The sequence below is a fragment of the Anomaloglossus baeobatrachus genome, chromosome 2 (genome assembly GCF_048569485.1).
Source record: "Anomaloglossus baeobatrachus isolate aAnoBae1 chromosome 2, aAnoBae1.hap1, whole genome shotgun sequence".
Taxonomy (NCBI): domain Eukaryota; kingdom Metazoa; phylum Chordata; class Amphibia; order Anura; family Aromobatidae; genus Anomaloglossus; species Anomaloglossus baeobatrachus.
The window spans coordinates 366,086,432-366,158,520 of NC_134354.1; the positions used below are offsets into that span (position 1 = coordinate 366,086,432).

At 41.9% G+C, this 72,089-nt stretch overlaps 1 protein-coding gene across 1 annotated transcript; it reads left to right on the top strand.

Moving 5' to 3' along the window:
- Positions 1–19,068: 19,068 nt before the first annotated feature.
- TFAP2E (transcription factor AP-2 epsilon) lies at positions 19,069–48,433 on the top strand. The gene is made up of 7 exons (XM_075336025.1): positions 19,069–19,235; positions 20,221–20,667; positions 24,180–24,231; positions 42,440–42,665; positions 43,059–43,177; positions 45,043–45,184; positions 46,398–48,433. The coding sequence occupies exons 1-7, from the start codon at positions 19,209–19,211 to the stop codon at positions 46,681–46,683; spliced, it is 1,299 nt and encodes a 432-aa protein (XP_075192140.1). The 5' UTR covers positions 19,069–19,208; the 3' UTR covers positions 46,684–48,433.
- Positions 48,434–72,089: the final 23,656 nt, after the last annotated feature.

Here is a 72,089-nt window from a genome sequence, read left to right on the forward strand (position 1 = left end):
CAGTGAGAAGGTGCCACGGAAAAGGTCACAGGCTAACAAGCAATACCAAGGGCACGGATCAAAGCGTGCTCCCTCCTGGCTGCGGCGGTGCTCAGAATTCTGGTTTACAAGCTGTCGGTGTCAGTATTCTTGGACTGAGTGAGTACTCAGAAACCCTTTCCCTTTCCAATGGCACCCCTTCACTGTCATCACCGGGCCCCGGGGCACACAACCCCCTACCCACATGGGGGTTAAACACCTTGCTGCCATACCACAGCCACCGGGCTCCCCAACAGCAGCGGTGGTACTCCATCTTACCACACACCGTGGGTGGCGTCACAAACGTCTAACTCCCCTGTAGATACTCCCTTTTTCAAACTCGAGTGTCCACACGGACCCCCGGGTCCGGAGACCCCTCGAGCCACCGCGGATCCGGATCCAAGCGGCTCGGCCGCTGACATGGGGGCGGTACACCTACCATCCAGGCTGCCACCATCATCAGCCCCAGTGGTAACAGACTGTGCAGCGGCGGTTCCATCACCATAACCGCAACCCGCAAGTGGCGTCACAATACAAACTCTTTCAACTCCCTGTATATAACCCCTTTTAGAAAGCGTCCCCAGGGTCACGGAACTGGGCATCGGCCATTATACAACCGTGACACAGCATCCCCATACATATACGGCCTGGGGGCGGTACACCTCGAAAAACCTGGCATCACGAACAGGATACGAGCAGGACCCACTTACCTGTGTGATGTGCGCCTTGAAAACCGAAAACCGCGAGTCAAGAGTCTTTTTCCCGCCAATTCCGCCATTGTACGCCATCTTTTCACGCCAAAACGCTGTCTTCTCCGAGAAAGCGCGTGAAGCCTAAGCCCCGTCCTTCGTCTTGCGTGTGAGGCCGGAACCGGAAGTTCCCAGAGGGCCACAGCACGTGAAAGAGTGCTGAGAATAGACCGAGGGGGCGTGCCAGAATGTAATCCCAGCGAAAGTGAAGCAGGGACGCCAGTACTCTGCCATAACGTTCCTGGACGACGCAGTGGCAAGATGGCGGAGCGAGACTGGTCACTGGAGTGTGCTGTTCCCGGGACCGCGACATGGATCGAAGAGGAGACGGAGCAGCTGTGCAGAAGAATGCGGATGCAGTTCCTGTTTTTACTGTAAGTGTAAGGAGTAACGGAAGAAAGGATCCGGCACGATTATATTATAAAAATATTGTTTTTACTGAACCACTGGAGGGAAGAGATGCGGAGCCTGGCGATGGCGGTGCAAGCCCGTGAGATTGAAATCCCATGTGAAGAGAGGGTAAGCGGTTACCCAGTCCCTACTGATTGCCCAAATCCGGCCATAGCGGCTGAGGGATCCGGACCCACCCCGCTTGCGGTGAGCACTCCACATCACCTACCCCATCCTCGGCGGATGCCGAGCTGCCCACAGCAATCCCGGCCGCGGAACCTGCAGTATTGAAGTGTGAAGCTCCAGATGCAGAAGCCCCGATCTCAACCATCATCCCTGTCATGGCAGCGGATGTCCGGAGCCCGGCCAGACCAGACTCAGTCGCATCACCTGGCCCGTCCTCAGAGGCGGAGCACCCGGACCCTTCAACCCCGGCTGCGGAGCAGTCGGTTTTACAGTTTCCAGCCACGGAAGCGGAGCCAAGTAGTCCACCTGTTCCGCTATCGCGCAGCATCCCGATGGCTGTTGGGGCCACCAGAGTCCAAATAAAGCCAGAGCCAGATAGGGAGCTGAAGCCGGACGCTGATGCCCCCTACTGGGAATGACACCAGTACCAGCTTCAAGTGGAGATCGCAGCCCGAGACCGGCGACGACGGGAGCTTGCCACCCGTGACAGAGCAGAAAAAGAGCAAGTGAGGAGCGCTGCTTCTCGAGTTAAAGGGCCACGGTGCTGTGGCCTTGTGGAGCGGTTTGACCTCAAGCTGGGGTGGGGTTTCATCCGTGAAGCAGGCCTCACAGCAGGGGTGCATGTGTCCCGTCGGGACATAGCGCAGCACCTCCCTTGGGGGCACCCAGGGCGTAATCTTGAACCATAGGAGATGGTTACCTATACCCGGCATTGTGGAGAGAGGGGCTGGTATGCCCTGGAGGTAACCAAACATGTGATGTTTGAAGAAGGGTTTGTGTCAGCGTCAGTAGCACTTAGTCGCAAGGAAGCGTGGCTACGGGACCCGACGATCTACTACTAAGAATCTTGAAAAATGTTATAATGCCAGTAGTTTTACGATGCCATAGAACTGTTGGGTATCGGTGTTTTCGTTTATTGTTTTTCACAGTTTGTTATTTTTCATATAGATACCAGCAAATGAAAGTTTGAGTAAATAATTGAAAATGAACGAAGAAGTTACCTGATTAACCACTAAAATCCTTTCTAGTGTGTACAAACGGTACATGGACTCCGTTATATTTTATAGATATTTATAAGTAAAATGGATCATGGTCACAGGACTGGCGTGACCAACACGAACTTGTGTATTGTACATAGTTGCACCTCCTGTGCCAACCAGAGTCGTCTAAAGACAGCACCCGGGACCTTAACCTGGTCACGGACCCGCGGATAGGTTTCTAGGGGGTCAGGTTGTTTGGGTGGCGGGTTATTGGGTCCGGGACGCTGGGACTGGACTGTTGCAGGAAGGGGCTGCAACGGAGTAGGTTGAGCTTCCATTACCATTGAAACCGGTAGCGTCCCACTGTTGGACGATGAACTCTTAAAATTTAGTAACGTTTAAGTAAAGTGCCTTCACTGTGTGGGATGGAACCCGTTAATAAAACTGTGTAATGTTTAAAATGTTCCCTTTTCCTTCTACAGTAAAAAAAACAAAAATAAACCTCTGGTGTCCTGTAGCTAGGGGACGAGCTACGTTTAGCCAAGGGGGAATGTGACGCCCTGGCCTATCAGGTCGTCACAGGTTATTGTGCAACCTGCCCTTCAGCAAAGTATCCAATCCTCCTTGGTTACGGATCCCAGTTCTTTAGTGTTGCCAAGATCTGAGCCAGTCAAAACCCTAGGAACACTTTGCACCACACCCACCAGACACACCATTAGGGGCCTGAAGGGAATAGGGCCGTCCAATTGGGGAGTTGGTTGGGGAAAGTGAAAAAGTGAGAGAAGTGGATAGGAGTGAAAGGAGTAGGAGGTAGAGTGTGACTCTCTGAGAGGGAGAGGTCACCGGTTCGGAGCAGGGGTCCTGAAGTCTACTAGGCGGCAGACGTTGGTCTGGGCCTGGTAGCAGCTGGAACCCCAGTCGCAGGGGATCGTGTCAAGGGGAACGGATTGCCGAGGAGGGCAGCCGGCGATCTTAAGCCATCTCCGGGCAGGGGCCAGGGCACGACGGGGTACGCGGACCCTAGGCCGGGAAGTAGCTTCAATTGTCCTGGTAATTTACCCGACGTGGTTAAGTCTTCAAGATTCATCCCTCACCCGCTCCAAAATCGGGGTACTAGCGCACCGATGGGATAGGACTTTTCCCACAAGCACAGTCCATCAAATCCCAAGCGTGAACCCTGAGAGCAAGCTCACTCCATTAGCCATACGGGTGAGCGGGACCCGATTAGTTCCACACTATAGGGTCCAAACAGTGAACAAGGTGCCACGGAAAAGGTCACAGGCCAACAAGCAACACCAAGGACATGGATCCAAGCGTGCTCCATCCTTGCTGCAGCGGTGCTCAAAATTCTGGTTTACAAGCTGTCGGTGTCAGTATTCTTGGACTGAGTAAGCACGCAGAAACCCTTTCCTTTCCCAACGGCACCCCTCCACTGCCATCACCGGGCCCCGGGGCACAACCCCCTAACCACGGAGGGGTTAAACACCTTGCTACCATACCACCGCCACCGGGCTCCCCAACAGCAGCGGTGGTACTCCACCTTACCACACACCGTGAGTGGCGTCACGAACTTCCTAATCCCCTGTACATAATCCACCCTTTTTCATTTCGAGTGTCCGCATGAATCCCCGGGTCCGGAGACCCCTCAAGCCACCAAGCCACCGCGGATCCGGATCCGAGCGGCTCGGCCGCTGACACGGGGGCGGTACATTTGTAGCTCACACATTCCCACATCATCAGTGATTCATCTCCTGCCATTTGGCCAGAAACTTGCTCTCCACCGTAGGGATCAGTACTAACACTTGGTCTCCGGGGTTGAATTGTCTCACCCTTGCCAAATTATTGTATACCCTTGTCTGGAATTCCTGTGCCTCCTTCATGATAGGCATCACCTCTGCAATTCTTTCTTGCATCTGTGCCACGTGTTCAATAATGCTTTTATAAGGCGTAACCTCGGCTTCCCAGGTCTCCTTTGCTATATCTAGAAGACCTCGAGAATGTCGGCCATAAAGGAGTTCAAACGGAGAAAACTTTGTAGAGGTTTAGGGAACTTCTCTAATACGTGCTCCTGGGAATCTTACACGCACTTCTAACACCAATTGTGGCAGATCGACTCACTCAGCTGCAGATGAGGTAATCACAGGAACGCTTTCCATTTAAATTTCTGCTGGTTTATTCAGGACTTCATAAACCGGCCAGCACAAAAAAAAACAAAACCGGCAAAAAAAGAAAACAAAAGCAAGCTGCTGCCTCCAAAACACAGAACCACAAGTGATTCCAAAGGCCTTGCTTTTACCTCCTGAACTGAGGTGGAGATATGTGAACAGCTGTCCCACCCATCTATATATATATATATATACAGTACAGATTAAAAGTTTGGACACACCTTCTAATTCAAAGAGTTTTCTTTATTTTCATGACTGAAAATTGTAGATTCACATTGATGGCATCAAAACTATGAATTAACACATGTGGAATGAAATACTTAACAAAAAATTGTGAACCAACTGAAAATATGTCTTATATTCCAGGTTCTTCAAAGTAGCCACCTTTTGCTTTGATTACTGCTTTGAACACTCTTGGCATTCTCTTGATGAGCTTCTAGAGGTAGTCACCGGAAATGGTTTTCACTTCACAGGTGTGCCCTGTCAGGTTTAATAAGCGGGATTTCTTGCCTTATAAATGGGGTTGGGACCATCAGTTGTGTTTTGCAGAAGTCTAGTGGATACACAGCTGATAGTCCTACTGAATAGAATGTTAGCTGCTTTTTTCTTGCCATAATACAACTTCTAAGTAAAGAAAAATGAGTGGCCAACATTACTTTAAGAAATGAAGAAATGAAGGTCAGTCAGTCCGAAAAATTGGGAAAACTTTGAAAGTGTCCCCAACTGCAGTGGCAAAAACCATCAAACGCTACAAAGAAACTGGTTCACATGACGACCGCCCCAGGAAAGGAAGACCAAGAGACACCTCTGCTGCGGAGGATAAGTTTATCCAAGTCACCAGCCTCAGAAATCTCAGGTTAACAGCAGCTCAGATTAGAGACCAGGTCAATGCCGCATCAGACACCTCTCTAGAACAACTGTTAAGAGGAGACTTTGTGCAGCAGGCCTTCATGGTAAAATAGCTGCTAGGAAACCACTGCTAAGGACAGGAAACAAGCAGAAGAGACTTGTTTGGGCTAAAGAACACAAGAAATGGACATTAGACCAGTGGAAATCTGTGCTTTGGTCTGATGAATCCAAATTTGAGATCTTTGGATCCAACCACCATGTCTTTGTGCGATGCAGAAAAGGTGAACGGATGGATTGTACATGCCTGGTTCCCACCGTGAAGCATGGAGGACGAGGAGGTGTGATGGCGTGGGGGTGCTTTGCTGGTGACACTGTTGGGGATTTATTAAAAATTGAAGGCATACTGAACCAGCATGGCTACCACAGCATCTTGCAGCGGCATGCTATTCCATCCGGTTTGCGTTTAGTTTGACCATCAATTATTTTTCAATAGGACAATGACCCCAAAAACACCTCCAGGCTGTTTAAGGTCTATTTGACTAAGAAGGAGAGTGATGGGGTGCTACGCCAGATGACCTGGCCTCCACAGTCACCAAACCTGAACCCAATCGAGATGGTTTGGGTTGAGCTGGACCGCAGAGTGAAGGCAAAAGGGCCAACAAGTGCTAAGCATCTCTGGGAACTCCTTCAAGACTGTTGGAAGACCATTTCCAGTGACTACCTCTTTAAGCTCATCAAGAGAATGCCAAGAGTGTGCAAAGCAGTAATCAAAGCAAAAGGTGGCTACTTTGAAGAACCTAGCATATAAGACATATTTTCGGTTGTTTCGCAATTTTTTGTTAAGTATATCATTTCACATGTGTTAATTCATAGTTTTGATGCCTTCAATGTGAATCTACAATTTTCAGAGTCATGAAAATAAAGAAAACTCTTTGAATGAGAAGGTGTGTCCAAACTTTTGGTCTGCACTGTACATTGTGTTTCCCTAAGCCTTAGCTAATTAAATGATTGAATATTCCCCATCTTCCCCACCCAGACTTCCGCCTATTGTTTTTGAACCCTGCAGGGCACTCGCTCTCTATGCCTGCTGTACGGTATCACTGTACGAGGATTGCACCACAATCCTTGGTATCTCTCTTGTGCTGACATTGACAGTTGAATAGAAATATACGCTGCCAAACTCAGATCAAGAGTGCCACTGAGGATTGCAGTGAGAATGCCCTGGCTATTTAAGGGAGTGAATATTCATCCTCCTCTCTCGTTATCTCGCCCACCATTCTGAGTCCTGCACTGCACTAACACTCTATGCCTGCTGTGTTACTGGTAATGCCAGCCCGTGAATCACATCGCTATCCTCTGTGACTTTCCTAAGCTGAGAGTGTCAGTGTGTATGTCTATGCAGTAGTTACACTCAGCTGAGGAAAGTCGCCAAGGATTGCGATCCAATCTTTGGGCTGACAGTGCCGGTAATAGAACAGTCATAAAGTGCAGGTGCTGTCCAGAACTCAGAGCGGTAGGCAGGATATCGTGTACATGAGGTTGAATATTCCTTCTCTTAATTAGCTGGTGCGTTCCCACTGAAATCCTCGGCAGCACTCCTGATCCAAGAATGACATTGTGTATTTCTATGCAGCAATCACTGTCAACTCAGGAGAAATACCGAGGATTGCGATGCGATTCTCGTCCAGTGATATGGTACAGCAGGCATAGAGTGTGGTTGCATGACAGTGGAGTGAATATGCATTCACTCAATTGGCCCTGGCTGATGCGCTCTTACCGAGATCCTCGGCAGCACTCCTGATCTGAGAGTGACAGTGTGTATTTCTATGCACCTGTCACTGTCAGCTCAGGAAAGATACCAAGGATTGTGGGGCAATCCTCGGGAACTAATACAGCAGGATTTGGGGGCTCAAACAGAGAGCAAGAGACCCCCTGAAAATAATTCCTAGTGCTTTTTTGAAAGCAGTAAAGAATATACTGTAAGCCCCTGTCTTATTTTCAGGTAAACACTGTAGAAGCCTCAGATTGAATGCAGTAGTTACAGTGTTTTATGAAAGTCTAAGGCAGCCTTTCAGACATGCTACAGCTTCTGCAGAACCTCTTCATGTCTGATTTGAAGCTCTACCTTCTCAATGGGATACAGGTTCTATTTGGTGAAATGCGTCTTATTTTTCTGCAGAACATTCTGAGAGATACATAAAGGCCATCCTGAGGAAGAAATGCTACCTGCGCTTAAAAGGGAAGATTTACAGCAGCCATAAACAAGGAGGATAGTGTAAAGTTGAGTAATACTTGAAGATGAGTGGTCCTCTGTCCATGTAGGATTAAAAGAATCCCGGTATTCAACTTGTCACTGGAGAATACCCACTGATATTAAATTACCTCCATAATGCAATTGACACTTTTTTTTTTTATAGATCAGAAAAGAACAGTAAAGGATAAGTTTCCAAATGACAACAATGAAAATGCTCCTCTTCTCTCTCTCGGGATCTAGTGCTAGTGTGAATTGAACATAAATGAGTGTTAATATATTGGTGAATGGAAAGGCAGCAGTGAGACAGAGGACAGGACCAGCTCTCTGCCCGGACCGCAGACCACAGAGATCTCGTCTGTACAAAGCAGGTAACTATATAATAAAATCAAGCTCCAATTATTCATTCCATTTTAAACTTCCACTGAAAAGGTTCTTTTTTAACACTCTTCTCATTCCCTTGTGTATTTCGTCAACCCAATTTCTCTGATGTTACATGACCTTTTCCTGCATTTCACACCATACAATTACCCATATACTGCCTTTTGTACTGGCTCGTTGTTATTTTCTCATTGTTGTGAATATCCTGTATTGTATTTCATTTTTATGAATGTTAAAAATTAGACTTTACTATGTTGTTTCTTTGTATTTGAACATTTTACTGTACAATGATTTTTACAATTCAGGTGATATCCATAATTACAGGACTCAGTATTAGGCTGTATATGGGCCGAGAGTTCGGCACCAGCCGTGGATCTACTGACCTGAACTCCACAACCTCGAATATGTCTGAGGCTATTAAGTTTGGGTCAGAAGACCCCTGGATGGTTTGGGAATCACAACCGCAGGTGTTTGAATTCAGTCTTATCTTAGGTACTGTACTTCTAATTAAGAATAGCTATAATGCTTAGTATACATAACTACTTTTGCAATAAATTGCTGATTAAAATTTGCATCTGTTTAACAAATATTAATCCTTTTCTTTTATTTACAGTTTTTTGCCTAGAAGACCAACCACTGCTGCTGCCTAGCTTGTAAGCATTACACTCAGCGGGCCAGGCTTTCAAGATAACCGCATGCTCCATCCATTCTGGGCAGCTTTAAAGGGAATCTGTCACCACTTTGACCTTTTTAAACTATTAATATGGGCATACAGGTAATAGGAGGCTGAAAATAATAACCTGTATACCTCATAAACGATGCCTTGTTGTTGAAATATCATCTTTTGTCACTGTATGTTAATAAGTTCTTCCAGCCTATGGGGCATGTGCTTCCCGGAAGATAGCCCTGCCTATTTGTTTAATTTGCATTGTGTTCGTCGCCTATTATTGTCACAGTTTGCCTGTGACATGTAGTTCCTGATCTGTGCCTGCACACTAAAAGTTAAAAGAAAGCAAAATAGAGATTAAAAAGGACAGTTATACTTACCGAGTCTCCCATGTGGCTGTCACACTGCTTCTAGGTCCGCTCATTAGCTCTCATGTTTATTCACTGCTTCCCCCGCCCACCCTTTATGACAGGGTCTATGATTGGTTGCAGTCTGACTGCTGGGGTGCCGGCATCTCTAATTGGTTGTGGAGTCTAAAAATAAATGAATTATTGTAAAAAATAGCAGCCTATAGCCATCCATTAGATGCTATAATTCTGGTGCTTTACCTGGCTCTTCCCGATTGGCCTGTCATCAAGGTTAGTAATAGGGTGGTGTATATGAGACACCCCCATTACTAATCATGTAAGTCAGAAGAAATAAGCACAAAACACAGAGAAAAATGTTTTATGAAAGAAAAACACACAAACCTGGACTTATGAGTGGACGCCATGTGACATTTGGAGAGCCCCTGAGGTGCCTAAACAGGTGACATCCAGTACAAGTGACCCAGTTTTGGAAACTAAGCCCCTCAGTGAATTTATCTAGATGTTTGATGAGCACCTTGAACCCCCAGGTGCTTCACAGAATTTTATAACATTGAGCCGCGAAAATAAAAGAAAATAATTTTACCACAAAAATGTTGCTTTAACCCCAAATCTTTCATTTTCACAAGGCTAACAGGAGATAATGTACCATAAAATTTGTTGTGCAATTTCTCCTGGGGTTGCCAATACCACATATGTGATCAAAAACTACTTTTGAGGCACAGTACAAAGTGAAAAAGGGAAGGAGTGCCATAGTTGAGATCAGATTTAGTTTGAATGGTTTGTGGGTGCCATGTCACATTGCAGAGCCCCTGAGGTGCCTAAACAGTGGAAACCCCCACACAAGTGACCCCATTTTGGAAAACAGACCCCTCAAGTAATTTATCTAGATGTATAGTGAGCACCTTGAACCCGCGTGGGAGCTTCACAGAATTTTATAACCTTGAGCTGTGAAAATGAAAAAGTACATTTTTAACTACAAAATGTTGCTTTAACCCTACATTTTTCATTTTCACTAGGGTAACAGGAGGTAATGGACCATACAATTTGTTTGTGCAATTTCTCCTGAGTACACTGATACCCCATATGTGGTTGAATACTACTTTTGAGGCAGAGTATTTTCCTAGAATAGTTTGTGGACTCCATGTGCAGAGCCTTTAAATACCAGAACAGCAGTGACCCCCTCAAGTGACCACATTTTGGAAATTACACCCCTCTGAGAATTTACCTATGGGCGTAATGATGATTTAGTCTCTGGAAAACACCCATGGAGTCAAACGCAGTAAATGTTGCAGAATTAAAATTTACAAATAAGCCCTTGTGGTGCCCAGTACATTCTAGTGCCTGTGTATTGTGCTCAGCTCATCCTTCTGGAAACCTGCACCATGTAAATTAAGCAGGCTTCCTCACTACAATAATCCCAAAAATATGGACGTTAACTATCTAGGTACATTGTGGGCTTAGATCAGTTCCCATTTATCATATGCTCTATGCTGAGCACTTACATCAGGATTTTCATCTACATCTATGAAATACGTGATTCAGATGAAACCCCTGACGGATCCATTCACTAATGAAGCAGCAGAATTACTTTGGACTCTGTTTAGCTTCTGTTCAGCGGTGTCTGTCTTTTCAAAGGTGAACAAAAGTGTTGGTGACCGCACTTTTGTTACTCTCTAAAAAAAATGAGTAAAAAGATGGACACCGCTGGACCACAGGGCAGACAGGATTTCAAACTGACTCCCTCTGCCTCATTACAGTGAATTTTCCATTGGGAATTTATATCAATCATGATTTTCAGAGATTTACATGTACTCTCTGATGTAAGCGCTAAGTGTAGAGCGCAGGATAATTGTGAGCCGAGACGTATTGTGATCTTTGAGAGGCATAATAAACAAATCAACAGCAGGTGAAGAATTGGCTTTATTTATTTTATTTATAATTAACGCAGCACATCGTCACTGAAGGTGTTAATTAGTGTGACAGCTTTATAGATCGGCTTGTTATAGATGAGGAGATACCAAATATGTGTACTTTTTTTATTTTACATAAATATACATATTTATTGGAATAATTTTTATTTTGTTTGTTCTTTATTTTCTGTTTTTTTATTTTTACATTTTTTTTACTTTTTTTTACTTATTTACTTAGTTCCTATTTGGGAAATTAACTTTAGCTCTCCTGATCGTAGCTACAGTATATTGCAATGTTCGATCATTGCAATATACTGTAGGTGTCAGTGCAGTACTGATAGAAGCATTTGAGACCATACTCCTGGTATGATCCCAGTTACTTTCCTAGGGTTACCATGCCAGCCATTGGGCCCTCACGATTACATCACGGGGGCACTGATTGGAGAGGAGAGGGAGCACAATTGCTCTCCCAATCCCCTAAATGCTACGATCATTTTGATCTCAGAATGTAGTGGATTAAACAGCCATGGAAGGTGCAGGGACTGTCTGTAACTGTGAGAGACATTGCTTGGCTGTCAGATTAGCCTAAGGGGTACTTTGCACATTGCGACATCGCTACTGCGATCTTGTAGGGGTCAAATCGAAAGTGACGCACATCCGGCGCCGGTAACGACGTCGCAACGTGTAAAGCCTAGAAGCACCGATAAACGATCGCAAAAGCGTCGAAAATCGGTGATCTGTGTAGTGTCGGTCATTTGCATAATTTCGCTGCAGCGACAGGTACGATGTTGTTCCTCGTTCCTGCGGCAGTAAACATCTCTGTTTATGAAGCCGCAGGAGCGAGGAACATCTCCTTACCTGCCTCCACTGGCTATGCGGAAGGAAGGAGGTGGGCGGGATTTTTACGTCCCGCTCATCTCCGCCCCTCCGCTTCTATTGGCCGCCTGCCGTGTGACGTGGCTCTGGCCGGCGACCCGCCTCTTTCCTAAGGGGGGCGGGTCGTGCGGCGTCACAGCGACGTTACATGGCACGCGGCCAATAGAAGCGGAGGGGCGGAGATGAGCGGGACGTAAACATCCCGCCCACCTCCTTCCATCCGCATAGCCAGTGGAGGCAGGTAAGATGTTCCTCGCTCCTTTCTGTAACTGTTTTTCATACACTATAATGTTTAGACAGGTTTTAGTTATTTGTTGCTAAATTTTCTCTTAATAAATATCAGAAAATGGACATAACAAAATATTCTGCATCTTTATATTTGCAAAAATAATAATGTTTCTAAGTTCTGAAACTTTTATGCATTAATTATATATGGCAGTAAAAAAAAAATCTATGCTCTCATAGAAACAAGAGCCAACTAAAAATTTTCATTGTCAGATTTGAATTCAGGAGGTCAAAATCATCAACAAATGGCTCATTTCATAACGGAACCCGACAACTTTGGAAAATATGTAGGGTTGATGAGGGTTTTTTTATGTTGCAGATTTTCTGCAGCATTCATGCTCCTACCCTTAGATAAATTAGGATACTTGCACTTGTTCATTGCACCCTTCAAGTTGGGTTTTTTGCATACGTTTTTATTGCATTCTTGACACTGTGGTTTTTGTCTCTTTTTAGTATGTAATGTTTTAAATAAATGATGAGTGTTGTAAAAACCTATTTTTGTCCTGCCCTTCTGATGTGATAAAGATAAGGCTAGTTTCACACATCCGGCTTTTTGCCGGTTGGCAAGTTCGGTGCACGCCAGTACAGTGTATACAGTACAAGGGCAGCGCGACAAGTGACCGGAGCATGTGACCCGGAAGTTGCCGCGCTGCCATTGTACTGTATATACTGTACTAGTGTGCGCCGAATTCGGCAAACCGGCCTAAGTCCACAATCAAGAGTGTTAATAGCATCTGTGGTTAATTTTCAACGCGTTTCAAAGCCTACACCGGCTGCTTTTTCAGGAAAAAACAATGCTCACCTAAGTCTGTCAAGTTTGTTACATGTGAAATGTAGACAAATTGTTTTCATTCAAGCAAACAAATATCCTGAAAATGACAAGGTATTGAAAACTATACTAGTCAGTCGTAGACCCTTTTATCACACATTAATTAGCCTTTATTGACACAATCCCTTCTTTTCTTGAGCATTTTAGTACCCACATTTCTGAATATCTGACGGCAGTAGCTTCCTTTCTAAAAAGTATTGTAAATTTATACAATACTATATCAGCCTATCAATCTTGCTATACATAATACAAAACAAAAGTGAAAACCATAACGCAGCGCATGGTAATTTCTAGTGTGGGTTAAGCAGAAGCCACCTCCCTGTATATACAATACTTGTGACCAAGTATAAAGTCAGCCCTCTGGCCATCACCGAGTGGTAAATGCACGGGATTCACTACAAGGGACTTCAAAGGATTAGGGTTGGGAGGGATGTGAATCTATTCACAATAAATGGAGAGAAGAATCCACATGTCCTTTTGTATAACTGCAAGTACCGCCCGAGGCGCTAACAATTACAGTAATATATAGGAGATGAGTGTAACGGATTCTTCTGCGCTGTACTGTCCATGCACACACTATCCTTCTCCATATATCACCCTCTTAGAGTCTCGTAACTTAGAGGCCTATTAATGCTTACCCATTATTGGTGGGGTACAAACTAAAAATCAATGTGTGAGTATCTAGAATAGACACATAATAAATGGACAAAGAATGAATAAACAGTTCAAATCATAAGCTCACACTGGCTATTTTTCTAATCACTTTACTGCATTGATATCAAGATTAAAGGTATATTGTCCAGAGTAGGTAGAGAGTAGTGAAGACATACAGTTCTAATAATATGACCAGTCAATGACCAGTGACTATGGATTGAATCACTCATCACTCCCAATCCTTAGACTATTGGAAGGTGGCACCGAAGAGGCAGGGGTTCAAACTGGTGATATTTCTTTATTTTTTAACAGTGGAAAAATAGAAAAGGTGATTTTAGCTGCTTTATAAAACTTCAAACTTTCTTTGATCATGATTAAAATTACTTATCACTTATAGAAAAAAAATCAGGGAAGGGAAAATCGACAGCGAGCTCAGAAGAATGCCAAATTGCGTTTGAAACATGTTGCCAATTTTCTGATTTTAGAAAGAAGTAGAAAATCCCTTTAAATGTGTGGAATTATCAGAACTGTCAGGATAAGGGAGTCTTATGCTGCTGGGACTTCTTGAGACTCAAAAGAAATCTATCCCAGTCTGAGCTGTGAACAGGACAAGAATTCCCACGTTAGGCCTCCTTTAGACATCCACAAAGCACATACGTGTGGCATCCATTTTTTTCATGGATACTAAATGTACCCATAATAATCAATGGGGCTATTTACAAGTCCGTTTTTCACAGACCATGTGTCCATGCAAACACATGGAGACATCCATCCATTTTTATCTGGTATCTTGGATTAAATGGTCAATACAAGTCTATGGGTCTGAGAAAAACATATATACGGATGTGCTGTATGTATTTAACTTTGGAAAGGATAGAAAAGCTTTGTAATTAATTGATCAATCTGTGAAAAACACTGATGACATTGGTGGTATAAACAGACACACAAACGGTACACTAATGACACACAGACTATACACTGATGACACTGACCGGTGGTATAAACAGACACATGGACCATACACTGATGACACCGACCGGTGGTATAAACAGACACAAGGACCATACACTGAAGACACCGACTAGTGGTATAAACAGACACATGGACCGTACACCGATGACACCGACTGGTGGTATAAACAGACACATGGACCATACACTGATGACACCGACCGGTGGTATAAACAGACACAAGGACCATACACTGAAGACACCGACTAGTGGTATAAACAGACACATGGACCGTACACCGATGACACCGACTGGTGGTATAAACAGACACATGGACCGTACACTGATGACACCGACCGGTGGTATAAACAGACACAAGGACCGGACACTGATGACACCAACTGGTGGTATAAACAGACACATGGACCATACACTGATGACACTGACCGGTGGTATAAACAGACACATGGACCATACACTGATGACACCGACCGGTGGTATAAACAGACACAAGGACCGTACACTGAAGACACCGACTGGTGGTATAAACAGACACATGGACCGTACACCGATGACACCGACTGGTGGTATAAACAGACACATGGACCATACACTGATGACACCGACCGGTGGTATAAACAGACACAAGGACCGTACACCGATGACACCGACTGGTGGTATAAACAGACACATGGACCGTACACTGATGACACCGACCGGTGGTATAAACAGACACAAGGACCGGACACTGATGACACCAACTGGTGGTATAAACAGACACATGGACCGTACACTGATGACACCGACCGGTGGTATAAACAGACACAAGGACCGGACACTGATGACACCAACTGGTGGTATAAACAGACACATGGACCATACACTGATGACACTGACCGGTGGTATAAACAGACACATGGACCATACACTGATGACACCGACCGGTGGTATAAACAGACACAAGGACCGTACACTGAAGACACCGACCGGTGGTATAAACAGACACATAGACCATACACTGATGACACCGACCGGTGGTATAAACAGACACAAGGACCGTACACTGAAGACACCGACTGGTGGTATAAACAGACACATGGACCGTACACCGATGACACCGACTGGTGGTATAAACAGACACATGGACCGTACACTGATGACACACTGATCCAGAACACTGAGGACACCGGTACCAATTTTTCACATATGTGTTTAAAAACGGCAGTGTAAACAAGGCCTTAAAGGGATATTCCCATCTCCAAGATCCTATCCCAATATGTAGTAGGTATAATAATAATAATAATATTAGCAAATATCTCCAGTTAGAACTGTAGTATAGTTCTTCTGATTAGCTATCTTACTTAATTGTTTGAAAAACTTAAAATGTTTGAATTTAAAAAATTAAAAACAAAACAAAACTATGATTACATAAAAATTAAGTTTTTTGTTTTTTTTATTACCAAACATGGCAAACTTGTTCAAGACCACTATAAATAAATATTTTTTATTGACGATTCCATTATTTACTTTTGGAAAAACTGATGATGTTTGATACCGACGACGTTGATGCGCTATTGGTGCCAGGAACAGACGTACGATTGGTGCCCCATACACAACTGCATCTATATTAATAGTATTAATAGTTTTCACATATGGATGATCGACTTTCACTAACAATAGAAGCCATTCTGTATGTAGCTGTGTGTTTATTTCCAGTTATCATGGTACTATGCCATCTTGTGTGGTTGTGTCATAGTTCAGATTACAAGGCAAGAAAAAGCATGTGGGGTTCACTTACTTTCTCCCTTTGTCCTGCGGATGCTTGCTCAATGTTCTCAATAAAAGAAATGTGTAGTAAAACTGTTTGTTATTACTTGTTTATCAATAATAGTGATTTCGCCTGGGTTTCAATGCAATCAAACCATTCCTATCAGTTTTATATTCTTCAACTGTTGTCAGATTTTACACTAATTTCTACTGCAAAGCTGGTGAGTCAGATAGAAAAACGCAACATGTGGTGTTTTCTGATCCGGCTTCTTAGGGTCCAGTGCATGTGAATGATCTTATATCCAGAGGTTCATTCTCTCATCATGTTCCCTCTGGGATGTCACTGCCACACCACAGGGGAAAAGCTGGATGGCAAGAAGAATCTAGAAATCGCGTCATTAGTAATCAGAAATACAGGCAATTCTAAAAGGGTCACTTATTTTTTCTTACAACTCCGTCAGCCTAATTCTCCATATTGCTGCAGCATCCTGTAGGGCAGCATTAGACGGCCATGTCACATATTTTGTGTTTAGTTCTGCGTCCACCATTCTGACCATTAAGAGCTGCATTACCTAACTGGCTGATATTATCAGATTAAGGGCTCATTTAGATGTCAATTTTTCGCATATGAGCTTTATCTGTTTTTTCACAAATAGAACTTGTACCTGTTAGGGTGGTTTCACACTGTGTCCTTCCCCATATTCACTGATCCCATTGGGGCTTACATCTTAACTTTCCACAAAATGGGATTCAGGTGCATGCCACAATGGGGTCATTGACTATAATGGTGCAGACGGAGTCACCGTGTGCTCTACCGTGCACCATTTTTGTGCGTATACATCTACTGAAGGCGGACACCCATAAGGTATGGCCTGCGTCTGTGTCCTGCCTCCAGTAGGCGTATACACCCAAAAATGGTACGCGACAGAACACACGGTGACTCCGTCTGCACTATTATAGTCAATGACCCCTTGTCGCATGAATCCTGTTTTGTGGATGGTTAAGACGTAAGCCCTGACAGGACCACTGATGTTAGGACAATATAGTCTATGGAGCTGTTCACATGTTTACTTCTGCAGACCAAGTGATCTGCCCAAAATCATGGAGAGAAAAAAAAAAAAAAAGAGAAAAAAAAAAAAGAAAATCAAAATCATGGAGACATGTTTGATTTTTATCCAAGTCACATAAGAAACTGGCGAATGGAAATCTATGTATCCGTGAAAAAATTGGACCGCCCTCTGTGTTGTCTGTTTTTTCACAACTGTATGATAGGAGAAGCGCCTATATTTTTTTTTCTTTACATACAAGAAAAATTGATGAAGCTCTGATGGTAAAAACAAACACGATCATGAAACATTTTGATGAAAATCAAAAGAAAACCGCTGATAAACCCGTGCAATACGTCTGAGAAAACTGCCTGAGGTGTGAACGAGGACTAACGGAGAGCGCTAACGGAGAGCGCTAACGGAGAGAGCACTAACAGAGAGCGCTAATGGAGAGCGCTAACGGAGAGCGCAAACGGAGAGCGCTAACGGAGAGCACTAACGGAGAGCGCTAACAGAGAGCGCTAATGGAGAGCGCTAACGGAGAGCACTAATGGAGAGCGCTAACAAAGAGCACTAACGGAGAGCGCTAACAAAGAGCACTAACGGAGAGCGCTAACGGAGAGAGCACTAACAGAGCGCTAATGGAGAGCGCTAACGGAGAGCGCTAACGGAGAGCACTAACGGAGAGCGCTAACAGAGAGCGCTAATGGAGAGCGCTAACAGAGAGCACTAATGGAGAGCGCTAACGGAGAGCACTAATGGAGAGCGCTAACGGAGAGCACTAACGGAGAGCAGTAATGGAGAGCGCTAATGGAGAGCACTAATGGAGAGCGCTAACGGAGAGCACTAATGGAGAGCGCTAATGGAGAGCACTAATGGAGAGCACTAATGGAGAGCACTAACGGAGAGCGCTAACAGAGAGCACTAATGGAGAGCGCTAACAGAGAGCACTAATGGAGAGCGCTAACGGAGAGCGCTAATGGAGAGCACTAACGGAGATGACTAACGGAGAGCGTTCCCTGCTTTGTGTCCGCAGGGCTGCAGAAATAGACAGATATTTGGATGCTAATTTGTGACTTGGCCCCGGGTCTTGCATGTGCGTTGGGTTCAGGTCTATAGGTGAGAGGTTATGTGTCTATCATCGCTCCCTCCATATGAGCTGACACATATATATTCAGAAATGCTGGGTGTTCTGTGGGTCTGTCAGACCCAGATCTACATGATGCCCCCTGCTATGCCAGTATACCCAGCCTCATACCCTGCCAAGATCACTCAGCTTTCTGCTCACAGGTTTACACTAAAAAAATACCATAATGAGAAGACATTATCATCTATAATAGGTAGTGCTAATAATAGTCATACACAATAATAACAATACCACTGCTGACTGGTAATAGTAGTATAATACATATGAAATTGTGAGCCCCAATGGGGACAGTGATGAGAATGTCTGCTATATAAGGGAGACCAATAATGATAAATAGTAGATAATATTTGTAAATAGCGTTTGGATGTGTAATTCCCATCCTCTACACAATAGATCTCGGGGTTAATGAGCCACTTGTCTTCTGCACAGAGCCCCTTACCAATGAAGAAAGATGTGTTTTCTGATGCCACATTCCCAGCCAGCAGGGGGGCGCACAGAGCTGCAGTGCTGTGTCTTTAAGGCGCGCTCCCGACCCCCCGGCGCGCTCCCGTGCCTATATCTGGAGTGTATGGAGATGCCTCGGGCTCAGAGCAGGAGAGGGCAGAGGAGCAGGAGGACTGGAGCTGCCGCTGTCTGCTGGACTCTTCCCTATGGATACAGCTCCTTGGCTCTGATCGTCAGGAACTCTGCGCACACTATTCATCCCCACTACTCTGCCGGCTGCCAACTCCGCTGCCCACATGTTAGTCCACGCGTACTCTGCCATGGTGAGTGCTGCCACCAACTCCGAATCATGGGGAGGATGGGGAGAGGAGATGGATGGATGGATAGAGGGATAGATAGATAGATAGATAGATAGATAGATAGATAGAGGGATAGATAGATAGATAGATAGAGGGATAGATAGATAGATAGATAGATAGATAGATAATAGATAGATAGATAGATAGATACATAGATAGAGGGATAGATAGATAGAAAGAGAGATAGATAGATAGATAGATAGAAAGAGAGATAGATAGATAGATAGAGTGATAGATACATAGATAGAGGGATAGATGGATGGATAGATAGATACATAGATAGATAGATGGATAGAGAGATAGATAGATAGAAATAGAGATAGATAGATAGATAGATAGATAGATAGATAAATAGATAGAGGGATAGATAGATGGATAGATAGATAGATAGATAATAGATAGATAGATAGATAGATACATAGATAGAGGGATAGATAGATAGATAGATAGAAAGAGAGATAGATAGATAGATAGAGTGATAGATACATAGATAGAGGGATAGATAGAGGGATAGATAGATAATGGATAGATAGAGAGATGGATAGATAGAGGGATAGATAATGGATAGATGGATAGATAATGGATAGATAGAGGGATAGATAGATAATGGATAGATAGATAATGGATAGATAGATAGATAGATAGATAGATAGATAGATAGATAGATAATGGATAGATGGATAAAGAGATGGATAGATAGAGAGACAGATATTAAAGAAAGATTATTTATTTTACTTAATTCCACAGCGCTTTATAGTCGTGATCATCACTGTCCCCATTGGGGCTCACAATCTAAAGTAGATAGACAGATAATTGATGACTGGATAGGTATGTGACAGTCAGAGTCCCAGGGCTGCTCAGAGGGTCGTGCATCGCTGGTCCCTTGGCTTCTGTTGGCAGCAGCGATGTGCCGTGGTGAAGTGTAACCCCATGTTCCTCTGTCTTCCAGGAGCGCTCTGATGCCCTGAATGGAGCCGCCAGCAGTGCCCGTCTGTCCCAGCTTTCCTCGCTGAATCAGGGGGCTTACTCCTCGGCTCCCCCGCTCTGTCACACCCCGGCATCAGACTTCCAGCCCCCCTACTTCCCTCCCCCGTACCCCCAACCTCCCTTATCTTACGCCCAGAGCCAGGAGCCAGGATACCCCCATCTGGGAGATCCCTACGCCGGCATAAACCCCATCCACCAGCACCAGCAGCAGGCATGGCACACGCAGAGAAGTCGCCCGGAAGACGCAGGGCTGCTTTCTCAGGCACACAGGGGGCTCAGCCTGGACCCAAGAAGAGACTATGGGGGGGTTCCCCGTCTACTGCCCGGGCTGGGAGATGGTGGGCACAGCCTGGCAGAGAGTGCTCTGTCCATACATGCTCTGTCCCACCACAGCATAGAAGACATGCAGGTAAGAACTGGAAAGCGAGCTCCACACCAGCCTGCGCCCATATTATGCCAGGGAGCACCTGGAATGTGCCAGCAGGGGCCACAGAGCAGTGCCATCTCCCTCCATCTACTGATCAGCATCAGCAATGTCCCATGTAATGTCCCCGCAAGTCCTGCAGCCCAGGGCCGTCCGCACACTAGTGATGAAGGATATCGTATATGTATGAAGTAGTCGTCACTTATTCCATGCCAGAGTCCGACATTGCCCACTATTATAACACGATCTGCGGTGGACACGGACCCAGCCTCCATCACAACAGGAGGTGCACAATGGTGCTTTATAGAAGGATGAGGCGGGGGTATTCCTAGGGTAGCCCTTACCCCGGAGCCACAGTGTGAGGAAGTATAGCATTGTGTTTGTGTGTGTGTTTGTGTGTGTGTGTGTGTGTGTATGTGTGTTTGTGTGTGTGTTTGTGTGTGTGTGTTTGTGTGTGTGTTTCTGTGTGTGTGTGTGCGCATATATATATATATATATATATATATATATATATATATATATAGGTATGTGTGTCTGTGTAGTGGTATAATTGGTGGGAACATGTGTAGTATCCTGTGTGTATGGATATGTATATGTAGTGTCCCGTGCGTATATATATATATATATATATATATATATATATATATATACATACACACACTTGATACTAAGGATACTACACATACCCCTAACAACAATTACACACAGATATATATATACTGTGTGTACCTGGTAGGAGCATGTGTAGTATCCTGTGTGTGTATACATATATTTGTGTTTAATTGGTAGGAGTATGTGTAGTATCTTGTGTGTCTATGTGTGTTGATATATAAATATGTAATATATAGATATTTCTATATGTGCAGTGATATGTGGTGCCCGCTGTGCAGCACTGCCTGTGTAATGTGTGTGCTGTGGTGTTACACTATCGCTGCCATCCTCCGTGTCTTTATAATTATCTAATTGCTCAGGGAATTTGCTGAAAATTATTTAACCATTTGATTTCATTTGCCTCAATCATGCTTAGCCCCTGGGGCAGAGAACAAGAGTACAAAAAAATAAACAAACTTTCCTTTTTTTTTTTAAACAAGGAAGTTAAATTAATATAATGATTTACACATTATTGTGTAGTATGGAGGGACACACAGTCACAATTTGATTTATTTAATGATGATCTGAACGGAAAACGTGAACACTAGAAATGTACCGACTGCATGCGACATTATCTCACTTTATTGTCTCCCTTCAGAGCTCGGTCCACTTTCTACTGTGTTATGTTAGTTTCCCGTTATAATCCAGTTACTTTGAGAGCTCTTTGTAATAATATCTATCCATGTATCTATCTATCATGTATCTATCGATCTATCTATCTATCCTATCTATCATCTATCTATCATTTATCTATCTATCTATCTATCTATCCATCTATCTATATATCTATCTATCCATGTATCTATCTATCATGTATCTATCGATCTATCTATCTATCTATCCTATCTATCATCTATCTATCATTTATCCATCTATCTATATATCTATCTATCCATGTATCTATCTATCTTTCTGTTTTATGTCTGTGTATCTAATCACATATCTATTTATTTATCTACACTCATAAACCCACAATATATAAATCCCTAAATATATATGAATATATATATATTCATACACTATTTTATAGACAGTACTTGTGAATGTGTCTTTACTTCTGAATTCCACAAGCTTATATCACACAGTGTAGATGTATATTAGACCTTGATCTGTTTTCCTCGATGTTTTTGCCAAGTCACACTGTCACCTAATGCTTAGGAGCCAGTACTGGTGATGGAGGACATTCTGCTGCTCCTAGCTGTCTCTGATGGGGCAGAAATGATTTCCTTACCGATGTTTGCTACTTAACTACAGTAAACAATTAGAATTCCTAGTGAGACAATCTTATATCTTTATATTTTTCAACGTTGAGAATGTGTAATTATTGCAAGACTGCTGTGCCCAAAATCTACTAAAACAAGATAAAATAAGTGGATTTTACATAAATATATGACTGATAGAAAAAAACATGCAATAGATAGATAGATAATGGATAGAGAGATAGATAATGGATAGACAGATAGATAGATGGATAGATAGATAGATAATGGATAGACAGATAGATAGATAGATAGATAATGGATAGACAGATAGATAGATACATAGATACATAGATATATGGATAGATGAATAGATAAATAGATATAGATGGATGGATAGATAGATAGATAGATAGATATATGAATAGATAGATAAATAGATGAATAGATAGATATATATATGGATAGATGAACAGATACTGTAGATAAATAGATATGGATGGATAGATAAATAGACAGATATATGAATATATGAATAGATAGATATATGAATAGATGGATGGATGAATGGATAGATAGATAGATAGATAGATAGAAAGATGTATGGATAGATAGAGAGATAGATAGATGGATAGATGAATAGATAAATAGATATATATGGGTAGATAGATAGATACTGTAGATAAATAGATATAAATGGACAGATAGATTGATAGATGGATAGATAGATATATGGATAGATAAACAAATAGATTGATAGAGAAATAGATGGATATATAGATACATAGATAGATATAGATAGGTAGACATAGATAATTGGATAATATATAGATAATAGATAGAGGGATAGATAAAAACTGATGAGAGGGATTGATATTAACAGTGATTGATATTAGGGGATCTGTCTGGGACTTTTTCGCTGGAATGGCAGAAAATGTCAGCCATTGTTCCTGCCAATGAATGATGAGTTCTAGCACCAGTTGTCATAGATTAGAAAGCTCTCTATAAATAGATCATATATAGATAAATGAGAAATACTATGGATATTTTTCTATTGAATGTAGTTTCCATTCACTCCTATTATTAATACAGAAGCCTGCAAAAAATGAGCGTTTTCTTATCCTTACTCCTGTGTTTAGTTCATAGAATTAAATTCTCAAAACTTTAATGCTAACAATAAGGAAATCATATTTTGTGAGTGGAGATTGCTGTTGTAAACTGTGACAAACCCCATTTTTTCAAAGACATATTGAGGAATAAGGAGTCTTAGGGAAGAGTGATCTGCTTCTATAACAAATCCCACCCTGACCACAATATGAAGAATGGATAATCACTCAGTCATGTAAGGCTCAACAATTGCAGAAAAGCAGCAGAGCTGTATAGGACCATTGTGCTTTTCTGCCGACAACCAGATCATTAGCTGGTTATATGAAATATCTGTATTCATTCTTTATTAGTTTAATAGAAAATGATTACAGGAGTAATCAACAAGAATGTAAACATATATTAGGCCAGATTATCTTGGCTAATCTGCTGTCAGACTTGCATTCATATGTGACACATTCACCCTTTGTGTAGATTTTTTCCCATATACTCCTAATCTTTTCTCACTATATATTTCAATGTATGCTATCTCCCTATTAACAGGTCTTGGATGAGTCAGGGATCAGTTTACTGGACCAGTCTGTCATCAAAAAAGGTAAGTGTTGTTCTTATATTACCAGAGCTGACCTATGGGAGGATGTAATGGTGTTCCACTATGTAATAAAGATAGATCTTAGTTGATATGTTATGTAAAAAATTGTGAAAGAAGGCTTTTTATTACACATGCAAAATTCCTATAGTTTTCCTAACCCTGTAACCCTTTATGGAATAAATTATTATTATTATTATTATTTTGTAGAAGTAGTAGCAGAGTACTAATATCTTCAGTCACTGTATACATAGTATTATTTATTTAGGTTTTATTACATTTACTATATTTTACAATATTACTAATTAATATTACCGTTAAATCTAATGTCTTCGTTTTCTATAATTCCCTTTTATTAAATGATCTTGAGAATGATTGAATTGTAGTTTCTACATATTAATCTCAGAGCGGTGAACATATAATGTAACTATTGTATCTACCTTTAATGTCAATGATTGCCAACCCAGACATCTTAAGTCCCATTTTCTTCTGCCCAATACTGATCTCACACCATGGTTTTCTGGGTTTTACATTGCTGCTGATGGTTTTCATCAATTATACAAAAAAAGTGTAATATGCCCATATTTTCTTGCAACATTTTATTATATACACTGAATTTTGTGATGAATAAATGGTGAGATATGAGATTGTTTGCTAACATAAATAGTTATTTTCTCTCTATTCAGTTTGTAATTATTTTTAGTCTTTATTTTTTATAAAGGTCGATAGATCTCATGAGCATTAATACTAAAATATATTCTAGTAATTCTGTATTTTATAATATAATAATAAAAATAATTTTATTTATATAACACTAAAATTTTACACAATATTCCTCAATTTACAATTGAATTTCATAGGAAATGCCACAAAAGTTGAGTAGGATCTGTAATGCTCAATTTTGGATTTTTGGAAATGAATCAGATAGTAGGATTATTACATTAATATTTAATATCTATATTGCAAAAGTCCTAAATCTGCCTTTAGAATGATTTCTTTAGAGTTTTCAAAATATATCTCTATTCTCAAATAATATCCCAATTTAATTTATATTCCTTTCTTTTTTTTGTTCTGGCTTCATGAGATCCTATATGCCCTTACAACAGTTACATTATTTTATGTTCTTTTTTTTATATGTACGTTTTATGTTAAATATAAATTTTTGACACTTAGAAATTATTTCTTATATTTCTATATATTATTCTGTATATGATATATTCTAAAATATATATGTGTATATATATATATATATATATATATATATATATATATATATATATATATATATATATCTATATATATATTAAACAATTTCAGAGATTACGGTTATTTTTTTATTACCATCTTCACATTTAGTTACCCTAGTATCGCAGCCATAGATAATCTTTTTAAGTAACAAATTTATTCTTGGCTTTTTTGTTTATTTGTTAGTATTGCTGATACATAGGTATCAAATGTTTTAATATATTTACAAATATTTCATGATTTTAGTGAACTCATGTAGATCAATGACCTAGTGTGTGTTTATATACAGTTTAGGAGAATATGGAAAAGTAAATATGTTTGCTTTTGAGAATGGAAGATGTTCAGGTCCGGGATGACCTAAAATCCATCCTTCCTGTTGTGCACATTTTTTCTTGAAGCTACGTGTATGTAAATGATTAAGGACTGGCCTTTATACTGAAATGCCAAGACATGTAGAGTGCAACAGTGGCAGATATTCATCCCGGCATCATTCCCCTGCTGTGTGCTTACAGGCTCGAGATTTTGGGGAATACTTTTCCAATCTGTACTGTCTGCTTCAATTTCCTGCCCAGCCTTATGATCAAACCTCCGGTCTCTCACAGAGTCCCGGATTTTCCTATTAAAACTAATTATGGGAGACCAGTCTCATATCCCCAAATCCTCCTTTCTGTTCCCCTGCATTTACTGCCTCATAAACCACTAACAATGTCACAACTAAGGACTTCCAGAGAGCTGATTAGGAAAGTCTAGGAAAATGGCTGTTCTTCTTGGCTGTTTAACCCTTCTTTTACTAATACAGAAAATTCATTCTAAAACCACTACCTGTAACTCCAGCACTGATCCATATTTTCCGGCAATATTTTTGTAATCTAGTGGTATGGGCCTGAAGCCGGCAGCAGGAGCACAGCAACTGAATTTTAGGGAACTTATAAGTCTATTTAAAAGGTTGGGTTTCATGGTGTGGGCCAAAAACAATTTCAAAATCATTCTTGGCCGACAGATTGCACCACATATGTGTACAGGTTCACTGACTAACATCTGCTAATGTTGGCCTAGCTGCATTTCATTGGGTATGGTATATGTGCTGTAGTGGTTTTTGGTCATTACGGGTGGTAAAATATAGTAAAATCGAGAATTTATGCTATAAGTGCCTGGTTTCTATGGCCAGATGTGTGTGATAGAAGTAGGGATACACATATAAAGATATAGGGATACTTGCTTAATTATCTTGAAAGGGTAGTGCATGAGTTGGGTATTTGGTACATGGCAAATACATTTTAAATGGTATGTAAATGAAGCCAGATAGACAAGCTGAATATATATGAGAGACCTTAAGCTTCCTTTATAAAGTGTTTAATTGGTTTATGGATCTGGAAGTAATTATCAGGAGCAGAGAAGGATTTTTGTGCTGGGCAGACATCGGGGCACTTTGATAAAGATAGTCTGAATGAAGAGCTTACAGTCTGATATAAGCTGGTGTGTATATATTCAGCTGTTTATGGATATGCTCTACCGTGTTACCCAGAGCAGTATGCCGCATTCATGGCACTGTAAGTGTGTATACATTAACAGATGAGGCTACGCTTTGCTCTCTAATATTTGGCATGGCCCTATGTGAGAAATGTATTTGTACTGACGAGAAGGGGGCATTGTTCTGTTGGACCATGGGATAAAGCTGTCCGTTGGTCCAGGTCATTCTACTACAGAAGTGCTCTTGGGTGTAGATAAACACTGAAAGTACTATTCTTTGAGGGTTTTTTTAATATATGATGAGAAGTATAGGTATTAGGTAACAAAAAAACTCCTACAAACATCCCAATAATGACCCACTCTGGTATTTGTCCAACTATAGGTCAATACTGTTTAGACTGGTCAAGCTGGTTTCTAATATCTCAATAATCCATAATAAAATGGACAATTTTGAGACAATAAATAAACCTGGTTAAATTAAAATGGTAGATGGTTAGTAGACCACGACTATCTAGTCCCTGTCATACAGCTTTGTTCTTCGTGAATTCTTCCATATTTTGGCCTTTGCCCATGTCTGGACTTGTTGGTACTAGCGCTTTGGTAGCCAGGACCATTTGTGTAGACCTCAGTTTGTCTCAGGTACAATATAAGACAATGATATAGCCAATTCACACTTTCTATTTGTTAACTTGCGCCATCATTCTTGACTTTTCCTTAATATACTTATGGGTAATATAGCGTGGTAGACTTTTAATATTCACACATGGTCTTTTTACAATTTGTAGTGAGGTTTTTCAGAGACTTGGTCCACAAGACCATTCATGAAGAGCTCTATTCCTGCATTATCTTTGTATTGATATATTGCATGTTACCAACACCGGCCCTGTACATACAGTTCTTCTACCATGGACCGAATTGCTGCTAAATGTATATAAAATATGAGCACAGACAATGCAGTGATTACTAAAAACGCGTTCACTCTCGCATTTTTAGGGAATGCACAATTGACCTTCTGCATTTCCTTTCTATATTCCTTTCTATATTCCAAAAAAGTTAATCAAATATCTAAGGCTCTGTGCGCACTAGACCTTTTTACCCGCGGATTTGCCGCGGAAATTTCTTGAGAAATGTCTGCAATCTTTGTGCAGACATTTCCCAGCAAATTCTATGGGAAAAAAAATAGCTGTGCGCACTGGTGCGGAATTTCCGCGAGAAGAATTTCTCGAGAAACTTTCTTGAGAAAATGAACATGTCCATTATTTCCGCAGGTACCCTGCGGATTTCGGCAGTACAGCCTGCAGAAATCCGCAGGGAACCACCCGCGGGAAAATCGCGGCAATTCCGCGGCTATTCCGCGGCTAATCCGCGGCAAATCCGCGTCAAATCCGCATGCGGATTTGGTGCGGATTTTTTCCGGAGGTCCGGAAATCTTTCACTCCCAGAAGTTTCTCGAGAAATTTTCTTGAGAAACTTCACATTTCTAGTGCGCACATAGCCTAAGTCTGTCACATTTACATTTTCCCTGACAGACATATATTACCACTATATATACATACATGCATTATACAAATAGTGGGTTTCATAGGGTGATTTGAGTGTGCTTTGGTATATGGGAGCAGATACAGGTACTGTACTCCATTCCTATGTTATATCAGAGAATACGCACTAATACATGAATTACCTTATTTTTGGCCCCATGGTGGCTCTCGTTAGTCAGAGCCCTCCCATGACAGATGTAGCAATGGAGAAAGTGGAGCAGAGAGAAGGGGAGGTATTTCTCACATTACACAAACTCTGGGGACCAAGATCTATCAATTAAAGCCGCACACATAGCACCTGATGTAATGTATCCGCCTGTGGAAACCCTCCAGCTCCTGAAATATGCTATACTGTGCCTGGAAAAACTGAATGGACATGCACTGCTTCTCATTTCGGCAGGAACGCCATATTTTGGATATGGTTATGAGTTGTACAAGTAATGGACAGTAGAGGGTTGTAAATTACGCAGGTCTATAAAGGAACCACTCTGGATTAAGTTAGATTTTCATGACTTATATCTAACATCTAGCAATCTAATATCATAATAGCATTTTTTAACTATATAAAGTGAAAGGAGTGAAATAGCATTTATGCTAATAAACAATATAAAATATAATTTTTCTTTTTATAGATATGCGTTTTTATAATTGTTTATATTACACTTTAATGTGTTAAATTAATTATGTCAGGAACCTAAAGGCACAGAGAAGCTAACACTCTTCTCATCACCCATCAACATGGCAACACCTTCACCTATGTAAACATGGCAAGAAAATAGGAAATTCTGATCCATATAGATCAATGATGTCCATCTGCAGCACTTCACTGCTTTTCCAGCACAACCCGTCATTCATGCATATTGGCACAGTCAGCCTACTACTAAAGTAGAAATGAAAGCGTTAACTTTGTTAGCCTATGGAAATTTGCCAGGCAGTGTTTCTTGGATAATTGGCTGTTTACTGCAAATCCATAGCACATATCAAACACTTTAGGTTGTTAACACTATCATTTCCAGGGCTGATACTTTATAAGAGACTCCATGGAAAGTAAGACACATGCTGGATAATGCATGACTGCTTCACCATTGTCTTTAAGAGCTCTCACTTATATAATCTGATGTTTGTTAAATACTGTTATAAAGCTTATCAAACAAGTAACATTGAAGCATATAATAAATTCTTCATTCTTTCTCCTAAAGTTAGATAGATTTGTGGCACAGTATCAATATTGATTTGCCCAGCCTCAAGGAATAGTATATTGCTTCTGATTTAACATTGGATGGACATAGTGATCATGCTTGGGTGCTCGATACTCGTAACGAGTAGTGATGAGCGAGCACTACCATGCTCGGGTACTCAGTATTCGTAACTAATAGTGATAAATGAACACTACCATGCTCGGGTGCTTGGTACTCGTAAGGAGTAGTGATGAGTGAGCACTACCATGCTCAGGTGCTCGGTACTCGTAACGAGTAGTGGTGAGTGAGCACTACCATGCTCGGGTGCTCGGTACTCGTAAGGAGTAGTGATAAGTTAGCACTACCATTCTCGGGTGCTGGATACTTGTAATGAGTAGTGATGAGCGAGTACTAGCATGCTTGGATGCTCGGTGCTCTTAACGAGTAGTGATGAGTGAGCACTACCATGCTCGGGTGCTCGGTACTTGTAAAGAGTAGTGATAATTGACCACTACCATGCTTGGGTGCTCAATACTCGTAATGAATAGTAATGAGCGAACACTACCATGCTCGAGTGCTTAGTACTAGTATCGAGTAGTGATGAGTGAGCACGACCATGCAAAAGTGCTTGGTATTCATAACGGGTAGTGATGAGTGAGCACTACCATGCTTGGTACTCATAACGAGTAGTGATAAGTGAGCACTACCATGCTTGGGTGTTCAGTACTCGTAACGAGTAGGGATAAGTGAGCACTACCATTCTCGGGTGCTCGGTATTTGTAATGAGTAGTGATGAGCGAGTACTAGCATGCTCGGGTGCTCGGTGCTCTTAATGAGTAGTGATGAGTGAGTACTAGCATGCTCAGATGCTCGGTTCTCTTAACGAGTATTGATGAGTGAGTACTACCATGCTCGGGTGCTCGATACTCGTAAAGAGTAGTGATGAGTGAGCACTACCTTGTTTGGTACTCATAGCGAGTAGTGATAAGTGAGCACTACCATTTTCGGGTGCTCGGTATTTGTAATGAGTAGTGATGAGCGAGTACTAGCATGCTTGGGTGCTCGGTGCTCTTAATGAGTAGTGATGAATGAGTACTAGCATGCCCGGATGCTCGGTGCTCTTAACGAGTAGTGATGAGTGAGCACTACCATGCTCGGGTGCTCAATACTCATAAAGAGTAGTGATGAGTGAGCACTACCATGCTTGGTACTCATAGCGAGTAGTGATAAGTGAGCACTACCATGCTTGGTACTCATAGCGAGTAGTGATAAGTGAGCACTACCATGCTTGGGTGCTCAGTACTCATAACGAGTAGGGATAAGTGAGCACTACCATTCTCGGGTGCTCGGTACTTGTAATGAGTAGTGATGAGAGAGTACTAGCATGCTCGGGTGCTCAGTGCTCTTAATGAGTAGTGATAAGGGAGCACTACCATACTTGGGTGCTTGTTATTGGTTAGGAGTAGTGATAACTGAGCACTACCATGCTAGAGTGCTCGGTACTTGTAATGAGTAGTGATGAGCAAGTACTAGCATGCTTGGGTGCTCAGTACTCGTAACGAGTAGTGATAAGGGAGCTCTACAATGCTCGGGTGCTCGGTACTCGTAACGAGGAGTGATGAGCAAGTGTGCCGCCCCCGTGCGAGCAGCCGGGCCACTGCTCGGATCTGGATCCGCGGTGGCTCGAGGGGTCTCCGGACCCGGGGGTCGCGCAGCCACTCGATGAGAGGGGGGCTATGTACAGTGGGGTTAGAAAGTTCGTGACGCCACCCAGGGTGTGTAGTAATGTGAGGGACCACCACTGCCGTTGGGGAGTCCGGTGACGATGATGTGGCAGCCTGATGTTTAACCCCTCCGTGGGCAGGGGGTTTGTGTCCCGAGGCCCGTTGGATGGTTGGTGATTGGGTGCCGTTGGGGATCGGGACAGGGGTTTTCAGTGTACTCACTCAGTCCAGGAAATAACAACACTGACAGCTTGTAAACCAGAATTCTGAGCACCACTGCAGCTTGTAGGGAGCACGCTTGGGTCCGTGCCCTTGGTGTTGCTGTTAGCCTGTGGCCCTGTCCTTGGCACCTCTGTCTCTGTTGGACCCTCGGGCATAAAACTCTTCGGGTCCCGCTCACCCATATGGCTAACGGAGTGAGCTTGCTCTCAGGGTTCACGCGTAGGATTTCTTTGGACTGTATTGGGAAAGTCCCATCTGTGCGCTAGTACCCCGATTTTCGAGCGGGTTGGGGATGACACTTGATATCTTCACCCCCGTCGGGTAAATTATCGGAACGCGTAAAGCTACTTTCCTGCCTGGGGTCCACGTAACCCGTCGTGCCCTGGCCCCTGACCAGTGATAGCTCAAGGCTGCCGGCTGCCCTCCTTGGCAGTCCGTGCCCCCTGACACTATCCCCTGCGACCAGGGTTCCAGCTCCTACCAGGCCCAGACCAACGTCTGCCACCTAGTACTCAGGAGCCCTGCTGCATGACCTCTCCTCATGAGAGTCACTTCTTCACCACCTCTCTCCTCCTCAACTCCTCTAAACTCTCCAGCTCAACTCTCTAGCTCAACTCTCCAGCTCAACTGTCACTTTCCTCACTTTCCCCTCACCAACCTACCATGTGGGCGGCCCTATTCTCTTCAGGCCCCCCAATGGTGAGTCTGGTGGGTAAAGTGTGAAGTGTTCCTAGGATTTTGATTGGCTAAGCTGTTAGCAACACCAAAGGACCAGGATCCGTAACCAAGGAGGGTGGATACTGTGCAGAAGGGCAGATTGCACAATACCCTGTGACGACCTGATAGGCCAGGGCAGCACACAAACACTGCTAGCGATGTCGAGCGCGATAGCACCTGCCCCCGTCGTACATGCAATATCTGGTGCTTGCTGCCGTAGCGAACGTTATCGCTACGGCAGCAGCGACGTCACCGCGACGTCACTAAGTGGCCAGCCAATAGAAGCAGAAGGGTGGAGATGAGCGGAACATAACATCCCACCCACCTCCTTCCTTCCGCATTGACGGTGGACGCAGGTAAGGAGATGTTTGTCGTTCCTGCGGTTTTACACACAGCGATTTGTGGTGCTGTAGGAGTGACAAACAACATCTTATCTGCAGTAGTAACGACATTATGGAAATGAACGACGTGACACAGATCAGTGATTTTTTTACGCTTTTGCGCTCGCTCATCGTCGCACCTAGGATTTACACATTGCGATGTCGCTACCGGTGCCGGATGTGCGTCACTGACGACGTGACCCCGACGATATATCGGTAGCGATGTCGCAACGTGTAAATCCCCCTTAGACGAGCTTCAGATCTATGGTATGTCTACCCTGGCTTTGAGCTGCTCAGCACCTGTGTCTCCATAGTATTACTCAGACATCTCTACAGAGGAAATGTCTATGTGGTCTGCAGCAATTGGATGCTGCCACCACGTGACCTTATGTCACTGCGACTGTAGTTTTATTGAGACCTTATGTAAATTTCAGACAACCTCTTTTACTTCTGTGAAGAATATCCAAGCTAAAGGGAATTTGTCACCGGGTTTTTGCAATTCCACTTGGGAGCAGCAGGAAGTAGAGGCAGAAACCCAATTCTAGTGACGTATCAGTTGCTAAGCTGCTTTCTGCAGTTTTAAATGCTAAAATCACTGTTATCTGTGCAGATCTACCAGTTCTCAAAATGCTAAGCTCTGTATAACCCTGTCCACACCACTGATTGACAACTTTCATTGAACACTGTGCATAGGCAGAAAGCTAAATAATTACCAAAATGTGTCACCATAAGGAGATACACATCAAACCATCACTAGGTAACAAAATAGAACCTGGCTATTAATTCAAATTGAAAACCAAAAGAAGAAAAATTGCCAACAAGGAAAATGTATATAGAATAATATTTATTAATCAAAAATGCAATTATTAAAATATTAAAATGCAAGGGTCTAGTAATGAGAAAGTGCACAAGCACCACAGAGCTCGGCAGAATGATTGTACGCAGAAAAAATATATTTGCTAGATTATTAATGAAAAATAGTAACGCACCTATAGGGTATTTTTTCTAAGGGTATAACAATTGTATTCCCAAGGTGCAACACTATATGAACATATCTATCAAGGGACTAGACATATCCCATAAGAAATAGCAAACGCTCAACACCACATGGTATAAGGCATTACAAAAACTGCTCACATATAATTAAATGGCACGGAATCAAGACAAACATTCCCAAACTTTACAAGTGCTTGTGCACTTTGTCATTACTGGACCCTTGCATTTTAATATTTTAATAATTGAATTTTTGATTAATAAATATTATTCTATACAAATGTTCCATGTTGGCTATAGGCAGAAAGCTGACAATTAGTGGTGGAGGCAGGGTTATACAGAGCTCATGCATCTGGAGGAATACATGGCAGGAGGTTTGGTAGTCCTCTAGTGATAATCTCCTGCTTATAAAAGTGATTTTATCAAAACTACAGCAAGCAGCCCAGTAAATGACAGATGACGGGAATCAGAGTCTCTATACATTATGCTGCTCTGGTGACACATTTCCCTAAAAACGTGTCTCTTGACTATTGAAACAAAACCAAGCATTCAATAAAGGGAACCTGTCACACTAAACATGACATCTAGAGTAATCTTCATGTTGTACGATATCGTATGCGATCGTATCCGCCCCCATGGTATGTGTGGCACGTTCAATTTGTTGAACGTGCCGTACAAACGATTAACCCCCGTCACACGTACTTACCTTCCATACGACCTCGATGTGGGCGGCGAACCTCCACTTCCTGGAGTGGGAGGGACGTTCGGTGTCACATCGACGTCACGCGGCAGCCAGCCAATAGAAGCGCAGGGGTGGACCTGAGCGGGACGTAAACATCCCGCCCACCTCCTTCCTTCCGCATTGTGGGCCGGGAGCCGCAGGACGCTGGTAAGATCTGTTCATCGTTCCCAGGGTGTCACACACTGCGATGTGCGCTACCCCAGGTACGATGAACAATCTGACGTGCAATTCTAGAGTAAGGTACAATGTGTATGCGATGAACGTTTTAACACACTGCAATGTACCTTACGATGCCGGATGTGCGTCACTTACGATTTGACCCCGCCGACACATCATAAGATACATTGCAGCGTGTAAAGCAGCTCTGTACATTGCAGAGTGTAAGAAGTCCAGTAGGAGGTCTTACTTAGTGACTGATAGCCTTCGCTGCATATACTTTTAGATATAGCTGTCAATCACCAAGTAAGACCACCCACTGGAGCAGGGATTTCAATGCATAAAATACAAGCTATACTGCCTGTCCTCCCAAATCTATATGTCACTCTGCTGAACTCCTCCTGATTTATTACGTGGAGCCCACAATAAGACAGATAGGACTGGAGGTACAGCATATCAGGTCCCATTAATTTAGTCCTTAAAGGGAACCTGTCAGGTGCAATATGTACCCAGAACCACGAGCAGTTCTGGGTACATATTGCTAATCCCTGCCTAACTGTCCCTGTATACACTAGAATAGATAAAGGGATCTGTAGACAAAGTATTTCTAAAGATCTTTTATCGTATTCTAATGAGTGACGGGACTAGTCCCTTGGGCATTAGTTCCCCAGGCTAGTCGGCTCTGTTAGCATGTTAGTATGCCCCTGTGGGCTTGCTAACATGCTAATGAATACGCAGCGTCAGATGATGATCTCACTCACCTCTCCGCTGCCATCGCCGCCCAACGGGGGATTTCGGCTCATTGCGCATGATCCCGGAGTTTGGGTGATGTGCACTATGAAGCCGGGTGTACGAGTTGCTTCAAACTGAAGTAGTGCGCATGACCGAAACTCCAGGGTCATGCGCACTGAGCCGAAATCCAGTGTCAGGCGGCGGTGGCGACTAAGAGGTGAGTGAGATCATCCTGTGACACTGCACATTCATTAGCATGTTAGCACACCTACAGGGGCCGACTAGCCAGGGGAAGGAACGCCCAGGGGACTAGTCCCCTCGCTCATTAGCATACGATAAAAGATCTTTAGAAATACTTTTCTAAAGATCCCTTTATGTATGCTAGTGTATACAGGGGCGGTTAGACAGGGATTAGCAATATACACCCAGATCTGCTCGTGGTTTTGCATATTGCACCTGACAGGTTCCCTTTAATGTCTCATCAATGCGCACATCATTTCCTTACATCAAATACTTCATTTACAGATGCCTGGAGACCCCTTTAAACCTTATTAATATTTACATAGAGGGAACAATATAAAAGAATCAAGTGTAATATATAGTGTAAATCTACAATGCTAGCAATGCTAGTTTAGTCCTAGAACAGCGCTTTCATTCAGAGGAAAGTATGTGTCTATAATCGGAGCGAGTGGCTCCTCACAGCCCTATAATTGTCAGACACAAATTAAGTTGCCGGCTGACTTATTGTCATATTGTTCTTGCATCATCCTCGCTCACTTGTCTGCGTGAGATCATTCATTGTAGAAAGCTAAACTGCACTCTCATGTATCTGTCTATGTAACTAGATTTGCCTGATAATAGCTATGACCAAGGACAAGTTTTATTTATTGAAACGCATAATAAAATGTTAATAAGATGTTCTAGGATTTCAACCGTAAGGTAGAACATATTCTCAACGCCTTGAGTCAAACCCACATATAAGTAAGTCCAAAACTGGATAGCAGGAGCCTGAGGTCTCCTTAAGCTTGTTTGTTGTGGACATTGTACACTATGAGTGTGTTCGGGTATGTTCACACATAGTGTTTTTGCTGCATTTTTTGTGCTTTTTTTTTATTTTTTATTCGTGTGGAAAAACTGCAACGTTTTCCAATAGCGGCAAAATCTCATTCACCCTGTTGTGCGTCATTTATAGGCCACAGTATGTCAATTATTTCAGTGTTTTGCGGTGTTTTTCAACCATTGCAATAAATGAGAAAATCACACAAGAAAATTGTAACAAAAAAACGCATGTAACAAAGCATAAAAAATGCGATTATTGTAAGCAGCTTTTTAACACTTTGTTTTTTGTTGCAGAAAAATCCCCTGCAATTATGCCGTATGTGAACATACCCTTAGACTACCTTGCTATATGTAAGAATTAGCTGTATTATCCGGTGTTGCCCGAGATAGTAACTAAAAATACTATAAAATAAAATGCATTAACAAAAAAATATTTTGCACATAAGTCACAAACTAAAGAGACAGAAATGTTATTATTAAAACTGAAAAAAAGTAAAGTGATAAAAGCATTTCACATCAGATATTCAACAGCACAGATATGAACACAAACACGCTAAATGATTACCAAAGTAATGTGAAGTACTTTATCTTGAACTCCTTATTCGAGAGCCATCATATTACTCACGCAGAAGCTTCTTATACTACACTGTGTGCAGAATTATTAGGCAAGTTGTATTTTAGAGGATTTTTTTTTTTTTATTATTGATCAATAACTATGTTCTCAATTAACCCAAAAGACTCATAAATATCAAAGCTTAATATTTTTGGAAGTTGGAGTGGTTTATTTTTTAGATTTGGCTATCTTAGGAGGATATCTGTTTGTGCAGGTAACTATTACCGTGCATAATTATTAGGCAACTTAATAAAAACCAAATATATTCCCATCTCACTTGTTTATTTTCACCAGGTAAACCAATATAACTGCAGAACATTTAGAAATAAAAATTTCTGACATGCAAAAACAAAACCCAAAAAAATGAGTAACCAATATAGCCACCTTTCTTTATGATGACACTCAACAGCCTACCATCCATAGATTCTGTCAGTTGCTTGATCTGTTTACAATCAACATTGCATTCAGCAGCCACCATAGCCTTTCAGACACTGTTCTGAGAGGTGTACTGTTTTCCCTCCCTGTAGATCTCACACTTTATGAGGGACCACAGGTTCTCTATGGGGTTCAGTTCAGGTGAACAAGGGGGCCATGTCATTATTTTTTCATCTTTTAGACGTTTACTGGCCAGACACGCTGTGGAGTAGTTGGATGCATGTGATGGAGCATTGTCCTGCATGTTTTACTTGAACGATACCGACTTCTTCCTGTACCACTGTCTGGACACTTCTGACTAAGTCGGGCTTTGCACACTACGACATCGCAGGTGCGATGTCGGTGGGGTCAAATTGAAAATGACGCACTTCCGGCATCGCATGCGACATCGTAGTGTGTAAAGGCTCGATGATACGATTAACGAGCGCAAAAGCGTCGTAATCGTATCATCGGTGCAGCGTCGGCGTAATCCATAATTACGCTGACGCGACAGTCCGATGTTGTTCCTCGCTCCTGTGGCAGCACACATCGCTGTGTGTGAAGCCGCAGGAGCGAGGAACATCTCCTACCGGCGTCACTGCGGCTTCCGTAGGATATGCGGAAGGAAGGAGGTGGGCGGGATGTTTACATCCTGCTCATCTCCGCCCCTCCGCTCCTATTGGCCGTCTGCCGTGTGACGTCGCAGTGACGCCGCACGACCCGCCCCCTTAACAAGGAGGCGGGTCGCCGGCCAGAGCGACGGTCGCAGGACAGGTGAGTGCATGTGAAGCTGCTGTAGCGATAATGTTCGCTACGGCAGCTATCACAAGGATATCGCTGCTGCGACGGGGGCGGGGACTATCGCGCTCGGCATCGCAGCATCGGCCTGCGATGTCGCAGCGTGCAAAGTACCCCTAAGGTCACTGATGGAAAGAGAAGCCGGCCATATTGGCTAATATCAGTGCCAAGCGACGGAGTGCCGAGCTCACAAGGTGGATGTAGCTTCTTCCGGCCTCATCAGGAGGTGAAACATACAAAGAAATAATAATTCGGAAGTCGATTCTCCAGAACATGGTATACATTGCATTACTGGTGATCTATCCATGCATAATACTGCAGATGTGAGTTATCGGAGAAGGGTACGTGCACTCACATAGGATCACCTCTGCCGGACTTGTCTTATCTATAAATAATGAAACGTCTCAATCTCTGCAGTGTCATATGCACCATGGAGAAATATATAAGCCATAGATACATATGGAATAATCCTGATCGCTGCAATCACATTTCTATGTAGTGACAATTGTTCTAAAATGACCAGGTTGTGGAGCAATGAGTGATGGGAAGAGATTGAAAACATGGAGGAAACATATGCAATAGGGAGTGAACAGATGTGTAAAGACGGCAAGCAGGGAATAATTTAATTTTGGAGTAGGCAGAGAGAAGGCTGAGGCAGGCAGCAGCAGAGGGTATGGTGCTGGGAACAGTTGTAGGCAGCGAGTGAGTATTCTAGGTCTCCAGGATAATCTAGTGATGTGGGAGAAATATGCAGTTTGGGTAAAGTTAACCCAATTAACAAATTCATCAAATGCATTAAAGGGTATCTATCAGCAGGTCTTTGTTACCTCATTTCAAAGCAGCATGATGTAGCCAAAGAGATCCTGAATCCAACGATGTATCACTTAGTTTACTGGGCGCAGCGGTTCTGAAACAATCAGCGGTTTTAGATTTAGCAATGCAGCAGACCTGAAAATTCTACTTACCACCCACACGAGGCTCTGTATGTATAGTACAATGTCTATTGACAGTGAGCTGCTAATCAGATCAGGAGATATGCCGACTAGTTGACTTCTAGCTGACCTAGTCCAGCAATGATAATCTCCTGAAGTTAAAACAAATATTGCAGTTGCAGGTCAACAACTGCACATAGTGTGATACATTCCTGAAATCTGTGCATTAACCCCTGCAGCATGCTGTCTTCTGATTACATAACAAAAACCTGCTAATACATTCCCTTTAAATATATTATATATATTATTCGATTTTAGGTTGGACAATCCTTCAAACTTGTCAGTACATCCCATATACAGCCAGATCATTTGCACAGGTTCCCATGAACTAGGGGGACCCTCTCGGATTGCATGGTGCTCAGCTGCTAATGTGATTATTCTACTCTTTCCCCATGTATATTCTCCTTCTCCAACTCAGTTTGTGGCAGAAAGATCAATGCTTTCAGTTATAGTTAAAGGGAATCTGTCACCAGGTTTTTGCTTCCCATCTGAGAGTAGCATAATGTAGGGGCAGAGATCCTGATTCCAGTGATGTGTCACTTACTGGGCTCTTTGCTATCATTTTGATAAAATCACCATTTTTTTTACTGCAGATCCAGCAGGTATACAGAGCTCATGAATATGCTGGACTACCTACATTACACCAAATAATCCTCTAATGATAATCTACTGCTGATTAAACAGTGATTTTATCAAAACTACACTAAGCAGCCCAGTAAGTGACACATCACTGGAATCAGGATCTCTGCACCTATGCTATGCTGCTCTCAGATTAGGTGAAAAAAACCTGGGGACAGATACCCATTAATGAAGTAGTTCAAGTATTTGCTTTCCTTGAAATGTGGTCTGCACTGAGATTCATATTCACAACCTCGTACATGGCAGGTGACTGCACTTGCAATGAGCCACAGGCTGCACTGAATAAAGAGACAAATTGTATTCTTCTTAACAGGCAAATAGTACAGGTATATATAGACACCTTTCTATATACCAGAGTATTTTTACATACCTGTATATTAGAGGAAAAATAAAAATTGAGATTTTTTTTAAATAATAGTGACAAACAGTGACAATAATCACATTTTGTAAAAATACAGATGACAAAACATTAAATGATATGGACATACTAAGTTTCCCCGTAATCATAACAATCTGTGCAATACATGTAATAGATAGAACATCTGTAACTAATATCAATAATTAGCAAAAGAATAAAACCTCATAGTGAAGCTTACATAGAAGTTATGGCTGTTACAATTATGATCAAATAAGCAAAAAATCATATCTAGTCATGTAATATAGGTTCATCACAAAAATGCCATTGTGTATACACGTGTGTTAGGTGTATCTATGGATCTTATGTGCATGTGTGTACTATGGATATGTGGACCTAATGTGTATATGTGCCTGTTTAGTATATACATATTTTATTATATTGTTGTGAATGTGTTTATGTGAGTGGGGACTTTATTCTGGGGCCTAGACCCATCACCTGCAGCTGGGTCTTTTACTGGATTGTGATTATGTAAATTTGCAACTAAAGAGCCCATTTTTCTGTTCTTAAGGTGGGGCTTGATTTTAGGGATTAAGATGTTGTAAACTATACCATCTACAATATTTTCATAACCTTTTGGGTCACTTCCCCATCCTCCTACTTACTAAAAAATGCTGTTTCTTTTAAAGGGAATCTGTCAGCAGGACTTTTCTATTTAATCTGAGAGCAGTATAATGTAGGAACAGAGAGCCTGATTTCAGAAATGTGTCACTTATTAGGCTTTGTGTTGTAGTTTCACTATAATCAGTATTTTATCAGCAAGGGACTATCACTGTGGGACTGTTTTATGGGCACAGCAGTCAGGGTAATCTGTGCAACCCCCCCCCAGTGATTAGAAAATTGCTGACACCGACATGGGAAGCTGTCAATTTATGGTGTGGGCAGGGTCATATAAAGCTCAACATTCAGAGAACTGCTACAACAAAGAAAACAGGGCTTCTATCCAAACTAGTAGGTGAACAGTCTAGTAGGTGACAGTTGCTAGAATCAGGTTCTCTGCACCAATATTAGATCTACTCCTGTGTACACCCTTAGTCATACAGATTCACATCAACATAAAATATGGCTTTTTTTTTTATTTCAGACCATGCCAGGAACTGCAGGCAAATAGCAAATATTTTGAATAATTTATTGAAGCATTATACGGTATGTCCACCCATTTTCTATCCACCGCCATTAACTTGAGAATGGTGGCAGCTATAGACATAGAAGAGGTGTCTAGGTATAGTAAAGTAGCCATGCGCTACGCAATTAAACCACCTATAGCGCCACCTGGTGGAAAATAATGGAGTTAGCAATTTTATCTCGAAAACGAAACGAGATAAAAAAGTGAATTACAAAGTTGTAGGGCATCATCAATTCAATACGAATCGACACCTTGCATACAGAAATGCTATGATATAAAACCCATGATCCCCCCAAAACATTGAATGCTGGTCACGCATATGGCACTCATTTAACTTTGATGCTCAAAGTGGCCACCGTCAGCTGCAATGCACATCTGGACTCTGGACAGCATACTCTATCTTGCTGCACGTTGTGCCATATGGTAGGTGACACGTTTGCACAAGCATCTGTGATACGTTGTCATAGGTCCTGCAATGTTGGTGGAGGGGTCACATACACCTGCTGTTTGATGTGACCTCACAGAAAGAAGTCCAATGGGGTCAGGTGAGCGTGGAGGCCACTCCATGCAGCCACCATACCCAATGACTTGTAGGAAGGTCTCCATGAGGTATCGCTTCACGTCCGCAGCCTTGTGAGTTTTACACATTCTAATCATAGCATTTCTGTATGCAAGGTGTCGATTCGTATTGAATTGGTGATGCCCTACAACTTGGTAATTCACTTTTTCTCTATCTAGTTCCGTTTTCGAGATAAAAATGCTAACTCCGTTGTTTTCCACCAGGTGGCGCTATAGGAGGTTTCATTGCGTAGCGCATGTATATATTACTATACCTAGACACCACTTCTACAGTATGTCTATAGATGCCACCATTCTCAAGTTAATGGCGATGGACAGGATATGGGTGGACATACTGTATATAATGTATATATACTGTGTGTGTGTGTGTGTGTGTGTGTAGATATCTATCTATCTATCTATCTATCTATCTATCTATCTATCTACACACACAGGTTAAGTGAAATTCTGACCCATTCACAGTTTTGTTTATTGCTCCATAGTTCCGATGCCATCGAAAAACAGCAGCATGATGTCCTCTCTCACTTTGAATAAGGAAGGCCTGATAGGAGGAGTATCCAATCCAAATGAAGTTTTCTGTTCTGTCCCTGGACGGTTGTCCCTGCTTAGCTCCACTTCCAAATATAAGGTGACGGTGGGGGAGGTCCAGAGACGCCTATCGCCTCCTGAGTGTCTTAATGCATCTCTACTTGGAGGAGTACTAAGGAGGTTAGTGAGAAGTCGTATACACCCTTACAGTTTGATCCATGTTTTATAATGAAAAAATACTATTTAATAATGTTGTTTCGTATTGAATATTTCTCTGAAAATTGTAGTATCATAGTATTATAATATAAAAGTAACCACGCAAAATTAGATATTGGCACCAGAGAGATCACATGGAAAACAAAAATAATCACCCATGAAAGAAATGTAAACAAAAAGGGTTGTGGTTGCTCCATTTGTGTCACTTCAATTGCAAATACAGTATGAATGCTATCATTTCTTTCATGGAGTACCTTTGTGGTTCAAGCAATGATAGGAATGTTTCCTTAGTAAAAATCTTACATTTAATGGGTGACTTTGTAAATTTTCTTGACAAGTCCATCTTTTTGTACGTAGGGCGAAATCCAAGAATGGTGGTCGTTGTCTTCGAGAGAGGTTGGAAAAAATTGGATTGAATCTGCCAGCGGGAAGACGTAAAGCTGCCAATGTGACTCTACTGACATCTCTGGTGGAGGGTAAGAAACCCATGGATACAAGTACAAAAAACCTCTGGAGGGACTAGAAGGATGAAATAGAAATCTGTTCATTCAGATACAAAACTTTTATTAGTGCACACTCTGAGTCACATTTAACTGTGTTGAACACTATCACTGGTTACACTTAGTAATACTTGGTGGAACACATTGCATATTGTGTTGGGACAAACCTGTGTGAGCAGTCATTCCCATAATAACACATCCAAAATTATTTGATTCTTATATCAGGTATATGTCCATCATTGGCCACCTTAACTTAATGTTAATTCTTCTCCATCAATGGCTACCTTAACTTATAGATTCTTCTCCATCATTGGCCACCTTAACTAAAGATTCTTCTCCTTCATTTGCCACCTTGACTAAAGATTCTTCTCCATCATTGGCCACCTTAAGCAAAGATTATTTTCCATCATTGGCCACCTTAACTAAAGATTCTTCTCCATCATTGGCCATATTAATTTAAAGATTCTTGTCCATCATTGGCCACCTTAACTTAAAGATTCTTGTCCATCATTGGCCACCTTAACTTAAAGGTTCTTCTCCATCACTATCTTAACTTAAAGATTCTTGTCCATCATTGGCCACCTTAACTTAAAGGTTCTTCTCCATCACTATCTTAACTTAAAGATTCTTGTCCATCATTGGCCACCTTAAGCAAAGATTATTTTCCATCATTGGCCACCTTAACTAAAGATTCTTCTCCATCATTGGCCATATTAATTTAAAGAGTCTTGTCCATCATTGGCCACCTTAACTTAAAGGTTCTTAATAAATAATCCCAACTTCAACCGAGAGTCTTAAGAGGACCTGTCATAAAATCAGAAGTGGCCACTTTTTGCTCTTATTTTATTCCCATTGCTCCCCTGAGTCTTCCAATTTTTGATCTCTTAATGTCTGTCATAGGGTTCCAGAGATGTGGGTCTTTTTATTTAGTGTTATTTTTTATGGTGTTTACCAAGGGGGTGTTACTCACAGCCTAATAACTGAAAGCAGAACAAAAGCACACCCATGCAGAATCCTGTGAGCCCCCTTGCTAAAGAACATAAAAATTAGCACTAAATAAAAAGGGCCACATCACTAAAACCATATGGCGGATATTAAAATAACAAAAAATTCAAAACTCAGAGGAGCAACGAGAATACAATAAGAGCAAACATTGGCCACTCTTGACCTGGAAGTCTTTAAAAGGATATGTATTTCTTTCCCGTGTAGCTCATTGTAAAGGAATAGTTTATTCAGTGTTGATCACTTCTCTTCTAAGCATTTCTAAAAGTATGTGAGAAGATACGAAGGAAGCAGTATATGGAGATAGACAGTGTAGTGTTAATCTATCATTATGGCACCCTGGGCAGAATATGAAAGCTGCTCAGTTTATGACACAAGCCTCCTAATCAACAGCAGTTTTCAGTAGACAGAATATGTCCTCTCTTTCATTCTGTGTTTATGCAAATGACTGTGCCTTGGGCTAATATGCAGAATTACTTTTAATCATGTGTTGTTGTTGGTTTGTGAGGAATAAACAGAGCTAAACAGAGGGTGAAATGGAATATTATACATATATAGCACTTCATATATGAAGCTGGATCTATGCAATTGATAGATCTGTATATCAACCCTTCACCATTCATAATGGAGTTACTTATGGGTCACCGGACAAGGGAATATTTCCAGAATGATAACTATGGTGCATTAGCCAAGGTCTAATGAAGCTGTAGAATAGAATTTAGTATTTGAGTTAGAGGAGTCATAAAATATTCCCGAAATATTGAAAACGCATGTTACTTAGAAGAATGGGTTTAGCTGCATCATGGTTGTGATACTAACTTGTCCCTTCTCTCCGGCAGGTGAGGCGGTCCATCTAGCCAGAGATTTTGGCTATGTCTGTGAGACTGAGTTCCCAGCAAAAGCTGCTGCGGAGTACCTGTGTCGGCAACACTCTGATCCTAGTGAGCTCCACACGCGGAAAAACATGCTCCTTGCTACCAAGTAAGTGTAAAGGCTTTAGTACTCCTTGGTGGTGTCATGCATGGAATAGGCAACTCAAGATTTGCTAAAGGCTGGAAGGGTTAGTCTACTTGTGACAATATTAAGTCATTGTAACAGTGGTACTGCAAAGAATAATAGAGCAGGTGACCTATGTAACTACTTTTCACAATGTACACTAGTAAATTGCGTATAACTTTCATAGTTGTAGTTTTTCCTTTAGTAGATGTCAGCAGAGACATAATTTAAAGACAATGGTCTGTGGTGGAAAGGTTCTACATGGGTTTTTTTTGTCCACATGTTCTGTCAAAATAATGACAATGTTATGATACAGTTATAATTGGACACTGTCCATCTGTAACATTTTCAGTTGCATCCTTGTATTGCTAAGGAATGGCATTATCAGTTTCTAGACCTTCTAACAGAATTGGGTTATTGCTAAAGCCCCCCAGACTCTTGAATGCCCTCATGTCATTTTACATCTGAACTTTGGATGTTTCAGATTCTTTGGTGGAACATAAGGCTAGTAATACGAAATAACTAAATTATTTGGAGATTAGTGGTTTGACTCTCATTTTTGTGATGCACGACACAATGTTACCACTTCCCAAGAGCACTAGAGAAACTGTATTTGGGAAATGACTTCAAGATTACTGGGGCTAAACTTGCACACACTTCAGATATTTCTCATATTTCCTCTGACACATTATCTCATCTACACCATATAAAATTTTGAAAGCCCCCATACTTTGCTTTTGCTTTAAAGTGAATCTGTTAGTAGTTTTACAGTACAAACTGCATATATTACTAAATGGATCTCTTAGACCTGGTTTATAGACTTTAAACATCCATATCAGAATGGTGATATAATGCTTTATGAAAGCGTAACTCAATCTATGCCCACCTAGCCTGATTGACATCTTCTCAGTGTCCCTCCTTCTGCTGAGATCTCGCACTGCTCAGTACAAGCTGTAGCTGCCAGCCTGGATGGTGGCTATTAAATTCACTAGCTCTCATCTCTCATGAGCTATTTTAATCTATAGCTGGACTAGTATTATGTAGCCATTGTGACATGGACTTACAAATACTCCAGTCTCCTGAAGTCTTAGAGCTTAATAGGCTGACAGATCTACTTGTGTTGCTTTACATGCTCACCAATAGTTTGGTTAATGTTGATATCATGCAATTTTCTAAACCTGACTTTTATACATTTTAGGCAGATCTGCAAGGAGTTTGCTGACTTATTGGCCCAAGATCGCTCTCCATTGGGGAACAGCCGTCCATCTCTTATCCTGGAGCCTGGAGTACAGAGCTGCCTGACTCACTTCAGCTTAATCACGCATGGGTTTGGAGGACCAGCCATATGTGCAGCACTCACTGCCTTCCAGAACTACCTACTTGAGTCTCTAAAAGGCATGGATAAGATCTTTATGAACAGCACTGGAAACGGACACTCTGGGGAATCCAAACCTACAGAGAAGGAGCTTAAACATAGGAAATAGCCCTATGTGACATGTATGATGAGGGCTGGAAAGTGAGATAGATCTCTTGGAAACCAAGATTATATCCTAGTGGTGGGAAGTATTCTGTGACAGTGGAATGATTTCATGTCGTGGAGATGAAGATACACCATATTAAGGAGGATCCACATTGAAAGAGAAATGGCAAAATGATGGGAAGACATCATAGCATCTTGGTATTTGTTGCAGATATGAAGATGTGTTTTATACTTGCACCTGTCATTGACAAAACGCACACAGACTGATACATAGACGATGAAGGACTTCCATAACTTTTTTACAACATGACAAGACAATAGTCAACCTATCACTCTTATAATGAACTGTTTCCCACAGAACTGCAGGACACCTCTATAGTGAGTTATGTAACCAGGTTTAATAGACATCTGAGGTCTTGCTAATTCTGGTCTATAACAGGTGACTAGGTAAAATATTCTCTCCTATCATATGAACTACTACAAAGTGTCGGGCCACCATACTGTTTGGATTTAGACTGTATGGTATGGATACATAATATGTACAACATGATACCCCACTTACCAGGATACATTACTGTACTGAGAGAAGACAACAATTGGCTTTCATACACAACACTACATTGTTCATACTGTGCCTAGTGCACCTAAAGAGGACCTGTCACCAGGACAAAAGTGGACAGTTTTTATTTTATTCTCGCTGCTCTCCTGAGTTTTCCATTTTTTTTATATGAGATATACACCAGTTTATTTAGTGACAATTTTTATGATCTTTACAAGGAGGCTTGGCTTACATGGTATTCATGCAGAACAGCCGAAAAATACGCCCCTAAAAGAATCCTGTGAGCTGCTTCCCCTTGTAGACACCATAAAAGAGCCTAAATCTATGGAACCATATGTGAGATTTCATACAAAAAGAAAAAAATGAAAAAAATTAAGGGCAAAAAATTGAATATTCTCGGGAGCAGTGGGAATTAAGTCCGAGCCAAAATTCACCACTTTTGACATGGTGATCTCTATGAAAACATTAACAGGAAGAAAGGAGTAATTCTCAATTTATACATATATAGTTTCCTTTTAGATTCTGCTCACATTGAGTAAACAGCAAGGATAAAAGCAGTACATTTTGTATATATTTACACTCTGTCCTTGTTATAGTAGTAGTGGCTTGCTTCCATTTTCTTCCCAGGGACAGCCAAGATGGTAGCACCTAAATTTACAACCTGCATTTTTCATTCACTACAATGCTCAACACTACAAGATATCCACAGTAGCATGGAGACCAAATAGTGTCACTTGTAGCTGCAGCATCTGGTGTCAAGTATTGGTCCTAACATATTGGGGTGAAATTGTACTATAAAAAAATGATTGTGAAGGACTCTCTGATGGATAATTAGAATATAAGTTATTTTATAAGAACCAAAAACTTTCCTAAAGTAAACTATTGCTCATCCTTTTTTAACTCAAATCTTTTTTTTATTATACCAAATGCATAAAAAAACCACTCAATAGACAACACATCCTACCCCCACCATCACAGAAGGAAAAAATGCATCCTTTTATAATTTAATTCTCCTTAAGTTATTAGTTTAGAATTCATCTCTTTAAATATCTGCTATGTTCTCCGTCTCAACTCCAAAACTGAAATCTTCTTATCTGGTCAAATCTGTCACTATGAACCCCCCTAAAATAAATGTGTGTGTGTGTGTGTATATATATATATATATATATATATATATATACCGTATATACGTATAAATATATATATATACACAGTATATGTACTGTTTACATATATATATATATATATATATATATATATATATATATAAATACATCACAATGAAGATAGTGTTGATTTAAAAAGAAATGACGTGGGCTAAGGGGCCCTTTGCACACTACGACATCGCAAGCCGATGCTGCGATGCCGAGCGCGATAGTCTCCGCCCCGTCGCATCTGTGATATATTGTGATAGCTGCCGTAGCGAATATTATCGCTGCAGCAGCTTCTCATGCACTTACCTGCCCTGCGACGTCGCACTGGCCGGCGACCCGCCTCTTTCCTAAGGGGGCGGGTCGTGTGGGGTCACAGCGACATCACACGGCAGGCAGCCAATAGAAGCGGAGGGGCGGAGATGAGCGGGACGTAAACATCCCGCCCACCTCTTTCCTTCCGCATTGCAGATGGGACGCAGGTAGGAGATGTTCCTCGCTCCTGCCACTTCATACACAGCGATGTGTGCTGCCGCAGGAACGAGGAACAACATTGTACCGTCGCTGCAGCCAAAATAATGAAAATGACCGACACTACACCGATCATACGATTATGACGCTTTTGCGCTCGGTAATCGTAGTTAAAACGATTTACACACTACGATGTCGAGAGCGACGCTGGAAGTGCGTCACTTTCGATTTGACCCCACCAACAACGCACCTGCGATGTCGTAGTGTGCAAAGGGCCCCTAAGACTTGTGTAACGTTTCCTGTTACTAAATTGCTTGGTAACAATTCAATGAAGCATCATGGCTGTAGATAAAATAAAGAAATGCACGTATGTCTGTTTACTCAGATAACAATGTGAAGATTGAATTGATGACAGTACTAAAGTTGGGAAATCCACGTGTAAAGCCACTGTTTATTAGCTGCTTGGGTGAAGCACTCAAAATCTCCATAGCCAAAAGTATCCCAGCTGCTTGCAATATATGGGATATGCCACTCCAAATGATGTCACTGCCAGATTATTTCTGTCTACATGGGAGGCATCAGTCAGTTTTCATTTATATATTGGACTATTAGAGTTGTCCTGCTGATGTGGGATCCCGGCTACTGAAACATCTTTTATCCATGGTCACTTTGCACCCCAAATGTTGGGGTCAACAGTTTGTTGGTCTGATCATTCTCCAAGATCCTGTATTCTTCTCCACTATTCTCTGCACTTTGCATGGACAGCAGACATTGGCCATCCTCTACAAGCGTGGTCAAGACTGGAAGCACCACGGAAAAGAATATGTTGCTTTCTGCTCTAGTTAATCAAAGACTTTTGTAAATATTTATTTATGTGTAATTAAATGGGAACATTGTAAAAATGTTCAGTGGAAGCTATTTATAAGCTGAGTGAGTATTGGGGGTATTTTAATTTAGGATATCTCCCCACTCCTTTGTCTGGGGTGTCCATGAATCTTTGAGGGTTTCTAATATCACAGATGTGTATGTTGTTGTTAAAAAAAAATAACACACAAATAAGAAAAAAAAATGAAATTATCATTAATAAAAAAAAAATCAATCCAAGACAATTTACTTCTTTTGAAATATTTCCTGTTGTTAAAGGGTTTGTGATAATGTAATATTAAATTTATGGCATTTTTTTAAAATGAAAACGGAATGATAAAATGTGAAATTGTTCAATGTTACTCATACATTTCAGATTCAGCTGCTGGGGATTGGCACCAGTGTTTTAAGGGGTTGTCTGAGAGTAATGCCTCAATCAGATGTCTGATTTTTGTCTATAAACACTATCCATGCTTTTCACAAATAACACTCGTACATGTGATAGTCTAAGGGGCCTTTCACGTTTGGTATTTTTTGCAGCCAATGTGGTCGGTGGATACCGTAATCGCGGACACATTGTGTGTATTTTCCGTTTTATAACATGCACTGGATTTTAAGATGCACCCCAAATTTAGAGGAGGAAAATAGGAAAAAACTGTTTTAAATGTTAAAATGAGAGTCCGTCTAATAATCCTAGTGTGTCTTATAATATCTCACCGGAGGGGAGCAGCGGTGGTGGAACGGCTCAGGAGTGTCACAGGAGGCAGGGGCGGCGATGCTGTTGGCTTGGAGGAGGGGGCGTCGCGGTTCAGGAGGGTCAGTGGACAGAGATGGCGATATTGCGGGTTCGGGGTATCGTAGCAGCGGGCGCCATTGATCTGCCAGCGGGTTACAGGCTCCATTGAACTGCTGGCAGTTGACAAGATGGACGTCAAGAAAATGGCTGCGGATGCGGCACGTGCGCAGATTGGCCTCCGTAGCCATTTTTTTTAAGCCAATCTCATACCGCCGGGAGTTCAATGGAGCACATAGCCTGCCAGCAGATCAATGGCGCCCGCCGCTGCGACACCCCCGTATACGCAGTATCGCCAACCCTCTGTTCTGTGACCCTTGTGAGCCACTTTACTGCAGTGACAGCCCCTCCTCTGAGCCCTCAGTATCGCCGACCCTGCCTCCTGTGATCCCGCTTCACCACTGCCGCCCCGGTAAGCCATATCTGGATTATAAGATGCACCCCCATTTTTCCCCTGGTTTTGGGAAAAGAAAGTGTGTCTTAGGCTAAGAACGCACTTTGCATTTCCACCTGCGTTTCTGCTGCTTTTTAGGTCCGTTTTGAGAAGCACCTTTTTCATGCCAAAAGGCATGCGTTTTGATTTTCCAGCAAAGTCAATGGAAAATGGTGATTTTCAGACCGCACTTTGCGTTTCTAATCGCTGCGTTTAATTTGCATATTTTGTGGCAAAAACCATGCGTTCAAAGAAGCAGCATGTCAATTGTTTTTGCCATTTAGGCTGCGTTCTACACTCATTGAAATCAATGAGTTGTAGAAAATCGCTGCCAAAATCTGAAGCAGTGCGCTTGCATTGCATTATTATTGCGATCCACATGTTTTTTTTTCTTAACATAACAAATGCAGGTCTTTCATCTTTCTCTCTCTGTCGGTCGGTCTGTCGGTCGGTCTCTTTCTCTCTATGTCTCTATCTCTCTCTCTGTCCATGTCGGTCTCTCCCCCACACCCCCTCTCTCATACCGATCCACAATCACCGGCGCGGCGCTGCACGGCGTTCTCACTGTGGCAGCTTCTTCTCTTTTGAAAATGCCGGCCGCTCATTAATCCATTACGTATTCCCTGCTTTCCCCGCCCACTGGCACCTATGATTGGTTGCAGTCAGACACGCCCCCACGCTGAGTGACAGCTGTCTCACTGCAACCAATCACAGCCGCCGGTGGGCGTGTCTATTTTGAGCAGTAAAATAAATAAATAAATGGAAAAAAAACGACATCCCCAGCCTAACAATATCAGCCAGCAGCCGCCCGGAATTGCCGCATGCATTAGATGCGACAGTCCAGGGACTTTACTGGCTCATCCCGAATTGCCCTGATGCGGTGGCAAACGGGGTGATAAGGAATTAATGGCAGCAGCCCGTAGCTGCCACTAAGTCCTAGGTTAATCATGGCAAGCGTTTCCCCGAGATACCTTCCATGATGAACCTGTAAGTTAAAATAAATAAACACACACATCCAAAAAATCATTTATTTGTAATGAAAGACAAAAAAAACACCCTCTTTCACCACTTTATTAACCCCTCAAAAACACCTCCAGGTCTGACATAATCCACGCAAGGTCCCCCGACGTTTCCAGCTCTGCTACATCGGAAGCTGACAGGAGCGGCAGTAGAACATCGCCGCTCCTGTGAGCTCCATGCAGCAACTGAAGTGAGTTGCGCGATCAGCTGTGCTGTCACTGAGGTTACTTACGGCCAACGCTCTCCGGTGGAGGACTGCAGCTGTGGCCGCGAGTAACCTGAGTGAAAGCACAGCTGATCGCGCGGCTCACTGCAGTCACTCAGGAGATTTGCGATCACAGGTGAGTCCTTCAAGTGTGACCGCAAATCAAGCCGCGGCACACGAACAGAGCCGCGCGATCACAAGGAAGTCGGGTGAAGTTCATCCGAGTTCATTCTGATCGCACGGCACTGTCCGCAGCCAGCCATGACAGTGCGGTCCCACTCGGCTCTGCTATAAGTCTATGGGGATGCTGCAGAGCCGAGTGGGTGCGTTCTGTGTAAAATGTGCGTTCTGGATGCTTTTCCCACTCTGTCTATGGCAGAGAAAGCATCCAGAGCGCATGAATTCTCACCAGAATTGTTCGCACTTTGCATTCTGCCGAATGCGTCTCAGAACGCAGCTTTTTCGGCTGCGTTCTGAGAAGCACACTCAGTGACTTTTTCGCTGCAGAATTGAACTGCAAAGTGCGTTCTTACCCTTATAATCCGGAAAATACGGTGTATATACCTAAATAGTTCATGCAAATGAGTCAGTATAATGTTCAAATCATCAACTGTTACAGTATAAATCAAATTAATTGAACAAACCTCCAAATTATAACAATAGTTTTTTTTAAAACTAAAGAAAACCTCATAATGAATTGTTCCAAATTGTTTTGCCCAACATAGTTTCCAAACATTTTATAAGTTGTGAAAAACTGAAAATTGTCATTTGTTGAATTTGCAGCATGAAGAGGTCATATTTACTTAAATCAAATGTTTTTCCACTCAAAAACATCTTAATAGGCCAAGTTACATGTTAACATGGACCCTTTCTTTGATATCACCTTCAGAATTCTTGCATCCATTGAACTTGTGAGTTTTTGGATAGTTTAGGAATAAATTTCTTTGTAGGGTGTCAGAATAGCTTCCCAGAGCTGATGATCTATTGCTTGAGGATACTCCAAAAGTTCTCAATAGGGTTGCAGTCATGGGAGGCTGGTGGCCACACCATGAGTTTCTCTCATTTCTTGCCCATAGTAGTCAATATCTCCAAGATATTCTTTGCCGCATGAGATGGTACACTGCCATTTGCTATGGATGGCACTTTTTTTGTACCATGGAAAAAAAGTGTTTTATTAAAAACGCTATATACTATACCAAGGTTGTTTTCATACCTTTAGGGACTGGTATGTGTATGTGCACATAAAGCATTTTTTTGAGTGCAGTTTTCTCACAAAATGTTATGCTCATCCTGATGCCAACAAAGTCAATGAGAATCCTGAAGTGTTGTAGACATGTTGCTTGTTTTCCCCCTTGCAGATTTGGTGCAGAAATAACATGCAGGATGTTAATTCTTTCAGCGGTTTTCCATCCCAGAAAGCATAGAAAACGCATGTAAAAAAAACACACCGAAAACGTGGCAAAAAAGCAAGTCAAACACATGCGTTTTTTTTTTCTGCCAAGGGATGCAGATTTGGTGCCAAAATTTCGGCAACCAAATACTCAGTGTGTGCATATAAAGGGGACTATCAGCTCTCTCCTCCCCATGATTCTAGCTCAAAACATGACTCTGCCACCTCCTTGTTGATGGAGCAGCCTTGTTGGGACAAAATGGTCATCTGCCAAGCATCCACTACTTCATCCATCTTGACCATCCAGAGTTCCACGGCATTCATCAGTAAAGAAGATTGTTTTTAAAAGGAGTCTTCATTCATATCTGGGCCCATATAAACTGTTTTTTGCTTGTCAGCATTGTTTAGGGGTGGCTGAACAGTATGGTTTATGCACAACTTCATGCCTCTGGAGGATCCTACACCTTGAGATTCACAGAACTCCAACGGACCCCACTTCAAATCCCTTTTTGCTACTCTGTAAGCTACTCTCTTAGGGTATGCTCACATTTGCATATAACTTGGACAAGTGCTATGTAATATTTTGTTGGATCGCACTCCCTTTAATTGTAATATATTGGAGCAATGTCAACTAGTGTTTTTTTTTCTCTTGCCAATTTGGCATGAGAAACAAAATCACTACATACTGCGATTGTCAGAGTATCTCTGATGGCGCACACCCATTCAAGTCAATGGGTACGTGCAAAATATCAGACTGCACTTAGATGATGTCTGAGTGCATGCTGATATACATGAAGACAGACAATGGAGAAGATGGAGAAATTAAGCTCTCCATCGTCAACACACCTGTGATCTGATTCTAAACACTTGCACTTAGTGTATAGGTTGTACCACTGTAGGAGTCCCACTCTTTTTACAATTGTACAAAAATTTATTCTGAGGCCCTCCTCCACATATCTTCCATTGTGTATTGCAATCTCTCCTTTAACTTTTTGCTAGGCCTAGAACTTAGTGCATAGGCTTTACCACTGCAGGAATCCCACTCTTTTTAAAATTCTAAAAAAAATTATTACGAAGCCCTCTTCTACGTGTCCTTCAAGATGTATTGCAATCCCTTTAATTAAATGTGGAGAAATATGGTGAGAGATAGCCAGGTTATTAACGCTATGTTCACAAGTTGCATTTTTTTTTTCCTGAGTTTTATGCAAGTTAACAGCTGATCTTTACAGTACCAGCAAAAGCTAGGAGATGACAAATCTAATGCATACAATTGTTGTATTTTTCCTGTCTGAAATGGAAAAGTGCTGCGTTTTTTTAAAGAAGCAGCATGTCAATTCTTTCAGTGTTTTTTCAACATTGAAAGCAATGAGAAAGTGCAAAAACGCTGAGTATGAACATAGCCTAAGGGGTGGAGGCGGCCTTTTTTTCCCCCTACTTTTTTATTTAACCTTATTTACAAGACATTAGACAGGAAATAATTTTCCCAACATTTATTTCATGTAAAATCTATTTTATCTTCAGTTTTTGTTTTATTGTCATTTCATAAAAGTGCCATAATACTCAACATTATTCCCAGGAGCGACCTGGGAGTCATAGATGTGTCAAGGCATCTTCCCCATGCTGTTCCAATTCTATTTAAGTGCCGTTTCCATTCATTTCAGCGATTTTACTGCCGCCCCCCCCCCCCCCCCCGCCTTCCATCGAAGGTCTGCCGGAAAAATGCTTCAGTTTCCCACTGACTTCCATTATACTCGTTACTCGAGTCAAGCCTGCTCTATTCAAACAACAACAACGAACACTGGAGCATTTTAGTCTGCGCTAATCTGTAGTCTTTGCATAAACTTGATGTATTTGTCAGTAAACATGTAAAAACTTACAAAATGCTTACAATTGTAAATACTCTAAAACTAGCTTCCATTACAGAAGATAAACTTGTATCGCTACATTACATATCACATCTCACTACCTATGCACTTGACTCACTTCCATCCAACCTCATTCCCAACCTCACCAGTTTTCATCCCAACCCTAAAGGGGGCTTTACACGCTACGATATCTTTAATGTTTTATCGTCGGGGTCACATTGTTAGTGATGCACATCCGGCGTCATTAACAATATCGCAGCGTGTAATACTTACCAGCGACCTTAGGCGACCTCAAAAATGGTGAAAATCGTTCACCATGGAGAGGTCGTCCCAAACTCAAAAATCGGTAAGGGTTGTTTAGCGTTGTGGTTCATCGCTCATGCGGCAGCACACATCGCTATGTGTGACACCGCATGAGCGAGGACCGTCTCCTTACCTGCCGCCGGCCGCAATGCAGAAGGAATAGGTGGGCGGGATGTTTACATCACGCTCAGCTCCGCCCCTCCGCTTTCATTGGCCGGCCGCTTAGTGACGTTGCGGTGACGTCACTGTGATGCCGAACGTCCCTCCCCCTTGAAGGAGGGATTGTTCGGCAGTCACAGCGACGCCGCCGACCAGGTAAGTATGTGTGATGCTGCGTAGCGATAATGTTCGCTACGGCAGCGATCACAAACAATCGCATGAGCGACGGGGGTGGGTACTTACATGCTCGCTATCGCTAGAAATTGCTAGCGATATCGCTACCGTGTAAAGCCCCCTTAACTCTTCAACCAATCACTTACAAGTGGTGCTTTCCCCTCATGCCTCAATAACATCCATCCTCAAAAAGCCCTTCCTTGACAGATCCCATGTGTATAGCTATCATCCCATATAATTTCTCCCCTATGCTTCAAACCTACTAGAACAGCATGTCCATCTTGACCTGTCATCCTACTCCCTCTTTACTAGCTACAATCTGACTTCCAAACACATCATTCAACTGAAACAACCCTACCTATAGGCAAAAATGACCTACTAACCGCCAAAGTCAAGTGACACCATTCTGTCCTACTCCTCTTGGACCGGGCCTCTACCTTCACAAAAGGTCCCTCCTACTAAAGACTCATCTCCTGGCATCACAAACTTGACCCCATCTTGGATCTCTTCTTACCAGCAGACAGGACAATCAGCATCACCCACTCACACACACCACCTCCTCATTTTACCCCCTATCGGTTACTGTCCACGAAGGTTCAGTTCTTGGATCCGAGCTCGTCTCCATCTACACCTTCGGCCTAGGATAGCTCATAGAATCCTACGACTTTCAGTATCATCTCTATACTGACGACACACAAACCTGGACCTGATATCTCCTTACTAACAAGAATCCCACCATGTATGTCCACTATCTCATCCTCTTACTCTGCTCAATTTCTAAAACTTCACATGGACAAAACAGATTTTATCATCTTTGCCTTATCTTACTCAACCCCTCCCCCCATGGACCTATCAAAGTCAATGGCTGCTCACTCTCCAGTCCCGCAAGCTTATTACCTCGGGGTAACCCTTGACTCTGCTCTCTCCTTCAAGCCACAGATCCAAGCCCTTTCAATTTCCAATTAAAAAATATTTCCTGTATCTGTACATTCCTGAACCAAGAATCTGTAAACACACTACTGCATGGCCTCATCATCTCCCATATAGCCCTCATCATCTCCCAACTAGACTACTGCAACCTCCTGCTCTGCGGCCTCCCTTTTAGCACTCTCGCACCCCTCCAATCTATCTTTAACTATGCTGCCTGACTAATCAATCTGTCTTCCCACTACTCCTTGGCCTCTCCGCTCTGCCAATCCCTTCACTGGCTTCCCATTGTCTAAAGACTGCCTAACCATGACTGGACAGCTAACCATGACATACAAAGCCATTCGCAACCTGTCTCCATATATCTGTGACCTAGTCTTCCTTTACTTATCTGCATGGAACCTTCAATCCTTATAGGCTTTCCTACTCGGTTATCTCCTCTTCGCACAATCGCATACAAGATTTCTCCCGTGCAACTCCCATACTCTGGAACAGTCTACCACAACACACCAGACTCCGGCCTACTTTGGAAACCTATAAAAGGAACCGGAAAACCCTATATAGCACACACGACCAGCTCTACCCTCATCTACTGTATCCTCACCAATCCCCTATGAGCCCTTGCGAGCAGGGTCCTCTCTTCCTGTACCAAGTCTGTGCCTTGTATTGTTCATGCAATGTAAAGAAACTGAAAAGACAAAAAGCGCTGATAGGGTACTGTTCAAGAACGTTTGTAGAGAACATCAGATGTGCTCACCTGATGCAGCTGTGAAATAGTCACCACTGCTCTTGAAAGCTTACAGGTTACGGCTGTAGCAGGCACCACGAGGAGGTTAGCGTCAAACGATCAAATAGAAGTTGACTCTCGCGCTGTCGTAAGAAGATGGTCAGCACTACTGGTTAAATTGTGATTTTATTAATTGTTTCAGAGATCACATCTTCTTCCTCAGATAAAATTGTTGTACATGTGTGATTTATCTAAGGAAGGAGATGTGAGCTCTGAAACACGTAATAAAATCACAATTTAACCAGTAGTGGTGACCATCTTCTTACGACAGTGCGGGAGTCCACTTCTATTTGATCGTTTGACAATTGTATTGTGCATGATTATGCTAGTTGTTTATATTATGTATACCCATTTTCACATGTAAACTGCCATGGAATAAATAGCACAATAATAATAATAAATGTGTACAATAATATATAGAATATGAGCTGTAAGTTCAGATTGACCTCATTTCAAAGTGATTCCCCTCTAAAATCACTAACATATAAAATGAAAATTGTTAAAGAAAAAAAAATAAATAAAAATGTATATATAATATAAAAAAATATATAAAACTTCAGCTTAATGTTATTTATATGATCTACTTCTAACTACATAAAACTCAGTAAAGTACCCTATGGCATTCTAACCAGGGTGTCTCAGAGCTTCTAAGGCAAGTATTCCTAGTCAAAGAATTTTTAACCATATAGCCATGGGCTAGAATCAGTCATGATTTTGAGTAAAATGACATCAATTTAACTGATGCATATGCCTTGATATGTTTGAAACTGTTGCAAATACTGTAATTCAATTTTGATGTCTAGGTTAGATGGGTTAGGGGGTGAGTATGCACATTGTTGAGACATGGAGTTTGTTGAGTGTTAGTAACCAACTTTTAGTGATGAAAAATTAGGTTATGCACTGAAAACAGCATAGTAATTGGGTGAATTGCCCTAAAGTCTGCCATCTGTGTTTCATCCAAGTGCTGTCCATTTTTACTTATAAAATGGGTAGAAGCTTGGAATTTATTTTTTTTTTTGCATGAGAACCATAGATGCCAAACTAATGGTAAAAATGAAGACGTGAAATTGACAAAAAATGGATGAAAATTGGATCCAGCACACTGATTAAAACACATAGAAGAAAAGAGCGGACATCTGAAGAATGATTATGACCCCCACTGATCAAGTTATCACCTAAATTTTGGTCAGGTGATAACTTGTCTTCACTGGACTACCCTTTAGGCCTGCGACACACATCCGTGCCGCCGGTACGTGTTTGCCATTTTTTGCACGTACCGGCGGCACGGAGACACGTTCAGCAATGCTACCCTATTGTAGCAGGCACACACACGTAAAACCACACGGAACGTGTGTCCGTGTGCGTTTGTACGTGTGTGCGTTTTTCTACACGTTGACATGTCAGTGTTTTCTCCGGCAGCACGGGTGTCACACGGCCCGCACCCGTACCACACGGATGTAGTGTGGATGCGGTCCAGTGTGACGCACCGGAGAAAACACGTGTCAGAAAAAAAAAACAAAAAAACCTTAACTCACCTTCTCCAGCCCTCCCATCTCTGCCGCTGCTGTCACTTTCTGCTGACCGCCGCTCATTATTCTCATTTAATATTCACTTCACTGCCTGGCAGCAGCAGCAGCGGGGAGACGAGAGGGCTGGAGACCGAAGATCAGCACCACGGACAGCAGGAAGGACCACGCGAGTATGCAAATTACCTGTTCTCCGTATGTTATCACGGATAGCATGCGGAGAACACACGTGGCCCGTACGAACCAGAGCCACGTACTTACCTGCACGCAACACGCAGGGAAAATACGTGTCTCTCGGCACGTGCGTGATTTTCACGTGAGTGTGTCGGAGGCCTTAATGTGAAGCTTCAGCATAAAATCAAATATGTTGTGGACTTCTGAAAGATCAGGAAAGATTTGCGATCCATTTTTTAGACAGTAATTTGGGCCAAACCTACCGAAATCGGCTGATAGTCTAGTTTTATTCTGGATTTATTCTGGACCTCTAGACTGATCATGTCAGGGAAAAAAGGCTCCAACAAGTTCCATTTCTGACTACTGATCCTTTTGTGCTTTGGAAGAGAAGCAGCTACCAGTACAGCCTGGCAAAGGATCTCTCATAGACAACATAGGAGTTCTTGGCCAATCATCGGCCTACAGCCATTATTATTTATTATAGCTCCATTTATTCCATGGCGCTTTACATGTGACAGGGGTAAATATAATGGGGACAAGTACAATAATAATAAACAGTACAAAACACAGACTGGTACAGGAGGAGAGAGGTCGCTGCCCATGAGGGCTCACATCTATTATATAAGGGGGCATTACTACCCCAAACAACATTTGGCATGCAGGTCATGGATTTCCAATTACACCTAATGTGCCTGGTTTATGACAAGCCTGACATCGCATAGAGCCATGTTTCATATTCTCCAACATGCTGCAGGCATATGCAATGCATATTCCAGTGGTATAAATTAAAGGAGGTATGTCATTCACTGTAACACTCCTGTTGTGTCATACAGGCACCATTTATGTGTAGGGTATGCAACTGTCCTTAGAGGCAGCAACTGCATTATAGATAATAAGCCAATATTCTTTACAGAACATCAAATCAGAATCTGTGAGCTTTCACGTCAGATGTATAAACAAACGCAATCACACAATCGTTATACTTCATGCCTTAAGATGTAGTTGGGAGGAACGTTGAATATTTATAACGTTTTCACTGTGCTGAAACAGTATATTTTATTTTGGTGCCCACTAGACAGGTTGTAAGAGTGTGACCCTAGTTTCTTGTTGCCAGTGGGGGAAGGGACATTTGACATCCTAACCATGCCCTAGGCATAACATATGCTGCCTCGCACCATCACCCTCCGCCCTCTGCTACTGCCAGGGCGTGAGGATGGGGGCTGGTGTGTGGGAAATGACTAATTGTTATATGTTTATTAATCACCTGCTGTGGATGGAAGTAAATGAAATAGTCGGATATCTACTAGTTCAAACAGTCCATCCCCCATGTCTGATTTTCATTCCTAAAGGCTCTTTCCAAATATAGTAGACTTCGATCTCAAGAGACTGAGTTACACAACCAACATACAGCTCTTATAGCACAGCTTCGTCTCACAAACTACTAAAGAGAGGAAGGTCAAGTCCCCACTACGAAACAAAGCTAAAACCGTATGGAACGTAAGGAATGAATAACATTTCTAAAAAAGGTGAATAGGATCAGATTCATGTGCTAATCTGCCCCATATGAAGGACTTTACATCAGAGACCTATGCTAACGAAAACAGCTCAACATCCATACTTGGGTTCATGCACGTAGAAACATTAAAATGCGTTGACAGGTCTTTAAATTTCTGAAGTAGAGTATGTGTAAAGAAATCCCCAGTAAATATTAATGAAGCATTTTAACTTCCATGTCATAGTTCTACTACAGAAATAAACAGCACTGACACCCAACAAGGCAAAGATTCTACATAAGTAAATGATACAATGAAGTCTCGTAATTTCCCTTCCATGAAAAGAACATGCTGCCTTTAGGTAACCATAAGCCACAAACCGTGATGCTTGAATGTTTGTAACCGCTTCAGAATTTTCCGAATTCTTACAAAAATCTGGCCCAAAACTACATCAGAATTTCACAGAAGTCCAAAAAGTAAATGAAAAAAAGTCAAAAAACATTAGGACTAGCATTTTTCATCAAGCTGCATCAACAAAAAAAAAAAAATGCAATTCTGGAAATAATGCTCTTTTTTTGGCATTTTTGTGATCGAGCCAAATTTTATATTTTGATAATTAGACTTTTTTTTTTCAGACACAGCGATACCAGTGTGAATTTTTTATTTTGTTTTTGGATTTTTTTTTTTATGGAGGAAAAGGGTGAATTGACCTTTGTTTTCATTGGCCTTTTTCTAAGTCCTCTAAGAGGACCTGAACCAGTGTTCATCCACTTGCTTGTACTACAGAAATACCACAGTATTGCAGCATCTAGTATAAATCACGATCTCTTGTGAAGCCCAGCCACAGGCTGGTTTTCATGGGAACACAGTCATGGAAGAGACAGGTCTCCAGCAGACCCTCGGCAATTAGTCGTTATGGCAAACCATGAGCACCTCACAAATGGATTACTAGAAAAGAAGGGGTGATGGGTGCATGGTAGGAGATCAACTGAGGCATTTAAAGAGTTAACAGCAGCAGGCAGAGCTCAGGCCCACCCGTTTCAGATATAGGCAGGTCCTTGTTGTGTATCATAGCCTTTATCTCCCGGGATTGATACAAGCTCAGTTTTTGCACTTGCATCAAATTCTGGGACCAAAAATAGAAATGTTGGGGAAGCATCTGAAGTGAGCAATTCATGGGAGAAAACGCACAAACCACTGTTTTGTGGGTAGCAGTGGGCTACGTTTCCTCCAATGTCGGGGACTGATCAACAATTAGTCTGTCACCCAAATCAATATTAACAGATTATTTATACAGTGATATAGGGGAATTAGCCCCTATAAAAATCAGACTTGCACTGCACGTTACTGGTACAGCGCCCGAGACAAAAAACCCCACTTTAATTTGCAACCAGGTTAGGGGCTTTGTTGCACAACTGGCATGGCCTAGACAGAGAATAGTGCAGCATTACACCATCTCATGTTGTAGGATGAGGGCCAAGTATATGATTGCCAGTGCCCCCAGCAAAACTGTCTGATCTCAGTATGCGCACGAGAATGCTGGAGCCCAGCTGTGCTCATAGTGTCAGTGATGGCACCTACACAGTGTGGCCAAGAGCGTACCCTTCCATTGCTCCACTTATATGCAAATAAAATAGGTCTGTTAGATGGAACCTAAAAATATAGACAATCCAGGACGGACATACCATTGGTGCAACCTGTACAATTGCAGGGAGGCCAAGAGGTAAGGGGGCCCCATCTCCAAAACAGGTGGAATTGTATATTATGATGAGGTCTTGGACTGCAAAGGGCCAACATACAGTATTAGGCCTCGGTTCCATTTGCGTTTTGCAGGGGCAAGTGCAATCCGATAAAACATTGGACTGCACTCGCACCAGTGAAAACTATGGCGCAGTGCCCATCTGTGATTCATTTCTCATGTCATATTGACCTGAGAAATGAATCGCAGCATGCTGTGTTTGGCAGCGATTCTCTGCACACGCACCCCATACAAGTCTATGGGAGCATGTGAAACATTGCACTAGACTCGCATGCATGTCATGTGACTGCAGTGCGATGTACGCAGATAAAATCCGGGGAGGAGATGGGGAGAAAGTGCTCCCTCCCTTTTCTCCACAGCTGTGATGCGATCGAAAGATCGCATCACAGTCACATGACCCTCGGCTGATGCTCTCGCATCAGAAGGTCATTAGCATATCGCTACCGATGCTCTCGCATCAGAAGCTATGCACAAGTGGAACCTTGCCCTTAGTCATACACAGGGGCCTTCTTCTGTCTCTATCCATTTTTGTAGAAAATATTTGTAGGACAAGAGATTCTCATAATCATGGATTCAAATAGATTATCCTGTCCTAGTTTAAAGTTCTCATAGATCAAAAATAGCATTAAAAAAAACAAAAAAACAAACCAAAAACACCCAAAACTCTTTAGTGCAAACTTTTGTGATGTGCTCTATCATTTGTGCATTGCAGCACAAGAGAGTCTTCCATTGTCTCCAGGTAATCATGAGTACCAACAGAAAGACACCGTACATGCACACAATCACCGCCAGACCCAGAGCTACTATGGAGCAGCAGTAGATAGGTCTTGGATGGAATGACCACAAGTAGCCACAGGGGCAGGATTTTCTGCTGGAGTAGCCCTGCCGGTTATGCTTTGTTCAGATGAACCCTCTAATCGATGGCTATCACAGCGGTGCATACTACATCGTAGCTTTATGTGTAGTAAACGGACTTAAGGCTGCTTTACATGGTACGACCGATTGTGCGATTTCACAATCGATCGTACCCGCCCCAGTCCTTTTTGCGTCACGGGCAAATCGCTGCCAGTGGCGCACAAAGTCGGTAATCCCCGTCACACATACTTACCTCTCGTGCGACCACGCTGTGGGCGGCGAACGTCCACTTCCTGGTTTGGGAGGGACGTTAGGCGTCACAGCGACGTCACACGGCCGCCGGCCAATCGGAGGGGCGGAGATTAGCAGGATGTAAACATCCCGCCCACCTCCTTCCTTCCACAGAGCCGGCGGCTGACGCGGGAGGCAGGTACGCGATGTTCATCGCTCCCGTGGTGTCACACGGAGCGACGTGTGATGCCACGGGAACGATGAACAACCGGCGCCCGATTTGAGAACCGATATTATGGAACCTAGCGACCAGTACACGACTCACGATTTGTGAGCGACACTGCGTCGCTAGGAGGTGTCACACAGGCCGGCATCGCCAGCGATGCCGGATGTGCGTCAAAAAAACCGTGACCCCGACGATCTATCGCACGATAGATTGTCTGGTGTAAAGCAGCCTTTAGAAACACTTTTCAAAAGCTGGTTACCTCCGAGGCGCAGCCAATAATTTTGTCATGGCGAGTGTGGCAGATATATTTCATATACAGATATATCTCATGGCATTTTTTCATTGTTTTGCACAGTTTCAGTGTTATTTTTCTTAGTCAATTTCTAATAGGTGTTTCCATTTTCATCTAATTCCTTGTGACTACATTGCCCACAATACCAATGCTACGCCTCCACACTTGTACACTTTTGTACTCACAGCAGTGTCACAAAGCCGCACTGTACCTGTATAGTCACGGAGAAAAACAATTGAGATAAAAGAATCGGGTTTGATGCTGCGCTAAAAACCACAATATCACAAAGTTGTAAAAAATTCCTTTTCTTTATTTCCAAAGGTCTACGCGTTTCAAAGGCATGTCCGCCTTCTTCATCAGGACAAGGAAAAAATAAAATAACAGCCTAACACATGCTGCACCCAGAGGATACATATATACCACTGAAAGGGAGTGGTCACGTATGCGGAGATGACGTCATCTGTCAAATGACTAAGCTACACGTGAAGCAAACAGAAAAGGGTGAAAAAAATGGGGGAAGTTGTACAAAAGGGAAAAAGGAAAAGGGTAAATTGGTGTAAGTGAAGAGATAATCTTACCAATAAAAACATAAATAAGAAAAATATGAATGAAAAAAAATCAAAAATGAATTTTTTTTTAAAATGTAAATATATATATATATATATATATATATTATATTTATATATATATATATATATATATATATATATATATATATATACACACACACACACACACACACACACACATATTCATATACAGTGAATGCGTCCCATGATGGTTTAGAGTGCAGAAAGGATGAATCCTTGTGAACTAGAGAAAAGCTGTGCCCAATTTTTAGAATATTATACCTTTAAAAAGGGAATATGTAGTATAAGAAACGTGAAAAAGGACCCTTCATATAAAAAAGGGGGAATCATGATAAATTTAATATGGGATATGCAATATGCATATGTACCCAGACAGAGGTGTTGAGTGAGAAAGATGAACGTAACATGAGAAACCCCATCGCGCGTGCGCAGGCAAAGGTTACTAGAAAGAAGGAGACCAATTGACTGAGAAAGGTAAAAAAAAGGTCAGGAGCGTGGGAAAAAATGAAATGCGCGTGCGCAACACGCTCATTGCTAGAACACCGGCACTTCCAGAAGGGGTGAATGGAGTTCAAAGAAAGAGGAAAAAAAGTTCAATTGGTGCTGCTGCTTTGTAGCATATGTCCGTGGTAGGGAATGAAACTGCTCAGGAGCGGGGAAAGAAAGCAAATAAAAAGGTGTTGAGGGAGTGAAACAAAAAGGAAGAAAGAACGGAATAAGAGTATAAAAATGTCTGACAAAACTACAGATGTGCGAGGTTGAAAAAAGGGGAAAATGTATGGCGATAAAGAAAAAGGAATACATGTACACTTGGGTACGAAAAAATACACACGATGCTCCATTAAAAACACAATTATAAAAACATCTGTATAAAAATGAAATGATGATTACAATCATATAAAACATATTTTTCTTATTTATGTTTTTATTGGGAACATTATCTCTTCACTTACACCAATTTACCCTTTTCCTTTTTCCCTTTTGTACAACTTCCCCCATTTTTTTCACCCTTTTCTGTTTGCTTCACGTGTAGCTTAGTCATTTGACAGATGACGTCATCTCCGCATACGTGACCACTCCCTTTCAGTGGTATAGATGTATCCTCTGGGTGCAGCATGTGTTAGCCTGTTCTTTTATTTTTTCCTTGTCCTGATGAAGAAGGCGGACATGCCTTTGAAACGCGTAGACCTTTGGAAATAAAGAAAAGGAATTTTTTACAACTTTGTGATATTGTGGTTTTTAGCGCAGCATCAAACCCGATTCTTTTATCTCAATTGTTTTTCTCCACGGCTATATCGGGGCTGCAGCTTACCGCTTTCTCTACATTCAATTGTTTCGGCTTTCCCAGAAGTTGTGCCTGTCACAACCATAGCAGGTGAGTACCTGTCCTGTTGTTATATCTCCATTTATCATCGGATAAGACCCTATGTGCGCTTTTTTCCACAGTTCTCTCTGACGTTTACTACCGGTTTTTGGCTTTAAGACCAATTTCCATTCCTTTGTGGAAAGAGCAGCAGGGGCTCAACACATAATCTCACCACCGGCATGGATTATTTCGATAATCGCTTATCTTCGAGAGAGAGGCTCATCCAACGCACAGTTGGACAGCAAGAGGTTTTGGACATCGACACGGACTTTCCACCACCCTTCACGGAGGAGGACTCTGCAAACATGAGGAAAGTTTTTCATTGTTTGGAGGACGCTTTGAAAGAGGAACCCCATTTCAGTCTTGATGCAAGGTTCTTATCAATTTACATGGAGGAAAGACTTTGCCCAAGGGGTTTAAGGATCCAACACGGTTCCCCCTTCCCACAGGATTTGCTATTCACGGCAGAATGGAACAAACTTTTGATGGACTGCATGCAAGGTATGCTTCTTTGTTTATACCAAAAAAGGACTAGCATTGCTACAGCATCTATAGACAAGATTTCATCCCTGTATAAGGATTTAACCTGTTATAATCTGCATCCGGAATATAAATTCATAAATTCAGGTATTAATACCCGCCTTTCCCAGATGGAGCATGACACCATCATCCGTAAATCCAGAAAGCTTCAGAGGGACAGGCAGGACTATATCATCAGAACCCCTGTTAACACTGAGGCACATTCAGTTTCTTCAAGTAAATTTATTCCTAGAAGGCCTAGCTCTACTAATGGTAGGAGCTATGTTAATACTAAATACCGTAAAACCTCCAAATCCAACCCTCCCAATAATTCTAATCCCCACAATGCTGTGGTTATTCCCCCATCTGATGCCCACCGGCCCACTGTCAAAAGGACTTATAAGAGGGTTCCAGACACTATTGACCAGTTGGCTGATGAAGTTTTCTCGCGGTCTAGCACCGTACAAAACTCCAGCACCAGCACTAAACCCATATCCATGGACACTAACGGCACAGCTTAGTTAAATACAGATCTGGGAGACCCCAATGAAACTCGAGAACATTTGGCTAAAATTAGGCTTCAAATTGAAAAGATCAGAAAGGAGAGGGAACTTTTTGAATCACATAGTATGTGCAATACATCGGATGGTATAGGTAATTCTCAGGATGACAATGATTTCATTGACCTTTTGAATTTGACTACTCACGAGAATTTCACTCTCTCCCCATCAACACAAGTCACACCAGCAATACAGACTGCCAATAATCCTACTACCAGCAAAACAATTACCATAGACAATACACTTAATATTGTCCCATTGGTTCCTTTTTTGCCCTCGGTCAGGGCAAACAAGGAAAGTCTAATAAAAGACTTTCTCCTCCCAAAATCTGCAACAAAAAAAAAGAAAAAATACATCAGGGGGAGCCGAGCAGGACGCCGGCTCCAACAGAAAAGAAATAAGGCTAGCATAGGGCCAAAACCCCAAGAGGGCACTAGTAATATCTTCAACCTCTCCACTTATGTCCTCGACGAATGGGAAAAGTCAATACTCCACAAGGGTCTTTTTTGTCCTTCTTACAGATCGAAAGAATTTGATGTTTTTCTAGATGTACAAAATTACATCCGGAAATTAACTTTAAAAAGGCATTTTTTAATAAAAAATAATTCCCTTCCCACCGACAATAGTATTTCACTAGTCCCCCCAACGGATCCCCCTTATTTCCATGCCAAAGTCAAGCCTAAATCTAAGTTTTACCCTACAGGCAGCCAAGGGCATCATATAAAGACATTCAGCGATTTAATTCTATCGGATCTCAATAATGTGATAGGCACTAAAAAAGGCATCAAATACAACCTGTCCAAAAAGGAGAGATTAGCCTTATCAAACCTCAAAGAAAATCAGGATATTGTCATCAGATCTGCGGATAAGGGAGGGGGTATAGTGGTTCAAAATAGGGCAGATTATATGGGGGAAGCTTTGAGGATTTTAATCAGACCCCATTTACTACCATACAGTTGAATGGTCTAATTACGAGTCTGCGGTGACATCTTATAAGGCCTTGATACAGAAGGCCATTGATAACAATATTTTTGACGCTTCTGAAAAAAAGTTTCTACAAATAAATAATCCAAGTATAGCATTTTTTTACCACTTACCTAAACTGCACAAGGATCCAATTAATCCCCCGGGGCGCCCAATCATCTCGGGCATAAATTCCCTCACTGCCAATCTAGCGGCTTATATAGATCAGCTAATGCAGCCACATGTGTTAAGTCTAAGGAGTCATCTAAGGGACTCGGCCCATCTTATAGACATTATCAATAAGATTCCTTGGAAATGCTCCTATTTATTTGTCACCATCGATGTTTCCGCATTATACTCTAATATTTCTCATATACTGGGTCTTTACAGCTTTCTGTACTTCCTCAAAAATGACAGCAGATTTCCTGTTGTACAGAAGGAGTTTATTCTGGAGGCCATGAGCTTCATATTACATAATAACTTTTTCACATTTTCTGATAAACTGTACCACCAACGAATCGGAACAGCAATGGGATCAAAAGCAGCTTGCACTTATGCAAATCTCTTTATGGGACTTTTTGAAATTTTGCATATTTTTGATGAGGATCATGTCAATGGCATTGTTGTCTATAGAAGGTTCATAGACGATTTGTTCTTCATATGGGACAACGATCGGAGCGATATCAATTCTTTCCTGGCTGCATTAAATAGTAACACCTGGGGTTTAGATTTCACACCAACGGTCCATGACAGGGCCATCCACTTCCTGGATCTGACCATTTTTCACCAAAATAATAGGATCCATACTAAGACCTTTTTTAAACAGGTGGATGCGAACAGCTACATTGATTTTAGCAGTGAGCACTATAACAAATGGTTACAAAATATACCTGTTAACCAATATAAGAGAATTAGGAGGAATTGCACGATGAGGGAAGATTTTAATGCTCAAGTAGGTACTCTGAGGGACCGCTTCCTAGAGAAGAATTATCCCATGTATTTACTGAAAAGAGCATTCAATACGACCAGACCTTTGGAGCAAAAGGATCTCCTCACCTCCAAAAAATCCCCCAAAAAATCCCCATTTTCTCAAATTGAGGCTAGAAATGAGACCCTTACGAATAATGGTTTTGCTCTTAATTTCATTACCACGTATAGTAGCGATAACCTCAGTATCAGGAAAATATTTTCCAAGCATTGGAACATCCTCTTAAATGACCCGATTCTCAGAGACACCTTACCCCCCCAGCCTGGAATCACTTTCCGAAGAGCCCCGACTATTAAAAATATGGTAGCCCCCAGCAGACTGAAGGGCCCCCTAAAAATGGTCACTAATATTTCTACAGTTGGGTCTTTCAGGTGCAATGTTAGGAACTGCTTGTGCTGTAGAAGCATTTGTCACAGTAGAACGTCTTTTTTCTCCAATAAGGGACTTGAGAATTTTCCCATTAAGCACCATATGACTTGTCAGACAGACCATGTTATCTATTTGATTGACTGTTTTTGCAGCAAACAGTACGTGGGGAGGACTAGTCAGGCTCTACACAACAGACTGAATTCCCATCGACACAATGTGAAGGTCGGTTTCATGCTGCATGGTCTTTCTAGACATTGTGCCCTATTTCACAATAAAATGTGGTCTCTCAAAATCACCCCGATAGAACATGTTACCACTGACACACCCAACAGATTGGAATTGCTCAGCAAAAAAGAGACTTTTTGGATTCATAAGCTGGGTACCTTAAAACCTCATGGTCTCAATGAGGTCACTGACCTTTTTTTATTGACCTTTAGTCCTTTATTTTTTCTTGTTTGTTCATCCCCGTTTTTATATATCTTAAGCATGTTCATATCATTTCCCCCCTTTTGATTTTTCCCATATATTTCATATATATTTTTCATACTTTTTCATTGAATATTAATGTTTTTATCCACATCCCCTTTCTTCATCCATGGGTGTTTTTCCCCCTCCCCTTCCCCTTTTTATTCATTACGGTTATATTTTAGTTGCATCTGCACATTGAGTTATGGAGGTCAATGTCACCTGGATATGGATATAGTTTTTATTCCTGTAGGGGTCATTTGAGTTGTCCTTTATTATATGTGTCAGTTTATCTATTCCTTTAAATTGAGCGCGTTTCTTTTAAATTTTATATGTCTAATATATATCCTTTATCTACATGTTTTATATGATTGTAATCATAATTTCATTTTTATACAGATGTTTTTATAATTGTGTTTTTAATGGAGCATCGTGTGTATTTTTTCGTACCCAAGTGTACATGTATTCCTTTTTCTTTATCACCATACATTTTCCCCTTTTTTCAACCTTGCACATCTGTAGTTTTGTCAGACATTTTTATACTCTTATTCCGTTCTTTCTTCCTTTTTGTTTCACTCCCTCAACACCTTTTTATTTGCTTTCTTTCCCCGCTCCTGAGCAGTTTCATTCCCTACCACGGACATATGCTACAAAGCAGCAGCACCAATTGAACTTTTTTTCCCTCTTTCTTTGAACTCCATTCACCCCTTCTGGAAGTGCCGGTGTTCTAGCAATGAGCGTGTTGCGCACGCGCATTTCATTTTTTCCCTGACTTTTTTTTACCTTTCTCAGTCAATTGGTCTTCTTTCTAGTAACCTTTGCCTGCGCACGCGCGATGGGGTTTTTCATGTTACGTTCATCTTTCTCACTCAACACCTCTGTCTGGGTACATATGCATATCCCATATTAAATTTATCATGATTCCCCTTTTTATATGAAGGGTCCTTTTTCACGTTTCTTATACTACATATTCCCTTTTAAAAGGTATAGTATTCTAAAAATTGGGCACAGCTTTTCTCTAGTTCACAAGGATTCATCCTTTCTGCACTCTAAACCATCATGGGACGCATTCACTGTATAATATATATATATATATACACATACACACACACATACACACACACACACACACACACACACAAACACACATATATATATACATATACACACAAAATTTTTCATTTCATTTTTGATTTCTTTTCATTCATATTTTTCTTATGTTTTTATTGGGAACATTATCTCTTCACTTACACCAATTTACCCTTTTCCTTTTTCCCTTTTGTACAACTTCCCCCATTTTTTTCACCCTTTTCTGTTTGCTTCACGTGTAGCTTAGTCATTTGACAGATGACGTCATCTCCGACTACGACCACTCCCTTTCAGTGGTATATATGTATCCTCTGGGTGCAGCATGTGTTAGGCTGTTCTTTTATTTTTTCCTTGTCCTGATGAAGAAGGCGGACATGCCTTTGAAACATGTAGACCTTTGGAAATAAAGAAAAGGAATTTTTTACAACTTTGTGATATTGTGGTTTTTAGCGCAGCATCAAACCCGATTCTTTTATCTCAATTGTTTTTTCCACGGCTATAATCGGGGCTGCAGCTTTCCGCTTTCTTTACATTCAATTGTTTCGGCTTTCCCAGGACTTGTGCCTGTCACAACCATAGCAGGTGAGTACCTGTGCTGTTGTTATATCTCCATTTATCATCGGATAAGACCCTATGTGCGCTTTTTTCCACAGTTCTCTCTCCTGTATAGTCACGGAACATGGCTGTTATAAAAGAACTCCAAATTAACCTCTTCGTGGCCAGACCAGAATGGTTCCTAATGATGGGACGTTTCTGTTTTTCACATTTGTGCCTCTCCTCTTTGCAACAGGCTTAGTTTTTAACTTTCACTAAGGCCTTTTTTTATGCGGTACAGATTGTATTT

Bases quoted from the DNA above. Each gene is read 5' to 3' on its own strand.
- TFAP2E (XM_075336025.1), top strand. From the start codon at position 19,209: ATGTTAGTCCACGCGTACTCTGCCATG. The intron at 19,236-20,220 runs GTGAGTGCTGCC...TCTGTCTTCCAG, and splicing joins TCCACGCGTACTCTGCCATG to GAGCGCTCTGATGCCCTGAA. The intron at 43,178-45,042 runs GTAAGAAACCCA...TCTCTCCGGCAG, and splicing joins ACTGACATCTCTGGTGGAGG to GTGAGGCGGTCCATCTAGCC.